This window comes from Castanea sativa, chromosome 6 (assembly GCF_040712315.1).
Source record: "Castanea sativa cultivar Marrone di Chiusa Pesio chromosome 6, ASM4071231v1".
NCBI classification, from domain to species: domain Eukaryota; kingdom Viridiplantae; phylum Streptophyta; class Magnoliopsida; order Fagales; family Fagaceae; genus Castanea; species Castanea sativa.
Genome location: NC_134018.1, coordinates 54260887 through 54323919, shown reverse-complemented (window position 1 = coordinate 54323919; position 63033 = coordinate 54260887). Strand labels below are relative to the sequence as shown.

General features: G+C 37.3%; 5 protein-coding genes and 2 pseudogenes across 6 annotated transcripts; 3 read left to right on the top strand and 4 right to left on the bottom strand.

Annotated features, from left to right (window-relative positions):
• Positions 1–8118: 8118 nt before the first annotated feature.
• Positions 8119–9093, bottom strand: LOC142639275 (putative carboxylesterase 9). The gene has a single exon (XM_075813450.1). The coding sequence runs from the start codon at positions 9091–9093 to the stop codon at positions 8119–8121; it is 975 nt and encodes a 324-aa protein (XP_075669565.1).
• A 5483-nt stretch (positions 9094–14576) lies between these two features.
• Positions 14577–16776, bottom strand: LOC142640188 (putative carboxylesterase 9; annotated as a pseudogene).
• An 8916-nt stretch (positions 16777–25692) lies between these two features.
• On the bottom strand, positions 25693–27028 carry LOC142640187 (putative carboxylesterase 9; annotated as a pseudogene).
• Positions 27029–31895: 4867 nt separating this feature from the next.
• On the top strand, positions 31896–32849 carry LOC142640186 (putative carboxylesterase 9). The gene has a single exon (XM_075814272.1). The coding sequence runs from the start codon at positions 31896–31898 to the stop codon at positions 32847–32849; it is 954 nt and encodes a 317-aa protein (XP_075670387.1).
• A 3014-nt stretch (positions 32850–35863) lies between these two features.
• On the top strand, positions 35864–36472 carry LOC142640185 (uncharacterized). Its single transcript, XM_075814271.1, has 2 exons — positions 35864–36073; positions 36224–36472. Exons 1-2 carry the CDS (start codon positions 35864–35866, stop codon positions 36470–36472), a joined length of 459 nt encoding a protein of 152 aa, XP_075670386.1.
• A 72-nt stretch (positions 36473–36544) lies between these two features.
• Positions 36545–40026, top strand: LOC142640183 (uncharacterized). The gene is made up of 5 exons (XM_075814270.1): positions 36545–36663; positions 38469–38542; positions 38717–38770; positions 39251–39591; positions 39706–40026. Exons 1-5 carry the CDS (start codon positions 36545–36547, stop codon positions 40024–40026), a joined length of 909 nt encoding a protein of 302 aa, XP_075670385.1.
• Positions 40027–51842: 11816 nt separating this feature from the next.
• On the bottom strand, positions 51843–56102 carry LOC142638418 (putative carboxylesterase 8). Of its 2 annotated transcripts, XM_075812456.1 has the most exons (3): positions 54957–56102; positions 54010–54084; positions 51843–52422 (listed from the first exon to the last, which is right to left on the bottom strand). In XM_075812456.1, the coding sequence occupies exons 1-3, from the start codon at positions 55972–55974 to the stop codon at positions 52367–52369; spliced, it is 1149 nt and encodes a 382-aa protein (XP_075668571.1). In that variant the 5' UTR covers positions 55975–56102; the 3' UTR covers positions 51843–52366. The 2 variants fall into 2 exon arrangements, with proteins under 2 accessions (XP_075668571.1, XP_075668572.1); XM_075812457.1 differs by lacking the exon at positions 54010–54084 and having other exon boundaries at positions 54957–56101.
• Positions 56103–63033: the final 6931 nt, after the last annotated feature.

The window sequence follows — 63033 nt, the reverse complement described above, 5'->3', positions numbered from 1 at the left end:
TATATATAATATAAAAGCTTAGGTGAAAACAAATAAATAAATAAGACTATACACTAAGCTACTAGTAGTTTAACAATACATAATTCCAACATATCGTGTAATGACATATGGAATAAACAGTGACTTCAACCATGAGTTCCATCTTTGATCAATGATCTCATCTTGCATCATTAATGAAAATAGTTCTCTAATAGCCAACACGCAATCTATAATGACCAAAATACACTTTTGGTCCCTACATTTTGGGTCAATTCCCATTTTGGTCCCAAAATTGATTTTGTTACTAATGTCATCCCTAAAAAATAAAAATCGTTTCTAAAATGGTCATTGTCGTCAGTCAACCAACGGAAAAATTCTACATGTCTAACGGAATGCACTGTTTGCTGACATGGCGCTGACGTGGCCATTAAAATATTATTAAAAAAGATTATTTGGCATTTTTAAATACTACGTCAGCATTTTAAGTTTTTTTAAAAGCCATGTCAGAAGATTTAAACAAAAATAAATTAATTTTTTTAAAAAAAGCCTTAAATCTAACTTAATTTAAGCCTTAAATTTTTTTAATTTTTTTTGGTAAGAACATAACAATTTGTTCTCCATGTTCTTTCCAAATCCCAAAAACAAATCCAACAACTAAATCCAATCTCCAGCAACCAAATTCAATCTCCATCAATGCCAGGAAAACAAGAAATAAATCCAACAAACCAACCAATCTCCAGCAAACCCATAAACTCATAAATTTCGCATTCAAACACACAAGAACAACACAAGAACACCATCTGCTCCAAGATCCAAGATCCACATCATCGTCCAAGATCAACACGAGAACAACACAAGAACACCGACGGCATCATCGTCCAAGATCCACAACCCAAATTACCCAAACAACCGCTATCAAAAGCTCCGCATCACTCGAAACCCACCATCTCCCTCGTCAACCCAATCATATGGGTTTGAGAGCCACTGTCTGGGGTTTTGGTCATGGCTAGGATCGGGCCTGAGAGAGGAAAAGAGAGGGTGAGGTAGAGAGAGGTTTCGCCGCTAGCCTCTTCGATCAGGCCTGATTTGCTCCAGACCACCGCCGGCCTCCTTCGATCGGGCCTGATCTGCTCCAAACCACCACATCTCATTATCTCCTCATCTCCCTCTCTCTCTCTCTCTCTCTCTAAACCCAGATCACGGGTTCTCTCTCTCTCTAAACCCAGATCACAGGTTCAAAATGGGCTAATGAAAAAAATGGTCTAATGAAAAGAAATCATTGAAATTAAAGAAATTAAAAAGAGATAGAGAGTGAGAGAACAATGGGTAGAGAGAGGGATTAAATTGATGCTATGATGTTGATGACTAAAAAAATTTGATGTTGGGTTGGGTAACTTGGGTTCGCGGGGTTGGGACTGGGGATTGGTGTAGACTGGAGAGGATTGTGATAAAAAATTTTAAAACTGAGAAATTAAAATTTCAGTTTAAATCAAATTTATATTTTCAGTTTAAATTAAAATTAAGAAATTAAAGGTTTGTTTTTTAATTAGATTTAAGGATTGCTTTTTAATTTAGTTTAAATTCTCTGATTTGGCTTTTTTTATTAATTAAAATGTTGACGTGGCATTTAAAAAATGCCAAATAATCTTTTTTAATAATATTTTAATGGCCACGTCAGCGCCATGTCAGCAAACAGTGCATTCCGTTAGACACGTAGGATTTTTCCGTTGGTTTATTGACAGCAAGGACCATTTTAGAAACGATTTTCTTTTTTTAGGGATGATATTAGTAACGAAATCAATTTTAGAACCAAAATGAGAATTGACCCAAAATGTAGGGACCAAAAATATATTTTCGCCTATATTATATAATAATGGGTGAAACTAAGAGAAATTCAAATTAGAATTCTAAATTAAAGTTTCAATTTTGCATCATGTATCCTAAATTATTTATTCTTAAAAATTTTCATTTTTTAATTTTAGAATCAAATGTGGGACTACATCATAAATATTCATCCAAGTGAGTTATTAAGTACAAAAACTAAAGAATCCAGAATAAATGAATCGTAAAAAAATAAAGTGTTTCACAATAATTTTTTTTTTAAATGGACAATTTACATTTTTATACCAAATAATATCCTTACAAATTTTTTTAAAGAATTAACAAAATATAAAAATTACTATCAATAGTATTCAAATTATATATATAAGTGTAGGGAGGATAGGCCCAATAGTGTATGCTGGGCTGGGGACCCAATCCGAGGATGCCTAAATGTCTAAGGATAGGGTAGATAATGTTATAGAGATCAACATTGATGAATAGAGAACAGGGTTTAGTTATAATGGTCCAAGGAAGGGGGCCGAGAAGAGATGCCTCCTTGGCTAGGGGTGTCAAAGGTTAGAAAGTACGGTTTGCCATCCAGAAGCAACGTTTCAAGAGATTCTATTGATAAGAATATGCCTCGTGAGAGCACAGTACAAAGGAAAGCTATGAAATATCTAAGAGAAAGCTGCTACTACCGCATTGAATACTTTGTAGCTAACTCTTTAGCTGCATTAATGAAGAAGTGATATCTGAATAGTAGTTTTCAGCCTTATAGCTACTGCCCAAGACTTCAAAAGGGTGCTGATGGGATAAGAATCAACATTAGCAGTCTGATCTACACGTGGAAGGTAGAGATAGATGGGAAAGATAGCATAAAATGGAGAAAGGACCCAGAGGATAGGGGATCAGAGGAAAAAGAGAGAAAAACACTGTAGTGTGAAGATAAATATCTATAATTAGTCCCAAAAGAGAAAAATATAAGAACCAACCACCTCAGATTGTGTTCGAGGACGATTTTCTTTAGCTAAATTCAGTTCATCTTTATTCTATTGTGATTTTGGCCCACTACAATGGTTGTTTAAATTCATTAAAACCTAGTTTTTCCAATCCACTCTCTACAAATTCATTGTATTGGGTTTTTTGGGCCTATTCCCTTTCTTCTTTTGGGGTTAGGCACAAAATCGTGTCCCTACAATAGGAAGTATATTATGCATCTTATTGAATATCTTTAAGTGTATCAATATATATACATGGGGTTACAAGCTAGTTTAGATAATAGGAATGAATTACCTTTTTTTTTCTCTTTTTTAATTTATGATAGTTTTTTTTATAAAAGTTATGTAGTAAAATTTTTAGTACTTCTAAAAATGCCTCTAAGATATGTCAAATTTAGGAATCAATTTATTAAAAAAATGCTAAAATTAATTCCAATTTTACAATACAACTATAGTATGTTGTAACATGTTCTTACACATGGAATCATTGAACACTAGTTTTACCTAGGCTTGTGAGGTGGTCATCTCAACTTTCACTTTAAGTATTATGAATAGGCTTAGCATCTTTATTAGCTTGCGTAAAATTTTATGTTTATTTTAGTATAAGAATCTACTTTTTTTTATTTTACATAACCACTTTTCCAAAGCACCTACATCAAATTATATATTTCATTTTTGTAGTTTGGGCCCGCTTTTAAAAACCTTAGGCTCCCCTTCTCCTCAATTAGCCTAATCCAAACAGCAACTATTTAACCTAAAATCTTAACAAAAACAATAAAAGCATTTACAATAGTGATTGTATTTTAGTAAAAAAAAAAATTATTTTACTACTAAAGAACCAAAAAATCATGTGTTATTGGAGAAGCTAAAACTAAATTTTTTGCAACTACAATAAACTGATATAAATACCAATTGACTGTAGCAAATTGTTAAAAATAAAATAGCATATTTTTATTAAGATTATATCTTTTCGTTTAATTAAAAAATTCAAATTTCTTTATTCATTTATTATTTTAATGAGTTGTTTATATTATTTTAAATGAAGTGTTAAAAAAAATAGAACATTTGACATTGGGTGTATTGTAAAGTGAGTTGGTAAAATAGATAAAGTAGATTTTTGAGGTGCTTAAAATACAAAATTTTAGCACCACTACTATGAATGCTCTAATTTCAACCAAAAAAAAAATAAAAATCCTAGCCAGCCTAGAATTATAAAAAAAAAAAAAATCATTTTGTTTTTTTGTATTTGTTGATAGATAATTGTATTTTAATATATTTAGAAACAACGATTTTGCTCTCTCAAAAAAAAAAAAAAAAAGAAACAACAATTTTGTGTATCTATAATTTTTAATACTATATGAATGCCTATTTGGAGTTTTTTTTTTCTTCATACTCTGGCTCCCGCTAGTTTATAATTCTAAGTCCTTCCTTGATTATACGCAATATTTTATTAAAATATTATATTTTGATCTATCCCAATTTTTTTCTCTCTCCTATATTCTCCCTTCTCCTCTACCAAAAAACATCTAACAACATCAACAAATAAATCGAACCTGAACAACCAAAACAAAACCATTTCATTATCAAACTTAGTCATATATATCCAATTCTTTACAATCTTCAATAGTAAACCCCATTTGTTTAGCTAACAAAAAAAAAATCACAACAATAAATCAATAAAAAAAAAAGGGCTACTGAAACTGAAATTTAGACTCAGAGTTGTACAAATCCATCAATGCTCAAGAAGAACATTGCCTTGAGGAGAAGATCGGCGTCGCCCAGTAGATACACAAATTCAAAACTGAAAATCAAACCGCCCAACAAATCCATCTTTTTTTTTTCTTCTCTCTTTTTAAATATATGATAGTTTTGTTTATAAAAGTTATGTAAAACTTTTAGTATTTCTAAAAACGCCTCTAAAATATGTCAGAATTAAGTAATCAATTTTAAAGGGAAAAAAAACACTAAAGCTACTTCCAATTTTACAATGTAACTATAGTATGTTGTAAGTTGTAACATGTTCTTACACGTGGAATCATTGAACACTAGTAATAATGAGGTAGTTTTTACCTAGGTGAGTGAGGTGGTCATCTCAACTTTCACTCTGAATCAAGGAAGTCAATACCGTACCGGAGGCTATACCGGTTTAGCCAGCGGTACGATATATTTCGGGTACCGGTCAATACCCGTGTACCGTTTCGGGTTTACCGCTATAAATAAATATATATTCATTAATTTAAATTTTATTGATTAAATATCATAAATATAAGTTATATAACCATATTGTCAATGACTCAATTCTTAACCAGTAATTCTAATCCAAGCCCAATAAAAAGTAATAGATACATTTATTAAAAAATAATAATAATCAAATTAATTTTATATTTTATTAAAAATAAGAACTCTACCAGTGCCATCACATGGAGCTTTTAAAATTTCACTTCATTTGGTACCAAAAGTCAAAACATGCTAGCTGTAAAGTACCAAACTATCAGTAAATGTCAGTTTGAACTTTGAAGGGTTTTTAAAAACATGCTAGCTGTAAATTTTATTTCTTGGGCGTGCAAATATCATTTGAGAGTTTTGAAAACTGAGAAAGAGAGAGAGAAAGAGAAAGTTAGATGGACACACAGAGAGAGAGAGAGAGAGAGGGGGGGGGGGGAGGGGAGAAGAAGAAGAAGATGAAGATGAAGTAGTAGCAGCCAAAATCAGTCCACGGCCCTGACTTGAGGCCGGCCGAGAATGTAGAGAACGTTGCCAGTGGAAGGTGAGAGTGAGAAAAAAAAAAACACTTTTCTTTTTCCAGTCCAATATGCATTTACTGACCGAAATTCAATATTTTCTGCGGTATGGCCGAAATAACCCAGTATAGGCCAGTATATTTTTCGGTACGAAACAACCTTGATTCTATACCGGTCAAGGTGCCGGAACGGTAAATACTGTCCGTACCGGCCGGTACGGTACAAAACTGACTTCCCTGCTCTGAATATTATGACTATGTCACTTAGAGAATTCACATCAACTAATGTAAAAATTGTTATTTCTTTTAGTATAAAAACCTATGTTTTCTATTTCACACGACCACTTTTCCAAAACACTTCCACCAAATTACATATTATACATCATATTCTATAAAAATGTTATATTTTTATTATATTTTAATCTATCCCTTTTTTTTTTCTCCCTTCCCCTTCCCCTCCACCAAACAACATCAGCAAATAAATCAAACCAAATCAACAATGCCCATTCCATATCACACCCGACCATATCCAATTCTTTAGAATCTCCAATAGCGAACCCCATTAATTTGTTTAGCTAACCAAAAAAAAAAAATCACAACAATAAATCAATAAAAAAATGGGGCTACTGAAATTGAAATTTAGACTCAAAGTTGTATAAATCCATCAACACTGCCTAATAGAGACACAAAGTCAAGGAAAACATCACCTTGAGGAGAAGATCAGCACTGCCCAATAGATAAACCCAAAAGCGAAAATCAAACCCCCTATCAAAGATCTAGCCCGGTCCACGCTGCTAAGAAAAAACCAAATTGAGTTCCTAATCTGATGGCTGGCAAAGGAAGCAGAGAGAGAGAGAGAGAGGGGAAAAATAAAAATGTGAAAAAATATATAAATTAATAAAATATTAGGATACAAAGCTAGAGTAATCGTGTAAATATACACAATTACTGTAGTTACTTTGTATATTTACACATTTTTACATTATATGATGTGGGTTAATTTTAGACAAAATTGTGTAAATTTTATATCTTTTTCTATTATGCGCTCATTGGTGTGATTGCTCTTAGCACTAAAATTAAGAAAATTCAAATGGATATGTGGCACAAAATTAGACAATAATTAGGAACTGATTTGGATTCTAATTGTGGCAAACTAATTGCATAAATGACACACTTAAAACCTAAGTGACTAATAAAATAATATTTAAAAAAACTAATTGATTTTTTTTAGAGAATTTCAACCTATGGGCGTTTGCTCCTAATAATAGCTCTTTATCATCAGACCAAGACACCAATCGGTTTTTGGTATAAGCGGGGATTGAGCTTCAGATCTCTTATTCAACCATCAAAGACTTTACTAATTGAGCTAACTGGAACTCACAAATTAATTGATATTATGACATGCCATAATAGCATTTCTACCTTCTTTTTTTAACCCACATTAGCATTTATGCCTATTAAAACCTGCCACATGTCTTAAGCTCAAGCAATAATCCAAATAAATAGAATGAAAAAAGCTCATAATATGTCCAACACCAAATTGAAAGTATCTCCAAAATTTAGGAAAGAGAAAGTATTTCTGCCTATTTTGTTTACCTATATATAAAATGTGTGCATGGTGCATACAATTATAGAGTATTTAATTAGCAAATATGTAAAATGGAAATGATGACACTAATTGGTGTGCGGATGGAGTGATTAGCAGCTTAAGAGTTGTCTCTGTGACTATGGATGGAGTTACTTGAAAAGCTCTCAAATGAGAGATAGAAATTGAGTAAAGGTTATTGGGTTTTTGTGATTTATTTTGCTAGAATTTATAATTGATTTGTTATATTTTTGTTTTAACTTAGACCGTGTCCAAAGAATTTTTTATTATTATCTGAATATGTGAATTGTTTGGTAGATTTTTCTTATTGTCCGAATTTGTAAATTGTCTAAATGTTTAGCTAAATGTTTTTCTTGATATATTTGAGACAACTAGACAAGGGATGATTTGATAATTTTTTTTCATTTTTGTTTCATGGGTCAGCTCGTAAACTGTTTGAGAGAGAGGGGCCAAGTATATTAATTTTAGACTCAAAAGTATATTTTTTATGCTAATATATTACTAGGGAATTTTTTTTTTCAAAGGTTGGGAGGGCCATGGCCCCCCAAGGTAGTTCCATCCCTGCACACAATGGCATGGAAGGGTCCGTATGATTTTGCAACTCTAACTTCGTCCTTTGCATGCCACCAAACATGGGTTTGTTCATTATATTCCCAAGAATCTTCAAGTGCTGCAACTCAATTCTCGTTGCTTCTAACGTTGCCAAATATGCTATGTTCAATGATGCTTGAACATGTACTTATTGTGAGTACCTGTTTATTTTCTATCGGTAACGTACTATGACTTGATCACAAGTCCAAATATGGTTATAGTGTTGACCTCTGCTTCAATTGGCAAAATTGTTCGAATGCCTAAACAAATAACTCCTAGCCATTTCTATTAAATGCTTAAGCAAATGGTTACCTTTGACAAACTTAATTAACCAAACCGTAAAATAGTAGGAAAATATATTGGCGACAACTGAAGTATAGAACTCATGGTTTGTTTTCGGCTTCTGCTATGAAGTCTTTAATCGATTCCACAGTAACATTCGCCCATTTTGGGTCTGCCAGATCGATTGCATGGAACCCAAAATCGTGGAACAGTGCTTCAATTTGGACTTCATGCCTTATCAACAATGTTATAAACTCTTGCTGCCGATCGATCAAGACGTCCCCGCAGAACCCAATCACTAGGCACTTACCAAGCTTGCTAATGGCGCTCGTGTGCGGGCCCTCCACCATTGGATTACAATACCAATGGTCCCGATTTTCACCTTTTGGCAAACAGAGCTCCCAAAACAAATCTTGTACACACAAGGGGAGGAGAGGATCCGTAGAACTTTGCAGCTCTGAGTCTGTCCTTACCATGCCACCAAACAGGGGTTGGTTGATTATATTCCCAACAATCTTCAACGGCTCCAACTCCATTCTCGTTGCTTCTAACGCAGCGAAAAATGCTATGTTCCCACCACTACTATGTCCATACAGGTAACACCTTGAAATATCTCCGTAATCTTTAATCCATTGCTCTCCGTTTGGATTCAATGCCTGTTCCCTCACCCAAAGTATTGCGTCCACGCCATCATGGTATTGCGCCGGCAACCTATTTTCTGGTGCAAGGCGGTAGTCAACGGAGACAACAATAGCAGGAACCTGGCATGCGAGCTCTGAGGCCATCCTGTCGTTGGCTTCAGTGTCCCATATAGAAAAGTACCAATTCGAAAACGGGTAGAAAATTATGATCGGAATCCTTGTGTCATCATTGGGAGGCAATTTGATGGTCGGCATGTAGATTCGGACGTGGGTTTCCTTTTCAGCATTGAGAGTGTGATCCTTGGAGACCACAGGCTCGCCATTAGTGGCAATCGGGTTTGCTTTTTTCTTTGGGAGCTCCAGAAATCTAGTGAGAGTGCCATCAGGGTTCAGAAAAATGCAAAGGTGGTCGTAGGGATCTATATCTGACGACATAAATTTGGATTATATTGATTTGCTTGTTTAATAATTAGTGGTAGATGATGTAGAAGAATATTTGGGTTTTCGAATAAATTTCTAGGTGCATGAAAATTTTGGTCGTGAATCTGGGTACAACACAAATCCAGGCTTTGGATTTTTTGTGCTCTCTTTCTCTTTCGATTTCCTTTTTGCTATCTAATTCACAGCTGAAAAATATGTGGGTATTGTGATTCTTATTTGAGCTATGCCACCGAGTTTCTGCTGGGCATACGCGGGAATTGTGCTTCTTGTTACCATTAATTGTGACCGAGCACAGTGTGTGAGCTCCACTACCTTATTAAAAAATTGAATTTAAGAAGTGAGATATGTACCTTTGAACAAGACCCAAACAAAAATCTGTTGGGAGTTCTGGAAAAAGTAAAGACAAAGAAATGAGATCTGAGAATATATAGATAAGTTTGAGTTATAAGATATAAGAAATGACAGCTGGGTTTTGAGTTGTAAAACTGTCTCTCTTAACTTCTTTTATTTAGTTTTGTACAAGTTAGAGTTATTTTCTGCGTTTAGCTTTACGTTATAGTTGTTCCCACAAAATTTTGTTGGAAAACAACTATTTTATATGTTAATTGTTAAATAAAGGAAGTTGAGCGATGGTTTTCCTTTGACCTAGCTATATTTTTATACTACCAAACACGGTAAAATATGGAAAGTTATCTCCATATAGGGTTTTTCATCGAGACAAACAGAACATGAAAAATAACTTATTTTCTAAAAAACATTAATGTTGAAACAATTAGAGAACTAACAACTTAACCAACGCCTCGTAATAACCGGAATCCCAATGCAACAAGGCACTAAGTAACTAATTACGACATTAACATGTGTCTCAAGCTCAAGCTATAACTAATCAATAAGAGTAGTATTAGGACTACATAAAGTTACATAACTTTTGTCATAATGCGTCACTTTATGTAATCGTAGTATTTTTCAATAAATAAATAAGATTACACTCAGCTACTTTTTTTTTTAAGAGAGTTTTAACTTATGGCGTCTGCTCTTGATAATAGTTCTTTATCATCAGACTAAGACACCAATCAATTTTTGGTGTAGGTGGGGATTGAACTTTATATCTCTTATACAATCATTAAAAACTTTACTAGTTGAGCTAACTGGAACCCACAACTACACTAAGCTACTCAAGGTTTAACAACACATAATACTGAAACTACATGTGGTCTAAAGACATATGGAGTAAATAGTGACTTCAGCCTTGAGTTCCTGCTTTGATCATTGATCTCATCTTGCATCATTAACGAAATAGTTCTCTAATAGCTAACACGTAATTTAGCTCATAGTTATTTTACTTCCTCTTGGTTGGCTCGTTTCTATACAAGGGATAAGAAAAATGACAAAGTTTAGCTATAAAATTGGTTGTAGCCTTAGAATACAACCTTACTCAATATCTTTTTATTAAATGTGAATTTTGACAAATTTACCATTTGATTACATCTTCTTTTTATATCTTCCATGCTTGCCAAATTTCTAGAAAATTAAAGATCAATAGTTATGTCATCAATAAATTATTTAAATTGCAAGTTTTTATAGTTTAAAATTATGCATAAAATATAATCTTATAGATCATATAGTAAATAATATTTGATTATCACAAAATTTGACATATGTATTAAAAGCGTAAAGAACATGCAATCCAATAATTAGATTTTCAAAATATATTGGATTAAAAGCGTAAGCTTTACCTAGGTGTGTATTGCTAAAATATTCTAGCAAATGCGAATAGTAAGTTTGTATTTATAGCAACTATTGTAGAAAGTTTGTATTTATATTTTATTCATTTTTATTCTCACCTCTCTCTCTCTCTCTCTCTCTCTCTCTCTCTCTCTCTCTCTCTCTCTCTCTCTCTCATTTTATATTATTTCATTATATTCTATGTGAAAATAAGAAATTGGATGTTGGCTATTGTTAAAGTAGTTTTTTCAGCAAATGTGAACAGTAAGCTTGTATTTATAGCAACTATTGTAGCAAGTTTGTATTATTTTTTATTCATTCTTATTCTCACTTCTGTAGTTTAGGATCGAGATCCTACACAGTATTGGTGAGAAGGTTTGGGAATCGGATCATAGAATTGGCATGAGGATCATAAGATTCCTGTTTAGTTACAAGGCAGCTCTTGGACCAGCCCTTCCACCCACAACCATATCTAGGGCGATCTCTAGCATCCTACCATTTTACATTATAGCAGAGAAGGTTGTGTCTAAGGTTTCTTTTGGCTATACGCCTTAAACTCTTGTTCAAGAAATATCCAAGGTTGGAAAGAAGGAGATTCAACATCAGCTCAACACAAATAAGATTCTTTCTTATTCCGTTATATGGGATAAAAGAGTTTACTTTTGTCTAATTTTGTTTGCTTCTCATAGTACTATGTGCTATGGGAACTTGAGCTTATCGTGGTGGGAAATGTGTGAAGTTCTAATTGTATTAGTATTTCAACTCCTTTTAAAGTATGAATGTGTGTGAATGGTTTTAAATTTCTTTCGTGTATTGTGCTTTTAAAGTATGAATGTGTGTGAAAGGTTTTAAATTTCTTGTGTATTTTGTTATAATTGAGATGGGTATTTTATGTTGCTCTTCAATAGATTTTGGTTCCCCTTACTATGACTTGCTAATCTGATTCTGCTCTCACACCTTTTAGGTTTTCTATTAGCTAAAAACTAAATTTTAAATTTTGTAGTCATGTTACATTGTAACAATTAAGGTTGGCTATCTCTATAAGAAGAATTTGATATTCCTTGAATTACTTTCATGTTGTCAATCACTTACCATCTTAATCATAAATGCTTTTCCGAATTAAATGTAAATGTAATGGTTAGAACAGCGATCACATACGAGGATTAAAGAAAATTGTAGCTAGAACATATACTTCCATGCCGCCAGGACTCAACCAAAAGCTTCTTGAAACAATTTTCAAATGGGAAAACTAAAAGGCCTTTTAATTAAATAAGCAAAATAAAAGGCATTATAACAATTCTTTTATAGAATCAAAATTACATGGATACTTATTTATATTCAAAAACGGGTCATGAATTTTCAAATAATACAAGCCAACTAATACTCATGTACCATACAAACTAAAATTTGACATAATAATAAGATCTAATTTCTCCTCACTAGCCTCTAGAAAAGCTAAAATTCTATTTGTAAATTGCATATGAGATTTTTGCATTGGCCTTATATTTGATCCACTACAGTGGCTCTCATACTTGGAGGCATATAAGCTATGATATTGGCTCCATAACCAATCAAAGAAGCATCTACTGGTTTATCAGCAATGACAACAAACTAGGGAGCATGATCTTTGTACGAGCACTAAGACGTTTGTTGGCCATCTTTCTTACTACTTAGTACTAATCTTGCACCCACTTTACCAAGTTGAGTCAAGTTGCCCCCTCTACTACCATGGTTTCTTTTGGTTTGGTACCTGTTGGGAAATGCATATTAAAATATAAGTATTAGAAAAACAAAACCAAACTAGACGATGGGTTGTTACAAAACTAAAATTATAATAGGCCACAAAGAAAAGAGCAACAAACCAACAAATTCCTATATATTGTATCATTTCATCAAAACTAGAAACTTATAAGCAAAAATTCACCAAGAAGAAAACTACCAAATGAAAGAAAAAGAAACGCTCATTTTTCTAACAATTTACATTTTATATGCTACAAAGGAGTCTAGAGTTTAATAAAAGTAGATGGCTACCAATTGTTTCCAAGACCAAAAGGTCATAACATATGTTGGTGTAGAAATTCTATACCATGTCATTGGGTTGTAAAATAAGGATGCCAATATGTTGGTGTAGAAATTCTAAACCATCTCATTGGGTTGTAAATTAAGTATACCAAACATTAATACTAAGGGTCCGTTTGGATAAAACTTATTGCTGAAAACTGAAAATTAAAAACACTGCAGCAAAATAACTTTTAAATGTATGAATAGTGCCGTGGAACCTTTTTTTAATGGAAAAGTAGCTGAAAAGTGAAGTTTGTGGATCTTGTGAACAATACACGGGTGCACTGTTCACGAGAGAAAAGTCAACAATTGCGGCTTGAAAAAAAAAATTAAAAAAAATAAAGAGAACACGCAAGTAGAAAACGCAACCGTGAATAAGTTGGATCCAAACACTTACTAGATATCCCTTGAGACATAGTTTTTTTTTTTTTTAATTTACATGTAAATGCAATAGTTGGAAGCCTCTTATGACCCACAAAACTAGCAGCTAACCAAAAGTTAAATTTAAATTTATGAAGAAAAAAAAAATAACTTCCAAGTCATGAGCTATAAACACAACGAAAGATGCACAGCTAGTAATCGTTTCAGTTTACATAGATGAACCAAAATGAAAGATATGAAAAATGATAAAGTATATCAAATCCACAAGTCATGAGCTAGTATCCTTGAGGCTTGGACAAAATACAAAATACAATCAATGGAAAGGACCCCCAACTATATAGAGCAAGGACCATTTGGCTTCTTGGTCTTTGCATGATTTCTAACCACCAAAACTAAATTTTTCATAGCAATTTTTTTTGCCTTTTTCATACGTTGTGCATCTTATGTTCTCATTTCAAATGACTAAGTTAGTTCTATTATATTCAGTAGAGTGCAAACTTATTTTCTTCAAAATTCAATAATTCCTTTAATATGGGAGTAAGTGTAGAATCCTAAAATAGCTGCAAGACAAAGAAACAAGATTTTCCTTTATATATCAACCATTTTCCTTTTAATTGTAGCCAAAAAATAGGAAAAAATCTTACATTGCACCCTTGGAAAAATAAAAAATTTCGATTTCATATTGATTTCTCTTTTCCCACATTACTCACCAGTCAAAACTTCCATCATACAAGCAACAAAAATCGTTTTAAATTTTCTTAAGGTAGTTAATTAGGTAATGGCCATTTCTATGCCTCTATCAAAAAATATCAATCCTCCTTTCTATCACTGAAGAACCACAATCCAATTCGTTTAGGGGTTGAACCCTAACACTTAGGAATCTAATAAAAACAAATCAAAATACCAAAATATAGAAAAACCATAACAAATCAAGTTATTAACGTCCCAAAAAAAAATCCAAACCCATCAATAATTCGAAATCCAAATTGGGAAAAATGGCAAATCATGGAAACAAACCTCGGGATCGCGACACCATGCTCATGACAGCTCCGACATGTTTACAAGCTCCCTGGCGACTTGTGTGGTGGCATGCGTCGGTGTGTGGTGGTGGAGGTTCGGGCAAGAGGAAGCAAAAGAGATTTTATTTAATCTGATATGTGTTTGGGATTTGGGATTTAATGGTGCTGTTATTGTATTTGCAGTAAGGTCTCATTAGACTTCGTGGCGCGCTTTCATTGTTTGGTGTAAAACCAGTGTTTTATGCCAATTCAAAACCGAATTTAAACTCTTCTAGTAACATTAATACTACATTAGTAACAAAGTATTGAACAAAATGGTTTGTTTTCCATTTCATTGATGAAGTCTTTAATCATTTTCACAATAGCATTCAACCATTCCGGGCCTACCATCTCGATTGCATGGAACCCTAAATGGTGGAATAGCACATCGTTCTGGACCCCATGCCTCATCAACATAGTTACAAACTCTTGTTGCCGATCGATCACCAAATCCCCATAAAACCCAATCACAAAACACCTATAAAGCATGCTGATGGCGCTTGTGTATGGCCCCTCCGCTATAGGATTACAATACCAATGGTCTCGATTTTCACCTTCTGGCAGTGAGAGCTCCCACATCAAATCATATGCACACAATGGGAAGGCAGGGTCCATACGATTCTGCAGCTCTAACTTCTTCCTTTCCATGCCACCAAACATGGGTTCGTTCATTATATTCCCAACAATCTTCAAGGGCTTCAACTCCATTCTCGTTGCTTCTAATGCTGCGAAAAATGCTATGTTCCCACCACAACCACTTCCATGTAGATAACACCTTGAAATATCTCCGTAATCTCTAATCCATTGCTCACCGTTTGGATTCAATGCTTGTTCCCTCACCCAAAGAATTGCTTCCATGGCGTCATGATATTGCGCTGGCAACCTATGTTCTGGGGCAATGCAGTAGCCAACGGAGACAACAATAGCAGGAACCTGGGATGGGAGTTTCGAGGTTGCTTTGTAGATCATTTCAGTATCCCATAAAGAAAGGTACCAACTCGAAAGGGGGTAGGAATTATGATCGGAAACCTTGTGTCATCATTTCGAGCCAATTTGATGGCATGTAGATTCGGACGTGGGTTTTCTTTTGGCCATTGAGAGTATGATCCTTGGAGACCACAGGGTCGCCATTAGAGGCCATGGGGTTTGCTTTTTTCTTTGGGAATGTCACAAATATAGTGAGAGTACCATCAGGATTTAGAGCAATTTTAAGGCAGTCTCGCAGGGATCTCTATCAGGCGACATAATATCGGTTTTGCTTGTTTAATAACATCTCGGTGGAAGAATTTTGGGTTTCCTACTTCGTTTAATAAATTTCTAGGTGCATGAAAATTTTGATGGTGAATCTGGGTATATGTTACAGAAACCCAGATCCAGACTTTGTAACCATGAAAATAATGTAGTTCCAGAAATTCAGTGCGAAATTTTCCACGGTACTATGTGGATAACAATGTTTTTTTTTTTCTGTAACTTTCATTTTTGGTTAATTTACAGCAGCTTTCCCTTCATGCTTGTTGCATATACGTTAGCTCCTACTTTTTTTAGCTTGATAACGAAGAAGAGTCATACGGTGCCACACAACGTAGTTAGATACTTTTTGTTTTATTTCTGAGGCAAAATTTTGTTGCTTACCATAGTCTGGGATCATAATAGCATGATACAAGGGTATATATATGTATATAAAGTTTCTTGTTAGAGACTTAAGCTATGACTCTTATCTCCCCACACTCCATAAACACTAAACTTGTGAAGTGACCATCGTACAAAAAGTGTATGGTGATAAAAGTTGTATTAATTAGGATAATTTTATATGCACAAAACCAGCTTACCAAAGTTAATAAAATTAAAATAGACACTTGACACCAAATTAGACTACAATTAAAAGTTAAATGTGGATTTAGTTTGATTTTCATTGTACTACGAGTCTGACTTTAATTAATATAAAACATGCATTTCATAAGAAAGCTAATAATAATGAAATCTATTTTGGGTTTTTCCTTCTAATTAGTGACTCACTATAAATTTAATGTGACTTACTTGGAACACTTTCATTAATTCAACCGAGTAAAATACATACATGTCAACAACTACTAAATTATTTAGAGATTCTTTCACCTGATTTGGAATAAACTCAAATCTTTTTTATCTATGCATATATAAATGTGTGCATACAAGTATAGAGTATTTTTTTATTTGTAATATATATATATATATATATATATATATATATATATATATATTACATGATAATCTGATCACACATTCATACATTCTCTCAAATTAAAAGTGATGGGACTGACGAAGTTATACATAGACGAGGCAATCTTACAGACGAACATGACCAGTCATCGGCGTCATCGGAGGAAGAGTTAATGTCACTAAATGCTGCCAATAAAGCCTCAGCCGTTACAGGACCAGCTGGACAAACGAACAGGAAGGCATTAACACCCATTACTCCCCTAAAGACGTTACAAGAAGAGTCATTAATATCCCAACGGGTATAATCCCCAAGGGTATATAAAAGCCCTCACAAACACCAAAACAAGGTACAGAAAATAGCATCACAACCTGAATACATTCTTGATATTTCAATTATTGTCTTCTTGAATACTGACTTTATCATCGGAGGCGTTGTGGCAGGCACCACACCGGTGACCACTTGAACAAGTTCTTGCTCCCGCCAGTGGTCGCAGAGCACTGCCAGGAGCCATCTGGACGAATCCTAGCAAACCGACGAGATACTGCTTCATCAGCTTGGCGCCGTCTGTGGGAATCGACTCTCTTATACAACCGTAACGTGGTTCCTACCAGCTCCAGATGGAATCTAACCAAGACTCAGCGGCCTTGGCGCAGCAAGTGCGAAACCTCGCGGCCACCGTCGAAGAACTTACAAGACAGAATCAAGAGATGAGACAAAGGTTACAGCAAGAAGAGAACCGGTCAAGAGCTATTCAAGAAGACGAAGGGGATAGCCATGGAAGGAGTGACCGACGGAGAACGGTAACCCCAGAAGAGCAGCATTTTGACATCCTCCAAGAGATGAGGAAAGAGATGGATGAATTACGAAACGTCATCAAAGAGAAGACTGATTGAAGCCTGGATAAAATGGTCAGAGCGACGGACTCCCCTTTTACCATAAGCCCCTGAACGACCGGCCGAAATTTCGCTACCGCAAAGCCTTTTGACGGGCTCAAGGACCCCCAAGATCACCTTAAAACCTATAATACGACATTATGCCTGCAACAGCCCCCGACGAAATCATGTGTCGTTCATTCCCCACTACGCCGGCGGAGCCGGACGAGAATGGTTCACGAGATTGCCCACCTCGTCCATCGACAACTTGAGCGCTAAGTAGTGCTTTCCGCGCCACTTCGTCGGGGGGCAACGTCCCAAAAGACCAGCGGATCACCTACTCACTATTAAGCAAGGAGAGAGGGAGACCTTGCGATCGTATGTAAAACGCTTCACTCGGGAGACGCTAGAGGTGGACGATGCAGACGATAAGGTCCAGCTGACGACATTTAAGGCAGGGCTTAAGTCCAGAGAATTCGTCGTCTCGTTAGCAAAGAATCCGCCCCGGACGATGGCAGAGATGTTGTTGAAAGCTCAAAAGTACATGAACGCTGAGGATGCACTGGCGGCCATCGTAGACGAGGGGAAGCTAAAGACGGAGGGAAGGAAGGAAGACGAACGCAGGGGACAAAAGAGGGAGCGTCCGAGCCACCGGGGAGGTGACACCGATAGACGAAAAGATGAGAAAGCTCCACGACCGGTAAAATTCAACACCACCTAAGGTGGCCAAGACCCTTGCACTCGTCACCAAGTGTACGGGACAAGAGCAAATACTGCCGATTCCACAAGGACCACGGCCACTACACAGAAGATTGTCGAGATCTGAAGGGACATATAGAAGAACTGATACAGAAAGGAAAACTTCAGAAGTTTGTCAAGAAGGGGGACTCCAGCAGGTTCAGAGAGGGCAACACGAGCCAACAAGAGCCCTCGTCCAAAAACGAGAGCCGCCGATCTCAGCCACAAGAAGTAATCGGGGAGATAAGCACGATAGCAGGAGGACCTTTCATAGGGGGATCATACAGGTCCCTCAAGAAAGCATACCAGAGACAAGTAAACAGTGTCCATATGGAACCCCCGTTGAGCACGAGTTGAAGACAGATCCTGAGAAGAAACCCGTCCAGCAGAAACGACGGGTCTTTGCCCCCGAACGAAACCAAGCAATCATGGAAGAAGTTAACAGATTGTTGCAGGCAGACTTCATCCGAGAAGTTTATTATCCCGAATGGCTGGCCAACGCCGTGTTAGTGAAGAAAGCAAATGGAAAATGGAGAATGTGTGTAGACTTCACAGACCTAAACAAAGCCTGCCCGAAAGATAGTTTCCCCCTGCCGAGGATAGATCAGTTGGTAGACTCCACGGCTGGACATAAATTACTAACATTCATGGATGCATTTTCAGGTTACAACCAGATAAAGATGGCTGAGGAAGATCAGGAAAAAACTGCATTCATCACAAGCCAAGGACTCTACTGCTATAAGGTAATGCCCTTCGGACTGAAGAACGCAGGGGCAACGTACCAAAGATTGGTAAACAAGATGTTCAGCAAGCAAATTGGAAGAAATATGGAAGTGTATGTGGACGATATGCTCGTCAAGAGCAAAGAAGAGTTGACTCACCTGGACGACCTGGGAGAGACATTTAATACCCTCCGAAAATACCAGATGAAGCTCAATCCTAGTAAGTGTGTTTTTGGGGTAGCTTCGGGAAAATTCTTAGGGTTCATGGTATCCCAAAAGGGAATAGAAGCAAATCCGGAGAAGGTGCAGGCGATACTCGACATGGCATCCCCCAAAACCATCAAAGAAGTCCAAAAGCTCACGGGAAGAATAATCGCATCGAATAGGTTCGTCTCTAAAGCGACGGACAAATGTCTCCCATTTTTCAAAACGTTGAAGCAAGCGTTCGCTTGGATCGACGAGTGTGAGGCAAAACTTTTCAAGAACTCAAGCGCTACCTAGGCAGCCCGCCCGTCTTGAGTCCCTCAAAAACCGGAGAGAGCCTTTATTTATACCTCGGCGCCTCATCCACACGTCCGTCGGCCTTAATCCGAGAAGAAGACAAGAAGCAGCCCCGCTTATTATGTCACCAAGCCTTCCAAGGAGTGAGGCCAAATACCCCAGATTGGAGAAAATTGTCTTCGCCTAATAAGTGGCTTCATGCGGAAGCTACGACCATACTTCGAAGCACACCCTATCCTTGTAATGACGGATCAGCCCATCAGAAATCCATGAGCAAGCCCTCGCGGGAGACAGGTCCAGTGGGCAATCGAACTCAGCCAGTTCGACATCGAATACCACCCCAGAACGGCCATCAAGGCACAAGCTCTAGCGGACTTCATAACAGAATTCACCCTCCCAGACGATGGTGACGGCATGGACGAGGCGGAACAATGGACGATTCAGACTGACGGATCGTCAGCCCAAAAGAGGGGAGGAGTAGGGGTCATTATAAACACCCCCAATGGAGAAAAACTCCAATATGGAGTCCAATTAAAATTCCCAGCAACCAACAACGAGGCTGAATACGAGGGCATACTGACGGGACTAAGACTTGGCAATGCTCTCGGGATTAAGAACTTGCTCATCCAGAGTGACTCAAAACTAGCGATAGGGCAAATCAGGGAAGAGTATGAGGCGAAGAAAGAAAGGATGCAGAAGTACCTCAAGTTGGTCAGACATCTAGCTCGCGGGTTCGACAAGTTGAATTTCGTCAGAATCCCGAGAAGCCAGAATGCAGAGGCAGACGAGGTCGCCAAGATGGCCTCGTCTATAGAAGAACCAACGAACAAGGAGATTCTCATGGAGGTTCAGAAATACCCTAGCATCGAGGAAGTCCCGATATTCCCCATCCAGAACATAGGTGGTTGGATGGCACCGATCGTCTCATATCTTCAAGACGGACATCTCCCTCATGACTCAATGGAGGCCAGGAAGATTAAGGCAAGGGCGGCCAGATTCACAATTTTGAATGATACCTTATACAAAAGAGGGTTCTCCTCGCCTTATTTGAAGTGTATCAACGAGGAAGAAGCTAAGTACGTCCTCCACGAGATCCACGAAGGGATTTGCGGGGACCACGCCGGGCCCAGATCCTTGGTAAGTAAGGTTATTAGAGCAGGGTATTTCTGGCCAACTATGCAGGCAGACGCTATGGAGCTCGTCAAGAGGTGCGATAAGTGCCAGAGGTTCGGGAACGTCCAGAGGCTGCCAGCAGAGAAGATGACGACGATTACCTCCCCCTGGCCATTCGCACAATGGGGGATCGATATCGTCGGCCCGTTACCCCTGGGAAAAGGACAGGTACGATTCTTGCTCGTCGCTATCGACTACTTCACCAAATGGGTTGAAGCAGAAGCAATAGCAACGATCACAGAGGCGAGAATCCGTAGCTTCGTGTGGAGAAATATAATCTGCAGGTTCGGGATTCCGCAAACGATCATTTCAGACAATGGCCGACAGTTCGACAGCCAGGGATTTAGAGACTTTTGCTCGGGGCTAGGTATCAAGAATAAGTTCTCGTCGCCTGGGCACCCACAGTCTAACGGGCAAACGGAGGTAACTAATCGAACATTGCTCAGGATCATAAAAGCACGATTAGACGAAGCTAAGGGCGCTTGGCCAGAAGAATTGCCCCATGTTTTGTGGGCCTACAGGACGACAGCAAGAACTCCCACGGGAGAGACGCCTTTCAGGCTCACTTATGGCACCGGCGCAATCCCGCCGAGGTGGGTATAGCGCACTGTGCGAGAAGTTTTTCGCGAGGAGAACAACGACGACCAGCTTCGAATCAATCTGGATTGCTTAGATGAGGTGAGGGACAAAGCCTCGAACATGACGATGAAGTACCAGCAGAAGATGACTGAATACTACAACAAAAGGGTCAGGCTCAGAAGACTAGAAATTGGCGATCTCGTCTTACGTAAGGTGACGACTGCAACTAGAGACTTTGCCCACGGGAAACTTGGCCCCACATGGGAAGGACCTTACAAGGTCGTACACTACTCCCGACAAGGCAGCTATCACTTGGAGACCCTGGACGGACAAAAACTCCCGCGACCTTGGAACATAGAAAATTTGAAGAAATACCACCAACAGAGATAGATCAAGAATGTACTAATTACTCAAAATTAATGAAATGATGGTCCAAATGATGTGTTCATACAAGTACCGAGTATCGGAGAGTTAGAAATAAAAAAAAAATGCCTAAGTAATAAGATTCCGCATCGACGGATGTACATTACTGACGAAGACAAAAGCAAAGAACTTTTGTCTAAGTAATAAGATTCCGCATCGACGGATGTACATTACTGCCGAAGACAAAAGCAAGAACTTTTGACTAAGTAATAAGATTCCGCATCGACGGATGTACATTACTGACGAAGGCAAAAGCAAAGAACTTTTGTCTAAGTAATAAGATTCCGCATCGACGGATGTACATTACTGCCGAAGACAAAAGCAAAGAACTTTTGTCTAAGTAATAAGATTCCGCATCGATGGATGTACATTACTGACGAAGGCAAAAGCAAAGAACTTTTGTCTAAGTAATAAGATTCCGCATCGACGGATGTACATTACTGACGAAGGCAAAAGCAAAGAACTTTTGTCTAAGTAATAAGGTTCCACATAGACGGAAGTATATTACTGACGAATACAAAAGCAAAGAACTTTTGTCTAAGTAATGAGATTCCGCGTAGACGGGTGTACGTTACTGACGAAGACCAAAAAAAAAAAAGGGGCACCTAAGTACAGTAATAACGTTCCCATCACGTGGACGAACATTACTGACGGGTAAAAAAAAAAAAAAAAAAAAAGGAGAATATATATTTTCATAGCAGAACATGTGAAAGCAGATATGATATTATAAAAGCCTAAAAACCAAAGGCCATTGTTTGTACGAAAAACAAAAGAGAAACCCATAAACACTGGGCTAAAAATACACCTTTAAAATGTTCTGGAAAGCAAGCCTTACAACAAAGGGCACAAAAAAAAAAAAAAAAAAAAAAAAAAAAGAGGAAGATAATTTTTTGCGAGACACCTTCAAGTGTCCAGATCAACATCGTCTTCAGCGGGGACTTCAAGAGCAGCAGCTTCAACGACTGGGACCTCAACAGTAGGAAGACCTTCAGGAGCGTCAGCAGTCGCGGCTTGAGCAGCCTCGTCAGCTGAGATTTCCCTGTCTACCTCCTCCATATCCAACGTCTCCAGGTCGATCCCAGAAGGATGCTTGAGGCAATACCTCCTTAGAAGCTCGAAACTTTTGAAGTACCAGCTGAAGAGTACAGAGTTGTACTCCTCCGTCTGCTGGAATCCTTCAATCGCTCTGGAGGCGACAACCTTGATCTTCTCCTTCGCAGCTGCCAGCTCCCCGTCTTTCTCAAGCACGAGCTGCTGTTCTACCTTCAGTTCGTCACCCAACTTCTTAGCTTCCTCCCTGGCTTGTTGGGCGCTCTCCATTGAAGCAATTAGTTCCCTCTTCAGCTTTGAATTCTCTATCTCCAAGGCCTTGATCCGGGCTAGCGAAGACTCAATCCTAACCTCCTGAGCAAGATACTCAGACGAGAGGTGAACAGTCTCTCCCAGCACCTAAAAATGCACATGTTAGTTTATACACGGCAACATTTAGCTCAAATCAAACCAGCGTAAAAGAAATGTATGTTACCTGGACGAGCTTCTGGAGATGACGACCCATCAGTTCACTTGTGGGCGTACCCGAGAACACCCTTAGGTCTTCTGCAGTCACGACTCCACGAGCCCGGTCCATCGCCAGCTTTTCGTCATCCCAAATTGTCGATGAAGAAGTAGCTTCCTTACCCCCCTCCGCGGTATGTGGCCTCTTCGAAGCGGGGGTCGGGATCTCCTCTATCGAAGTAGCCGGCGAGGCCGTCCTCGTTGTATCGGCTCCAGAAACCACAAGAGCAGACGAAGTAATCGGTGTGACGGAGGAAACTTTACCCTTTACTCGAACCACTTTCTTCCCGATGGCGGACAGAGGTTCGTCCTTCTTGGACCGCATCCTCTCGTACATACCCTTATTGAATTTAGTCGTCATCTCTGCGAGAGAAGAAAGCGTTAAAAAGAAAAACAGAGCAAGGAAATACGAATGTAGATCTGACGAACCCAAACACTTACTCTTCTTCCCTTCAATATCGAGACTCCGGAGGACGAAGGGAGATGGATCGGGGCCTAAATTGTAGAAAGCAAGAGTCCGAGGATCTACCAAGTCGTCCCAGTTTTCGATAGACTGAGCATACACAATGGCTGCCTCGACACGCTCCTTGTACCTGCTTTTTAACTTCGGTCTCCTTTTGACTGTAAAAAAAAAAAGGGAGAATTTAGCAACGATAACGCCGGACTCAACAAGGAAAAGAAAGGAAAGGATACTGACGCACCTAAAGTCGGGGTTCCCCACCGACGAAGCAATCGGGGGATATCTCCCCAATCCTGGTTAGAGGGGGTCTCAAAGTCGTCCCCTGACACAAACACAAATCTGGACTTCCAGTATCTGAAGGACGAGGGTAAGCCCTTGACGATTCTGGTTCTTCTCTCCCAAGGTACTAGCTCATAATACCCATACTCCTTCGACTCCTTCGACTCTTTCAAACGGTACAAATAAACAAGCTCGTTTACCTTAATCATATCCCCATTAGCAGCCAACCATATCTCCATACAGTTGACTACAATCCTCCACGAATTGGGCATGAGCTGCCCAGGGGCAATGCCCAAATATGCTAAAAGCTCCATTACAAAAGGGTGGACGGGAAGCCTTAATCCACAAGTAAAAGCGGCCTCATAGAAGCACACTTCACCTGGAAAAAACTGACAAGCCCTCTCCTCGTCAGTAGGCCGACGAACCCGAACTCGCTCCGGAAACTGAAACCTATCTCTAAACCTACCCACAGCCTCGGAATCTAGACCACACGCCTCCACGAGGGCATGTAAAGCCTTAATTTCCCTAAACGACGAAGCGGCAGTATCCCCCTCCATAAGGTCGCCACTAGACGATAACCCCGTCTCTAGATCACTAGACCTAACCTCAGACATCTGCCGTCGCTCCCTCACTAAACCCTCAAACCAATCAACTGACCGGCAAAGTAGGGGAAACAAATCGCCCAAAACAACGCCTAAGCTATTACCCGCAAAAACGAAACCCTCCAAATTGGGAAAAACGCCTAAGGACCCTCCTAAACGAGCAAAAAGAAAGGAAATCGAAGGGCAAGTTTCTCTAACTTCTAAACTACCGACCATGGACACCCAGATAAAACACAGGTAAATAGGAAAGTACTGAAAAACAAACAAACCAAAAAAGCAGAAAACAAAGAGAAAATCAAACGTTTGCCAAAAAAAAAAAAGGGGAAGAAAGAAAAATGGAATGGGTAGCATACCTCGAAGAGAAGAAACAAGAAGTCCGACACGCACCAGCTCAGAGAAAAATGGAGAAATAGGTAAGAAAGCAAAAAAAACTAGGAAGGACAAACTGAGAAGTAGAAAAAAATGCAAGATAAAGTAAGGGAGAAGAAGTTTAAAAACCAAATGAAGGTGAAACTGAAAATCGGCGGGAAACCCAAGGGACACAATTCTCCGCCAACCGCATCACGCCACGTGGCCACGACCCACGAAATGCCGCCACCACGCATTCAATGCGGCACGAAATCCGAAAAAAAAAAAAGAAAAAGAAAAAAGAAACTGTTCGGTTTCCACGATCGTCACTGACGACCGTGAAACCCGGGGGGCATCTGATGGGACTGACGAAGTTATACATAGACGAGGCAATCTTACAGACGAACATGACCAGTCATCGGCGTCATCGGAGGAAGAGTTAATGTCACTAAATGCTGCCAATAAAGCCTCGGCCGTTACAGGACCAGCTGGACAAACCAACGGGAAGGCATTAACACCCATTACTCCCCTAAATACGTTACAAGAAGAGTCATTAATCCCAACGGGTATAATCCCCAAGGGTATATAAAAGCCCTCACAAACACCAAAACAAGTTACAGAAAATAGCATCACAACCTGAATACATTCTTGATATTTCAATTATTGTCTTCTTGAATACTGACTTTATCATCGGAGGCGTTGTGGCAGGCACCACACCGGTGACCACTTGAACAAGTTCTTGCTCTCGCAGGGTCGTCAGAGCACTGCTAGGAGCCATCTGGACGAATCCTAGCAAACCGACGAGATACTACTTCATCAAAAAGTAAATTTTTTCTTTTTTAAATTAATTTATATATTTATAATTTAATAGTTGTGGTAGATATCCCTGTTAAAAATACAAATATATATCAATTAGTTCAGCTAAAAGGCTCTTGCGACTCGTGTTTATTTTCCGCTTCTACAATACAGTGTTTAATCCTTTCCACAAGAGCATTCGCCCATTCCAGGTCTATGATCTCGATCATGGCACCCCAAAGGGTCAAACTGCACTTCAGTTTGGACCTCATGCCTTAATTATCAACATGGTTGCAAACTCCTGCTGTCGATCGATCAATGGGTCCCCACGAGACTCAATCACAAGGCACCTACCAAGCTTACTAATGTCCCTCGTATGGGGGCCCTCCACCATCGGATTACAATACCAATGGTCTCGATCTTCACCTTCTGGCAACAAGAGCTTCCAAGCCAAATCTTGTGCACACAAGGGCAAGACAACGTCCCCATAGCTTTGTACCTCTGAGTTCGTCCTTTGCATGCCACCAAACATGGGCTGGTTCATTATATTCCCAGAAATCCTCAAGGGCTCCAACTCCATTCCCGTTGCTTCTAACGCAGCGAAAAATACCATATTCCCACCATTAGCGCTCCATGTAGATAACACCTTGAAATATCTCCATAATCTCTAATCCATTGCTCGCCATTTAGATCCAATGCTTGTTCTCTCACCCAAAGAATTGCGTCCACTGCATCATGGTATTGCGCTGGGAGCCTATTCTCTGGGGCAACGCGATATTCAACGCTAATAACAATGGCAGAAACTTGGTATGCAACTTTTATTGAGCTTTGTAATTGGACCAGGGTAGTGTCCCAATTTAAAGAACCCATGCAGAACCAGTGTAAAAGTGAGCTTCAGACCTTGGAAGGTAATGATATAAAGAGGAAGTCAAGCAAAGATACAAAGAAGAAGTCTAACAGCAACAGGGCATATGCAGAAATAGAGAAGAAGAAGAAGAAGCTGCAGAAATAGTAAAAGCTACAAGTCGTTTAAATTAATATTATGAATACTACATGTAGTTTTGGATGTGGGTGTTGACAGCTGTACTATAGTGGTTAGTGTAGTTAGTTTTTTGCAGGGGAGAGTTAGTTACTTCCCATTCCTATTGTATAAATACTCTGTATGTATGCCCTGTGTAATGCAATTCAATCATTTTTTCTCCAAATGAGTTTGTAATAGCCAGGGTAGAAAATTATAATGGGAATCCTTATGCCATCATATGAAGAAAGTTTTGGTGTCGGAATGTAGACTCGGACACGGGTTTTGTTTTGGGCATTGAGAGTGAGATCCTTGGAGAGCACAGGGTCTCCGGGAGAGGCCACTGTGTTTGCTTTGGTCTTTGGCAACCTCATATATTGAGTGAGAGTGCCATCAGTATTGTGAGCAATTTGTAAGTGTTGGTAGGGATCTGACGACATAATCAGATAATCTATGAGACTATGATTGCTCATTTCTGGCACATAATTCATAAGAATTCAGGGTTATAAATGTACGTAGTTGAATAATAAATTTCTCAGAAGCATAAATATCGGTGGTGAACTTGGATATGTAACAGTAACACGGGAACAAATCCAAGTTTGCAACCACGGAAAATAGAATATTTTGAAATTCTGGAATTTTCTAACGGTATCCAGTAAGGAGGGAAACTATATTAGGAGAAGGGGCCAAGACCCTTAACAAATTTTTAAAAAAAAATTTATATATATACTAGTCTCATCACACGAGCTTCGCACGTGTGATGAGACTTTTCTTTTTTAGTGGTGTTATTTTGTAGGAAAAAACTGTATTTAATTATTTTATATACATATATGATTGTCCTTTAGTTTTGTCTCTACTTAAACATAAAACTGTAGGGGCATCTTTGAACTAAAAAAGAGTTTTTACCGAATTGTCATTTAGTTTTGTCTCAATTTAAACATAAGACTGTAGGGGCATTTTTGAACTAAAAAAATAGGAATCCAAACAGGGGAAGCCCCTTAAATAGTAGTATAGATAAAAAGGTTCAAGTTACAACTGGTATAACTTAATAAGAATTACACATTTTTCTGACCATTGAAACACTAATTGCCATGTTATCCACTTTCTAAAAATAAGTGATGTCAAAGCATTAAAGGTCATTAATTCCTTTATTTATTTATATATATATATATATATATATATATATATATATATATATATATATTTAAAAAAAGTCATTAAGCTCCACTTTTTCTCCCCGTCGTCGTCGTCGTCGTCTTCTTCTTCTCTTTCTTCTCTTCTCCTCTTCTCTTCTCTTCTCTTCTCCTCTCATTTGCCTAGGCCTCTTTGAGCTCACCTCCTCCTCCGCTAACCCACTCAACTCACTGGAGCTACGCATTAAATTTAGTTGGTTAAATTCAGAAATATAATTTAATTTTAGATATAAGTCTAACACCGATCTATTAAATATTTTTACTGGTTAGAGTGCTTTGTCACTTAACAATGAAATAGGGGTGTTCTAGTAGTCTGAATGAAAATTTGACCAAAATTCAAAGAATTGAAGTTCAGTAAGAATTGGGTCAAAGTTAATTGGTATGATGATTTTAGAGTTGCATTGTTTTAAGAATAAGAGCCACACATGGGACATGCATGGCACAACAACCTCATTATTTAGGATATATGAAAGGCCATGGTGATCAAAGAGAATAGTGTAAAAGATATAAAAGGACAAATTTATCTATCAAAATACTCCTCCACGCAAAATGCATTTTCTATGGTTTTAATTGTAGCAGTCAGTTAATAAAGGGTAAGGGTATGAGTAATTTTGGAAAGTTAAAATGAGAAAAATCATAGCCATGCCTAAATCAAAGAAGTCTTTGATCTCTTTAAACGAATCTTAGAGAAAATGAATAAAAGTTTCTTTTAAGGCCACTGCGATTGGGTCTGCCTCCTCGAGCTCCTTCTCATTCATGCCACAATATCGCAACTGGCTCCATATTCACCGTCGAAGAGGGTGGCATCGAATTTGCAGTTTTTTTCCCTCTTCCTCTCTACGTTTAGATGACCGTAAATGTAATAAATATGGAGAAAGAGAAAAAAAAAATGCTACTATTAATTATGCAAGATGAGGTGGATATAAGAGATTTCTAATCATTAGATCTAATAAAAATTAATGGTCATAAAAAGGTATAAGTCTTGTCGAGTTATACCAGGTGTAACTTGAACCATTCATATATATATATATATATATATATATATATATATATATATATATATATATATATTAAAAAGATTCAGAAAGTTAATTATTGATTTTTTACTGACAAAAATACCCCTACATTAATTAACCAACAACTTTAAAATGAGGTTAAAATAGTAAATTGACAAAAGAAAGTTAGTTATTGTTTTTTTTTATAGTAAAAAATACCCCTATTTAAAACTTATAAATGAGGTTAAAATAGTAAATTGACAAAATAACAAATCCCTATTTCTACATTAAAATGTCTTCCTACTTCTAATAAATTAATTCCTACTTCTACTCAATACCTTAAAAAACTCCTCAAGTATTTATCTTCTCCACATTTTCTAAATAAAATTTCTCATAAAAAAAGAAACGTGTACAATAAAACTTCCCCACTTTTCTTCTCAAAAAACGAACTTCCCACTACTCATGTTTGAAAGAAAATAACTACCCCTCCAACACAATAAGGAAAAAGTACTATCCCACTTTTTAAAAAAAATGTCAGACTAAACTATCCCATATTTCTTTTTTAAACTATTATATTGTCATTTTTTTTATACATTATCAATTTTTTTTTATAACTATTACATCATCAATTGGATTTGGATAAACACGCAAAAGCTTCTAATTGAAAAATGAGTCTTATTCTCTTTGAAAAAAAAAATCCTATCTATTTTTTCAAATTGTGATGAAAGAAAAATTATAATACTAAATCCAAAAAAAAAAAAAAAGCCTCATTGCACATGCGAAGCGCGTGTGATGAGGCTAGTATATATATATATTGAGAATCGCTCTCAAAAATATATTGTAATTAATTACATTCATAACTGGATTTTTAGGTTTTTCCAGTGAAGTCTGCTTTATCTCTTGAAATGATTCAATATGTGAGATATAAAAGTTTGAAATATATTTTTGAAAAAAAAAATATTTAGAGGTCAATTAATTTTAACTTTCAATCTTATTCATTGGATTTGTATGATGCAGATCTGAATCCGCCCCGTTAAACCACCTTAATGTACCGGAATCTTGTTTTATAAAAACTACCATCAACCGCACGAATTTGACTAAGTTCTTAACCAATTTCGGATTCAAAAGTTCGATACCTCCATGCTCTAGTCCACCACATTATCCCTTTTTGTAAAAATATTTAAGATCATACTAGCCTTATCACACGCGCTTCGCACGTAAGATGAGACTTTCTTTTTTCTTTTTTCTGGTGGTAGTAGAAAAATAAATCAATGTTTTTTATTTTATATATATATAATTTTTATTTTGAGAACTATTAGGAGAGTAATCCTGTTTTGTAGGCAACATTTTAGTAGAAGTTAACTTATTTTTCTATTTTTTTTAATTAAAAAAAACAATAAACATATAGTTACTTTGAAGAAAACGTATAGATACTTTAAAGAAATGGGTTAATGGAAGAGTGTTCCTATTTTGTAAGCAATATTTTAGTGCAAGTTAGACATTTATTTTTACTGAATTGTCTTTTAGTTTTGTCTCTACTTAAACATAGGGGTGTAGAGGCATTTTTGAACTAAAAAATGAAGAATTTAAACAAAGAAAACCCCTTAAATATTAGTATAGATAAAATATCACAATTATCCATGTAACAATGACCGGTAGATAAATAGTAATGAGTTTATGTAAAATGTATCAGAAAACACGGGAAAACTTTCTCAATTGCATTAAGCAAAGGAATGTACATCTTATATACAACCAGAGAAGAGAAAAAAAAAAAGAAACCAGAAACGAAAACTAACTGCTAAGAGTAAAAACTAACAAACTTCACACGTGTGAATCCACATATTAACAACCACTCTCACGTGTCATAACTAACTTCTACAACTGATAAATACAAACTAAAACTACTGCTGTATAACTGTTGCTTTTCTTTTCTTTCTTCAATTCTGCAGTTTGCCTTGTTGCTGAGTAACCTTCATGCCTCTCATGCTCCTCAGGATTCTACTTTGCATTCTGATAAAATGACTTGTAATCAATCACAATGTACAAGGAAAGATAGTTGTAACAAAAATTATATAATTTTATCTATACTATTATTTAAGAGATTTCTTCTGTTTGGATTTCTCATTTTCATTGTTTTAAAATGCCCCTACATCCCTATATTTAAGTAGAGAAAAAACTAAAAGACAATCCAGTACAAATACAACTCTAACTCTAACTCCTACTAAAATATTACCTAAAAAATAGGGTCACTCTCCTATTGATTTTCAAATTGATTTATCCATTTATAATTAAAATTTCAAGATAAAAATTATATATATAAAAGAAATAAATAAAAAACACAGTTTTTTTTGCTACAAAATAAGACCACTAAAAAAATAAAAATACAACCCGGTAGAGACAAAACTAAAGGATAATTCGGTAAAAATACAACTCTAACTCCTACTAAAACATTTGCTTAAAAAATAGGGTCAGTTGATTTTCAAATTGATTTATCAACTTATAAATTAATTTTCCAAAATAAAAATCATATGTATAAAATAAAAACACTTTTTTTTTTGGCTACAAAGTAGGATCACTTAAAAAAGGGTAATTCTAGCGTACCCCCCTTTTTTTTTGGGGGTATGGTACCCACTAGTAGTCAACCTGCTATACCAGGTTACCAAAATTAAAATTTTAAAATAAAAATTATATATATAAAATAAAAACACTTTTTTTTTTCTACAAAATAAGACCCCTAAAAAAAATCACACAAGAAGCCATGTGATATAATGCTACTAAATTACTCTTTTTGCTCCGAATAAGGAAATTAACAACCCACCTTTGACATTTTCAACAATGGAAAGCACCACATATTACCCAACTTTGATGGTCCAGCTATTAAATCCAACGCATATCCGATGTTTTCGTTAACGTGATTACAATGACAAAATAAAAATTAAAAAAGATAATAATAATAATAACCATTTTCAAAATACAAAGAAAAGAAAAGAAAAAAAAAAATCAAACTTGTTCGTACATACGTCTTCTTCATGGGTTCATGGCTATATGCAAAAAACAATATGCGAAATTCTTCCAATCACAGTTACTTTTCCAAAGAAGAAGAAAATACTAAAACACAAATGTCAAGATTTGACCCTTACGACCACCTCAACATCGAGCTCAACCCAGACGGTACGCTCAATCGAGGCCAAGCCCGCCCCACAATCGAGGCAAACCCCAATGGGGACCCTGTGGTCTCCAAAGACGTCACTCTCAACGTCAAAACTAAGACATGGGTTCGTATTTTCCGACCAACAAATTTGCCTTCCAATAGTGACAACACCATCGCTCGACTTCCCATTGTAATTTACTGCCACCGTGGTGGCTGGATTCTCTTAAGCGCAGCTGACTTTGATGTCCACACAAACTGTGAGGAAATTGCGAGCAAGCTTCTCGCCATTATTGTTTCTGTGAACTATCGTCTAGCACCAGAGAGTCGACTCCCAGCGCAGTACGAAGATGCTGTCGATGCTATCAACTGGGTTAAAGAACAAGCCACAAACCCCAATGGTGAGCAGTGGCTCAGAGACTACGGAGACTTCTCGAAGTGTTATCTTTACGGTGATGGATGTGGTGGAAACATCGTGCTATATTCGGGTTTAAAGATAGACTTGATGAAAATGGAGCCATTGAAGATTGCTGGGATTATAATGAACCAACCCATGTTTGGAGGTATACAAAGAACTGAATCAGAGCTGCGATATGCTACGGATGAGATTTTTCCTTTGCCTGTGCTCGACTTGTTGTGGGAACTTGTTTTGCCAAAATCGACTAATCGGGACCATCGATATTGTAATCCCATGGTGCAGGGCCCACAGAAGCAGATGATCAGTACGCTAGAAAGGTGTTTGGTTATTGGGTTTAGTGGGGACCCGATGATCGATCGGCAACAGGAGTTTGTGGAGATGTTAGTGGCGTGTGGGGTCCAGGTCGAGGCATGTTTCGATGATTATGGCTTCCACAATATTGATCTCGTGGACCGTCGGAGGGCCATTAAACTTTTAGATATTGTTAGAGAATTCATGTTTCGATGATTTTGGGTTTCCCACAATATATGGTTTTCTGTCAATGTTGGCAGTCAAATAAGGTGTGCAGCATCATATGTAATTATTACATTTCAGAACTACTAGGCTTTGTCAATGTGCCTTATAAACTCCAAGGTTGGTTTAGTGGTTCATAAAGCCTCACGATATTCATAAAATTCTAAGTTCAAAACCTTTAATCTCTATTTTAGAGCTACCCTCATGAGGTCTTGTTCCCATCTTGGGGCCACCGCAAGATGGTTTAGAGCTACACACATCGATTTATTTATTCAATAAATAAATAAAACGATGTACCTAAAGGTGCAACGAATGTCATTACATGTTTTATTATAAAATAAAAATACAAATCACATTATACACTCCTTGAGTGCATGAGCAACACACATGGGTATGGATACTCTTGTTTATCCAAATAAATAAATAAATAAAACGATGTGTGTATCAGTGCAATTAATGTCATTGCATGTTTTCTGATGTAACAATCTTATCTATATATATTATAAAACCGAAAACGCTTGACCAATGGTTGACTTCCTTAGCTTGTGCCATATAAGCTTTCAAGCCTCCACAATTTTCTCCATCACTAATTTTTACTTATTTATTTAATTAAGTTTAATTTTTAAGAAAAAATAATCTGACTCTTCTAGGATTTGCCTCTACCTTCCTCCCTCTTTCACAGCATTCACCTCTCACCTCTACCTCCTTGTCAACCCCCTCAAAGCCAAACATAGTTCTCATGGCAAACTCAAATACAAACCTAGCAAATACACTCCATTCACCATCTAACATCTTTTTTACAAAATCACCCAATCTTTCAATTTTGTGTCAACAAATTTTTGAGGTAATTTTTTATGTTGCACATGAGAACTGAGGGTTTTTTTTTTTTTTTTTCTCTCTTTAGATTTTCTACTCTTTGGAAATAGGGTGACTATACAATTAGCAAGTTATGCAAAAATCCAATCCTAAGATTAGTTAAAATTTTAAAATTTTCAATAAACACTTGAATTGAAATTACAGATCCAGTATGAAATAGTCATCAATCAAGCCTACTACACAAGGTTTTTGATTTTTAGGCGTTTTCATTAGTTTTGACTTTAATATCGTGAATTTTATCTCGGTTCATGTGGTTTAGGAGTCGGAATCCTAAAAACTAAAATTTAATTGTTTATTGACTATTTGGGGATTGGAATCCTAATTTTTATTCAAATATTTTTAATTGATATTTTCCATTTAGTAATTGAATGTTTCATATCAAGGATAGGGATTTTTGAGATTGGAATTCTAATGTGTAACATTCATTCTTTGTGATGAGAGTTAGATACTACTAATGTGCAATATTCATTCATGTGGGGACCCGAGGACTGAAGATGGGAAGCATTGTTGTAGCCTTTAGTTGTTTCTCTAGAAGGAGCATCTACGGCCCGAGGAGTGAGGTGGTCCGAGGATAGAATATGAAGTGACAGAGCACTCATGTGGGATATAATGGGTGTAGATGGGTGCCTTAGGGGTTGAATGGGATCTTTGTGGGATGTTTCTTGTAAAGTATCACCTGTTCCTTAGCATTGAATGGTTGGCAACAGCTTTATCAGCTGCATTAATGAGGAAATAACTTAAACAGTGGATCCACAGCTCAGCAGTTCCTTCCACTACCTTCACCAGGAATCTAATGGGGACAAGTGTCTTAAAGAAATTTGGGAAAATTAAAGATGGAGGGCTAGAATGCAAGATGTCATAGAGTATATAAAGGAAGGAGATTCTCAGAAAAAGGAGGATCTAGGAAGAATTGAGAAAAGGAGGGGTAACAAAGAGAATAGTAGCTAAGAGAGAGTGAATAGTATTTGTAACAATCAAGAACTTTGTTCTTGGGCAAGCTTGTAAAGCTCCATTCATATATTAAGACCTTAAGCTTTTGACCTTTCTTGTCCTATCTATGTCCTCGAGCGAAGCCCACACTTGTTCAGCCCACTCTCTATACTAATATCTATTATTTTGGGCCGGGTTTAGGAAATCTAATATCACTGTTTTTGGTGGGCTTGGGCTGCCTAATTTCATGTTCTTACAATTTGCGTCATCTGTGGGAACAAGATTTTCTTGTGACCTTGTCCTGGTATGCCATGGCCAACCCGGAGCATAATAGGGAAGAATCTATGGCTTCACAGAGGGTAAACCCATTTGTGAATTTGGAACAAAGAAGAGATAGGCATCGTACACCTAGTATTGTGGTAGAGTTATACCGTACTGAGCGCCCTAGAAGGAGTCATTCAAGGTCAGGAAGCCTGGCGTCCCACGATCATGAGACGCGAAAATTGCAGCATGAGATAGACCACCTGCGTGAGAAGTTGAGGCGCAAGGAGCGAGACAAAAAGAGCCCATCACCCCCATCAAGTTATGAGTCAAGGGAGAGTAAGGATTGCTCGTATCGCCATAGGTCATGGACCCCACCCAGCGAATCCTTCTCAGCCTCCTCCAGCCAGGATAGGCTGAAAAAGGGCAGGTACAGGCGTGGGAAAAGGTTGTCTCATCAAGGCATGGGGAACAATGCCATGAGCAAAGCACTTCAACAAATCTCTAAGTCACCCTTTGTTAGGAGAATTAACAAAGTCAAGCTTCCCCATCGATTTTCATAGCCAACTTTCACTGTTTACAATGGGAGAACTGACCCTGTGGAACATGTGAGCCACTTCACTCAAAAGATGGCAATTCATTCTAGTAATGAGGCCCTTATGTGCAAGGTTTTTCCTTCTAGCGTTGAGCTAGTGGCTATGCGTTGGTTTGATGCCTTGGGAGAGGGATCAATAAGGTCCTTTGAAGACTTGACAAGAGCATTTAGCACTAGGTTTATAACATGTAGCAGAGTCCCCAAGCCAATAAATTCCCTTTTATCCATGACCATAAGGGAAGGAGAGACTCTCAAGACTTACTCGGACAAATATTAGGAAACATATAACAAAATAGATGGAGACTTTGAGGACGTGGCAGTGAGAACTTTCAAGGTAGGGCTCCCAATGGAGCATGAGTTGAGGAAGTCATTAACAATGAAACTTGCCCTCAGTATGCGTCAGCTTATGGACCACATTGACAAATATAAACGAGTGGAGAATGATCAAATACAAGAAAGGGTAAAGACAAAATGTTCTCGGAGAAAATGGATTCTCGAGGAGGAGGATATAATGACAATTGTCCCCAATCAGGCGCCACCTACGGGGGCCCAAGTGGTTAATTCACTGTTTAAGGAACAAGTCTATCAAATACTGGATAAGATAAAAAAATTAAAAAAAAAAAAAGAGTCATATTTCAAGTGACCTAATAAGATAGGTGGGGATTCATCTAGGAGGAACCAAAGTTTTTATTGCAACTATCATCAGGACAAAGGATATACAACGAAAGAATGCAGAACTCTACGGGATCACTTGAATCAATTGGTGAAGGCAGGGAAACTCGATCAGTTCTGGTATCGGCCTACGGGTCAGTATGGGCACTCAGGGGCTAGGTTTCAAAAGGATGGAGCTCATTGGCTGACATTGGGCAATATTAGCGTGATCTTTGCCAGGCCAAGAAGTGATCTTGGGGCCTGTTTAGGGGTTTTGTCTGTGGTTGGAAGCCCTGATTCATAGGACAAGAATCGGGCTCCGAAGAAAGTGAAGAGGGTGGCTATCCCTACCTTAGGTTTTTCGAAAGAGGACAAAATGGGAACACTTCAGCCGCATGTTGATGCTTTGGTGGTCACTATAAGGATTGGTGGGCATGATGTAAAGCGGGTGCTGGTTAAGCAGGGAAGCGAGGCAAAGATCATATACCCTGACTTGTACAAAGGATTAAATCTACAGCCCGAGGATCTAGAAAAATAGGATTCGCCCTTGGTGGGCTTTGACAGGAGGATGGTAGTCCCTCGTAGGATGATAAGGTTACCCGTGTAGGCAGGGGATGAGAAGGTGCAAGTCAATTTCATTGTAGTTGAACTTACTCCCCTTACACCGCTATTTTGGCTAAACCATGGCTTCATGCTTTGTGTGCAATGTCATCAACTTTGCACTTGAAAGTTAAGTATCCTACATAAAAGAGAGTAGGGGAATTGGTTGGTAGCCAAGCAATGGCAAGGCAATGTTTGGTGTCAGCCATCACACAGCATCCTATGGATCCTGTCCTAGTGGGGAAAAGAGCGAATCCCGTAGCAGTTAAAGGGTCCCATAGGTCGACTTGGGACTGAGGCACCTAAAGTCTTATCTGAAGAGCTGGAAAGGGTTGTGGTTGGACAGGATGTTGAAAGATATTTTTAGGTGGGGTCCCAATTGTTATCGGTGGAAAAGGCAGCGCTAGTGAAGTTTCCAGAAGATAATGTTGATGTGTTTGACTAGAGTACTTATGACGTACCTGGGATAGATCCTGAGTTTATATGTCACCAATTAAACGAGAAACCAGAGGCAACCTCGCAAAAGCAGCCTCCTCGGCGTTCATCAAAGGAGCGTGCTAAGGCAATGATGGTAGAAGTGAACAAACTTAAACAAGCAATGGCGATCAAAGAAATTTTTTATCCCGAGTGGTTGGCTAATACCATGGTAGTAAAAAAGAAGAACGGAAAGTGGCGTGTGTGCGTGGACTTCACGGATCTGAATAAAGTTTGTCCGAAGGACCCTTTCCCCGTTCCTCGGATTAATCAACTGATTGATGTCACGATTGGACATCCTCGGATGAGTTTCTTGGATGCGTTCCAAGGGTACCATCAAATACCTTTGGCACTATCCGATTAGGAAAAAATTGCTTTTCGCGCCCCTATTGGAAATTACTACTATCGAGTGATATCCTTTGGTATTAAGAATGCTGGGTCCACATATCAGAGAATGGTGACCCGGATGTTTGAGTCACAGATAGGAAGGAACATGGAGGCGTACATTGTGATAAAGAGCGAGCAGGTTTCAAAGCATTTAGTAGATTTAGGGGAGGTGTTCTCGGTGCGGAGGGAACATGGGTTACGCTTAAATGCGTCTAAGTGTTCTTTTGGGATCAGTTTGGGAAAGTTTCTAGGTTACATGATTACACACCGAGGAATTAAGGTCAATCCCGATCAAATTAAGGTCATTAATAGCTTGCATCCTCCTCAGATCCTAAGGAGGTGCAAAAGTTAACAAGAATGGCAGCAGCTCTCAATATGTTTATTTCTTAATTAGTAGATAGGTGTTGTCCTTTTTTTCCAGCTTCTCCACAAGTGGAAAGACTTTCAATCACCGAGGAGTGTGTATTGGCTTTTGAGGAACTCAAGCAATATTTCTCACGCCCCCCAATCCTTTCTAGTCCCGAGAAAGAGGAGGTGTTGTATGCATACTTGGCAGTCAAGGATTATGCCATTAATCTAGTTCCGGTCAAGAATGATGGTGGGGTACAAAGACCTGTATACTATGTTAGCAAGTCCTTGTAGGAAGCAGAGACACGTTATTTACCCCTGGAGAAGGCAGTATTGGCCATTGTGCACGCAATTAGGAAGCTTTCTCATTATTTCCAAGCACATACTGTGGTGGTGCTTACCTAACTTCCCTTGCAAGCCCTCTTTCAAAAATCAGACTACACTAGCAGAATTGCCAAATGGGGAACCATGCTAGGTGCTTATGATGTCAGGTATATTCCTCGTACTGCTGTGAAGGGTCAAGTACTGGCAGATTTTGTGGTGGAGTTCACTGACGGGGTAGAAGGTGAGAGGGAAGGCGCAATTGTTGCTATGACCACCTCGGCCTCTAGTATTCCCCCTTGTGCTAATAACCCCTGAGAAGCTGGTAATGGAGAAATCACTATAGTTGGGTTTCCTGGCTACTAATAACGAGGCTGAGTATAAGGCTTTGTTGACTGGGATGGCAATGGTTATGCAGTTGAGAGGCGAGGTCGTAGAGCTATATTCAAATTCTCATCTGGTGGTGGGCCAGGTCAATAGGGATTTTGAAGCTCGGGGATGAACGAATGTAAGGGTATCTCTCTAAAATTAGATTAACTCAGGTCCATAACAAGAGCTTCATGCTAAAGCAAATCTCGAGAGGACAGAACTCTCATGCAAATTCTTTGGCTATGCTGGAAACTTCTCTGGGATCAAATTTGCCTAGGGTCATTATGGTTGAAGATATGGCTAGTTCTAGCCTTGTAAACAAGCCCTTGGTCGAGATATATAGCATCTAGGTTGGGCCGAGCTAGATGGACCCCTTAGTGGTTTTTTTTTAAACAAGGTATGTTACTTGAGGACAGGGATGAGGTGGAGAAGGTACGGAGGAAAGCTCCCCAGTATTGGTTATCCAAAGAACAGAAGTTGTACAAACGTTCTTATACAGGACCATACTTACTGTGTATGCATCCTGAAGCAGTGGAGCCCTTGTTGGAAGAATTGCATTAGGGGATATATGGAAGTCATACAGAAGGGAGGTCGTTGGCTCATAGGGCCCTCACCCAAGGATATTGGTGGCCAAGCATGCAGAAAGCCTCTCAGGATTATGTAAGGAAGTGTAACCAGTGTCAGAGATATACCCCAAATATTCATCAGCCTGGGGGAATCCTGAATCCACTTTCTAGCCCTTGGCCATTTGCTCAGTGGGGCTTGAACATAGTAGGACCATTTTCCCGAGCTGTAGGAAACCGAAGGTGGCTCTTCATCGAGACAGACTATTTCACCAAGTGGGTAGAGGCTGAGCCATTAGCTTACATCAGGGATGTGGATGCGAAGAGGTTTATATGGAGGAATATTATTACCAGATTTGGAGTCCCACACACCTTGATTTCGAATAATGGTCTTTAGTTTGACAGCAAAGCTTTCTGAAGATATTGTGGGGAGTTAAGGGTCAGAAAGAAGTATTTTACTCCTGCTTATCCTTAGGGGAATGGTCAGGCTGAGGCTACTAATAAGGTCATACTATCTGGATTGAAGAAAAAATTAGATGATGTAAAGGGAAAGTGGGTGGATGAATTACTCCACGTGCTATGGACTTATCGTACCACACCCCGAAGATCAACTGAAGAAACTCCTTTTTCAATGACCTATGGGACAGAAGCAATAATTCCTTTAGAGACAGGGTTCTCGACCCTAAGAACTGATCAGTTCAGCATTGATGAAAATAACCACTTACTCTTGGACAGCTTGGACGTGGTTGATGAAAGAAGAGAGGTGGCTGCAATAAAGATGGCACATTATCAGTAGAGGCTTAAGCAAGAATATGATAAAGAAGTGAAGTTGAGGCCACTAGTTCCAGGAGATTTAGTTTTAAGAAATGTGGTGGGGTCTGCAAAGAACCCATCCTGGGGGAAGTTGGGCCCTAATTGAGAAGGCCCGTACAGAATAACGTCAGTAGCATGGATTGAGGCTTATTATTTGGAAGATTTGGACAAGAATGTGGTTCCACGTCTTTGGAATGTAAATAACTTACGTTGTTATTATTATTAATGATATGATGTTCTCTTCAGTTAATACTGATTTATGTATGCATTATTGTATCTGTGGCTTAATGGCTAATCAATTAATTCTCTCATATCTTCCTAAGTATTAAACAAAACCTTGGTTACACCTAGCTCCTCGGACCATGTACCTTGAGTAAATTAACGCTCTCATATCTTTCTAAATGTTAAACAGAACATTGGTTACGCCTAACTCCTCGAACCACATACCTTGGGTAAATTAACGCTCTCATATCTTTCTAAGTGTTAAACAGAACCTTGGTTACGCCTGGCTCCTCGAACCACGTACCTTGGGTAAATTAATGCTTTCATATCTTTCTAAGTGTTAAACAAAACATTAGTTATGTCTAAGACCTCAAACCACGTACCTTGGGTAAATTTATACTTTTCTTTTTCTCTCAGCAATAAACAGAACCTTGGTTATGCCTAATTCTTCGAACCACGTACATGGGGTAAATTAGTGCTTGGTCTATTTGCTGAAGATGACTAAGACCCTTGTCATAATGACCTAATTGCATAAATGCCCATGAGCATCACTCAAAGCATTTGCAAGTATATCCATGAGTTACTTTTGGGCAAATTAACCTTTGTATGAAAAGTTTCTAAGGTTTACACAAGAACCTCGGTCTTATGCAACATCTCGGGTCACAAACCTCGAGTAAATTAACCTATGTGTGGAGTTGTCCAAGTATAGGGTGAAAGTATGGAGCTCGCTTGCTTCCTTGGGTTACAGGCTCAGTGTAGATGGACCTTTTTGGGATTCCAAGTCCAACTTAAGGTAAGGGTTGTTTGTAATTTCTATTAAATGCTAAAATATTGCCTTAAGGGTCAGTCTAGTAACTTTCTTTAACTTAGTTAATCAAAGGTTAAAATATTGTAAATGTTATAAGGAAAGGAAAGTAACTGGAAATATAATCAAACAAGTACAACATAGATAAGTGAGAGATTATAGAGTAAAAACTAATCATTTTCATTAAATTTGGAGAGTTTAAGTACATAGAAAAAAAAAAAAAAAAAAAGGAGGGGGGAGGGGGCATCAACTGAAATTAAGCCCTTTTACATAGTTGGTTGTTTGCCTCTAAGCCTATAGCTAAATTACGTTGATACTTCCTTCTCTTTTCCTCCCTTCTTTTCTTGCTCCTTCTCCTTCTCCTTCCTCTTCAGTTAGGCCACGTCAGTCACCTCCTCTGATTCCACATCCACCATATTCACTAGGGCTGGCTGTCCTTGCCCTTTCTTAATAGCTGATGGGTTAGGTGGAGTAGTGGCAGGCTAGGCCCAAGAAGAGGTGGGGGCAGAGCCAGGGTCCACTGGCGACTGAGGGGAGCTAGGGGCCAGGCACAAGGCTGGGGGGTAGTATACTTTATCAGGAGCCTTAAGCTCTAATTCAGTAACAACCTTAACTGCATTGAGGGTCTGGCCCCACACCTCAAGGTAGAAGGCCTGAGCGACGTCCCTAAGCTGGGCAGTTAGACTCTGTGTAGTCTTGGTCATACCTGCATCATAGGCCACCTGCTCGGCCTTAGTCATCTCAGCATCCTTGGCCACTAGTTGTTTCTACGTTTGCTTAAGCTCCACCATGGTCAAGGCCAACTTGTTTTCGACCTTCTTTTGAGCCTCTAGGGACTCTGCAACTTGTTTTTCGAAGCTAAATATGGTAGCTTCAGCGATTTTCCAAGACTTCTCTGCCTCAGTCAGTTGGGCGAGTCTCTTTGAGCTTTTGGTCAGTCTCGGCATAGACCTTTTCCACTGCGCTTAGCCTGCCTTTAGCCTTACGAGCCTGGTCCAAAGCTTGGTCCACCCATTCTTTGGCCACAAAGGCTACTTGTACGGACTGTAAGGTTGATGCAAGTTAGTGCTCACGTATGTACTATTTTAATTCGCAAAAAAAAGGGAAGTGATGGCATACCTAAGCAAGGTCTCTCTTCAAAGACAGGAAGACCTCACACTTCCTAAAGGACCTGAGCTCCATCATGTCCTCGGCCAGGCATAGGGTCTTCTCTAAACACTCTACCACGAGGCCTGACCTACCCTTTTAGTGGTCTCATAGGTTGGTGTCATCCATGATCGGGCCCCCTAAGCTCATCATAAAGGAGGGTCTCTAGGCAGAGGGTTTGGGTGGCTGCTCCCCTTCAGTTTCTTTCGAGCACCTAGAAGAGGTATCCTTCTTCTGTTAGGCCCTAGTTGTTCAAGCCTCTTTGGGTGGAGGCTACTGAGAGGAACGGGTGATCTCTCCCTCCTCAGTACCATCAGGGCCCTTACCTCCTTGGCCCCTCTTTCTCTTTTCCTCGACGGCATCACTAGAGGATGCGAGCCCAGGAACAGGAGTTGGTGGGCCTTGAATAAGGCCATGAGGTCAAGAGTTTTCTCCTCAAACACCATCCCTTCTGGAATATTAGCTTCTTCTTTACTGGAGCTAGCTCGGGCAGAACGTAGAGGGTGGTGTGAGGTGCTAGGAGCGTCTTGTCTGTAAAAGACCTCGAAGTCCTTGTCTGTTACTTCTTGGACAGGTTCAGGAGCAGGTTCTTTAGCTTCTTCATCCAAAGGTATGGGTTGCTCTTGAGAGTAAAGTATTCTGGTTACAAGTGGGGCTAGAAGTTAAGCGTCCTAAGTTCCAACTGGGGGAGTAACTATTGTTAAGAAGCTAGGAACCGCAACGTCAATAAAAGCTAGTCTGGGGGCCTTAGCTTTGATTACGTTCTTAGAACTTTGGAAGCGCTTGGTGATAAGGTTGAATCTAAAGATCACATGCACTGCTCAGAGTTAACCGTCTTTGTGGAGGAAGATCTCGAATCTGAGGATGCAGTTTAGGTAGGGAAAGTTCACGAGGTGCTTGCTAGGGGTTATGTGATGTTCGTCTGCCAGAAAAAATGTGACATTAGTTATGGGAAGATTATTATAAAAATCTTTTTTATATATAAAAAAAAAACTTATGTGCATATAGTGTCTATAGGAACCCTACCTGGTTCCCCTTCCTTGGTGGGACAGCGCAATCCATCATGCCAGTCTCTCGAGATAATGAGGAAATTCTCGTCCATACCTTTATTTGATTCTGGTATGCATGAAATTAACCTAATGGAATGAACCCTACATTCGATGTAATAGTTGGTCTCTTTCCCTTTTTCCCCTCTCTGACAGTTGTATACCCAGTTTACGTCATGCCATGTGAGGTTGGTCCCCATTTTTCGTTTTGTCATATCTACACTCCCGAGGACTATAAAGACGTTTAGGGTACATTGGGTAGGGGTCAACCTATAGTTCATCAGAAAATCCCTTGTGACTCTACCAATAGGAATTTCCATCCCACCTTCCATGAAGGCGATCATCAGAATTACTACTAACTCTAGGTCTCTATTCTTAACTAACTACTCTCCTAACTCATAGTGTTGGAGTTCAACATCATCAAGGATCCTATATTTGGCCCTAAAGGCAGTCATGCCTTCAGGAGTATCAACCAGCTTAATGAATCTACCCATGGCAATTTATGGTGAAAGTAATGAGTAATCTAAGTAAAAAAAAAAAAGTGCATGAAGGAATCTGGACGCACCTACTCGCAATGGAAGAATCTCTCCTCAAACTGTTGTTTCAACGAAAGATTGCAAAGTGAATAAATGGGGTAAAGTCCCTTCCAACCTCTCTTTATATAGAGGTGAAAAATGAGCGGTAAAATTCCCGTTCATAAATGAGAGTAAATCAGGACCGTAGGATTATCATCATACTGTAGAACGCGGGGAGACAAGTAGCCTCCTAACGCCATAAATGTGAGATCGTGGATACCAAAGCGTCAGGAGCGTGCTGATGACAAGCGAAGAGACGTCACCACGTGGGAACGTGCTTGGCACATACGGAGTGCGGGAGTATCACTAAAACCTTACTTTTTATCTCAGTGGAAATAGCAAGGTTTTAGGGGGGCTATTATAGGGACCCGAGGACCGAAGATGGGAAGCACTGTTGTAACCTTCAGTTGTTTCTCTAGAAGGAGCATCCACAGCCTGAGGAGTAAGGTGGTTCAAGGATAGAATATGAAGTGACGGAGTGCTCGTGGGGGATATAATAGATGCAGATGGGTACCTCAGGGGTTGAATGGGATCTTTGTGGGATGTTTCTTGTAAAGTACCACATGTTCCTCTACATTGAATGGTTGGCAACAACTTTATCAGCTGCATTAATGAGGAAATGACCTGAACAGTGGATCCACAACTCAATAGTTCTTTCCACCACCTTCACTAGGAGTCTAGTAGGACAAGTGTCCTAAGTAGATTTGGGAAAATTAAAGAGGGAAGGGTAGGATGCAAGATGTCATAGAGTATATAAAGGAAGGAGATTCTCAGATAAAGGAAGATCCAAGAAGAATTAAGAAAATGAGGGGTAACAGAGAGAATAGTAGTTGAGAGAGAGTGAACAATATTTGTAACAACCAAGAACTTTGCCCTTAGGCAAGCTTGTAAAGCTCCATTCATATATTAAAACCTTAAGCTTTTGGTCTTTCCTTTCCTATCTATGTCCTCGGGCGAAGCCCACACTTATTCATCCCACTCTTTATACTATTATCTATTGTTTTGGGCCGGGTTTAGGAAATCCAATATCACTGTTTTTGGTAGGCTTGGGCGGCCTAATTTCGTGTTCTTACAATTCACATTCACCAAACTTAATGTAAGGTATCCTATGCTTTCTTTCTTTATGAAAAAATTCAAATCCATTCTATGTGTTTGTCTCATGTTTTTGTTTTGGGCACCTTCAGGTTACAAAGGCAAAAAAACTAAAGCTTTTAAGGCCGCTGGGCACTGTCAACAACATTGTATAAGTAGTAGCTTAAACTCTTCTTTCATTGTTTGATTTTTTTTTTTTCATATTTGCTTTGAATGTAGAAAATAAACAAAGATTAATTAATAATTCATATTCAATAGCTTTTCCATGTATCGCACAGGTTAGCGGCTAGTTGTTATTATAAAATAAAATTACAAATCACATTATACACTTTGCAAGATAGGCAGAAGGAGCTTGTGAAGATTTTGGAGGCACGTGGTGGCTGAGTTTGATGAAGAAGGCTTTCATGCTGTGGAGCTATTTGACCCAACAAAGGCCCAAGCTTTGTTCAAGGGCTTTAGGGGCCATTAGGGATTTTATCAAAGGGTGTGAATGTGTTGTTGGTGAGACCAAATCTACTTTGTGAGATTCTGTTTTACATAATTTATTTCTTAGTTTTGGTCAATTGTTAAAAGAAGGTAATAAAGCCTTGTGAGGCGCAGTTGGCTCCTACTAGCTTTTTATTAAGACTTGATACCTAAGGATCTTTTCCATTCAAATATTAATAGTTACTTTCTCTAAATATAGGCAAAAATACACTTTTGGTCCCTATATTTTGGGTCAATTCTCATTTTAGTCTCAAAATTGATTTCGTTACTAATGTAGTCCCTAAAAATAGAAAATCGTTTCTATTTTGGTCCCTACCGTCAACCCACTAACGGAAACCTCCTACGTGGCAAACGAAATACCCTGCTGGCTGACGTGGCCATTAAAACATCATAAAAAACATTATTTGGCATTTTTTAAATGCCAACTCAGCATTTTAATTATGGAAAAATTAAAAAAAAAAATTCTTCAATTTTAATTTTAATTTTAAAAAAATCAAAAACAAACAAAAATTTTACCTTTTTAGTTTTAAACGATTTTTTATTAATCTAATTAAATTAATTAGAAAATTCAAAAAAAAATTATCATTAGATCATTTTAGTTTTAAGTGTATTTGCTTTTATTTAAGTGAGTTAGTCAAAAGCATCAAACGATCTGAGTTTAGAGAGAGCTCCACCAAAAAAAAAAAAAAAAAGAATTTAGAGAGAGAAAAGGGGAAAGAATGAGATGAGGTTGGCGATTCGAAGCAAATCTCGGCCACAATAGAGCTCGCCGGTCTCAGCCTCTGTCCCGATCTCAGCCACAATGAAGCTCGCCAGTCTCAGCCTTCGTCCCGATCTCGGCCGCAATGGAGCTCGCCGATCTCAGCCTCTGTCCTGATCTCGGCCCCAATGTCGCTCGCCGGTCTTGGCCACCGTCTTAGCGTGGGTTTTTTGACTAATCGGTGGGTTTGATGACTTTTTCGGTGGCAATGGAGGTCATGTTCTGCAATTTTTGTGGGTTTTTGAGCTGAAGTTCATGTTATGGAGAAATGTTTTTGATCGGCGGGGTGGTGGTGGCTTGATTGTGTCGGTTAGTGGTGGTGGGATCTGGGTTTGATTGTGTTGGTCTGGGTTTGTTGATATTGGTTTCTTGATCTAGGTTTTATCTAGATTGGTTTGTTAACTGGGTTCATGGGTTTGATTTACTGAGGATTCGGTGTTGATTGTGTTAGAATTTGGGGAAGAACATGAAGAATTCGATGGTCTTGATTTGTAGTAGATCTGATGGTGCTGGGTTTGATGATTTTTGAGGTGTTGAATTTGGGTTTTTTCTTTTTGTTTTCATTTATGTCCTAGTGATCTGGGTTTGAGTTCTTAGGTTGTTGGGTTTGTGTTCTTACGATGGGTTTTTTGAGTTCTTGGTTGCTTGGTTTGATTTGGGAAGAATATGAAGAACTTGTTGTAAAATGAAGAACAAGTTGAAGAACGTGAAGAACATTAAGAAATTATTTTAAATTAAAATTTTAAATTAAATTAGATTTAAGTTTTTTTTAATTTAATTTATTTTTTTAAATTTCCTGACATGGCTTTTTTATAACAATTAAAATGCTGAGTTAGCATTTAAAAAATGCCAAATAATGTTTTTAAAATTGTTTTAATGGCCACGTCAGGCAGCAAGGTATTCCATTTGCCACGTAGGAGATCTTCGTTAGTAGGTTGATGGTAGGGACCAAAATGGAAACAATTTTGTTTTTTTGGACTACATTAGTAACGAAATCAATTTTGGGACTAAAATGAGAATTGACCTAAAATGTAGGGACCAAAAGTGCATTTTTGCCCTAAATATATACACACACATCATGACTATATATGGTTTATTACTAACTAGGTAATATTAAGGGTGTCTAACAAAACCGCAAACCTAACCCACTCGACCAAACCTAAATCGTCCGCCGTCTAACCCAACTACCTGGCAGTCGATGATGGGTCCTTGCCATCCCAAACCGATTCTAATGTGCCTTTGCTTCCGAAACCCGATATATCTAACTCGACCGTGATATATGATCCAAGACTTTACAATCTCAATTCACCAGTTTAGACTTCAGACCCTCACCCTCAATTCTCCAAATTCACTCAGTCTCTCTCACTCCCTCTATCTCTCAATAGCCAACAAGCCCATCACCTCCAATTTAGAACTTTAGATCTTCGAACCTCCATTGATCTACGATTCTTCTCCATTGCACCATTGCCACTGAAATTATCTCTCTCAGGTTTGATTTTCAATCATTTTGTCTCTTTATTTCTTCATTTCAATCTCTTGCATGTTTAGATTTGCTATTATTTCTCTGTATCTATGTTTGTGTTCTTCGGATTTGTGGGCTATTGGTATTTGGGTTTGTAGATTTGTTCTTCAGAGTAGATTTGTTCTTTCAGATTTGTGGAATTTGTTCCAAGTTTGGTCTTTGATCTTTGATCTTTGTCTTTCAGTCGGATTCATGATCTTTGTCTCTGTTCTTTTGCTTGCAATATCCCAGCTAAATATGGACATTCTTAGCATGTATGCATCATTCTTCAATTGGTTTATAATCATTTAATGCTTTCATAATTTCTTCACACTTTGTGTTTGCATCATTAGAGATGCTTTGGTGAGAAATCATATAAAGTCTTTGGAGGTTATTTTTTTACTTTGAAAAGAACAATGTTAGTTGAAGATGCATATCAGTTTTTTGATGAATTTATTGCAAGAGAATGGGTGCTTGGTGGCACTAAATTAAGTGATCACATTATATTTTATGGATATGACTACCATCCTTTCACTTCTTTCTTTTCGCATGTGTGTATGTGTGTGTGTGTGTGAATCATGTTGACAAAATTGTAAACCATGATATTACTAAGAATAATATCCTCCTTGCATGTAGTTGAATCAAAATAAATTAGAGCTTTTTTTTTTCTTTTTATTCTTTCAATTATTGTAAAAAAAATGTAGGAAATGCAGGCTATTTAAAAAGAGAATTTGTGATTTTTCTTATATGACAAAAAGCTTTGAGTTCTGCTTTTGAATCTTTTGTTTTTAATTCATGCAATTATTGATGCTCAGTTGAATGATCACATTATATTTTATGGATATGACTACCAGCCTTTCACTTCTTTCTTTTTGCATGTGTGTGTGTGAATCATGTTGACAAAATTGTAAACCATGATATTACTAAGAATAATATCCTCCTAGCATGCAGTTGAATCAAAATAAATTAGAGATTTTTTTCTTATTATTCTTTCAATTATTGTAAAAAAAAAAATGTAGGAAATGCGAGCTATTTAAAAAGAGAAATTGTGATTTTGCTTATATGACAAAAAGCTTTGAGTTCTGCTTTTGAATCTTTTGTTTTTAATTCATGAATTGTTTCAGATTTGTTCACTTCATAGAAATAACATTTTCTAATTTTGATTTTGTTTGATGATGTGCAATGTTATAAGATGTCAAAATGCAAGAAAGTCTAAGGTGTTTTTCTTTTTCTTTTTCTTTTTTTCTGCATAGTAAGAGCACACAACTACGAAAGGCAAAACCTACTCATATGCATTTTAATGAGCAAAAGTTTTGTGCATTGAGTACGACCTTTTAATGAGCAAGATGCTATAGTTGTAAAATGAAATTATAAGATTTTATTAGCTTAATTATAAGATGTAAGGTGAGTTAGGTTGCTTAGATTTTGTGTAAATGTAATATTTGCTAGAAATCACTTTTGATGTGCAGGTTTAAGGAAAGAAATGAGATTTTAGAAGGAGAATGCTTGGGTCAAGATTGTCTAATTGCAGTTGCTATTGGCTTATGTGTAAATTAAATGTCTAGAGCAGAGATAGACGTGGCAATAGTGTTTATTGAATTCTTGACACATTGAATGTTTAGGAGCATGATCTCCAAAAATACAGTAGATCGAAAATTAGATTCATGTAGTGAGGTTGATTTACAATTAATATGGAGTTGTATGTTTTTATTGTTGCAAAATTAAATTTGGATTCTGGCTTTGAGCCAAGCAACATACAAACAGTTGCAATTCTTTGCATATAGTTTTCCCTTTCTTTCTTTTTTTCCTTCTTTTAGGTTTTTTCTTGATGGAGAAATCAACCTCTTATCGATTCCTTTAGCCTTTTCTTTTACTGTGAGGTTGATTAATTATTATTTTTATTTAACTATCTTGTGCATTGCACGGGTTAGTAACTAGTGTAAATTACCACCAATCTCTCTCACTAAATTTTTGAGTTTTTGTCTCTTACAGAGTCGATTTTCCATAGAGAACTCAAGGTTAAACCTTTTTTTTTTCTCTCTCTCTCTTTATGGTTATGATTTAATTTGATTAGTATTGCTTAGATTATAGACACAACATTGTTTGATTGACTGGGCATGTTTATACAATGTGTTTCAAAGATTTTAAGGGCTGATTTTTATTTAGTAATTATTAATAAATAGTTTGATTGCTTAGATTATGTAACATTATTTTGTATTTGCAAATTGGGCATTTTTATTTGCTAAACAGCCAAAAACAGTGTTTTTGAACCTGAAACTCCATTTTGCAACAGCAATTCTTTATAGCTTTTTTTTTCACAAAGGCTCATTTTAAACTAAATTTGACTAATAATTCATTTAAGGAAGCTTTAAGGTATGGGGGCACAACGGCTCTTGTTCATGTTGCATGTGTATGCTGATAGCTTTAAGCCTTTAACGTTACTTTTTCAGCCTTTTCAAGCCATTTTTTTCCTGTTAAAAATACTGAATTCAATAGTATTGTATTTCTTACTGAAACAATATACATTAGTGTTTTTATATAGGAGGCATATGAGTGTTGTACAAGTAAATATGAGTGCAGTACAAGTAAGAGTGTAATACAATATGTGCTATACAAGTAAGTAATCTAGTTGGGCCAAGCCCACAATACTGAATATACGTTAACAGTCATAATGTGTACTTGTGCTAGACCTAAAACAGACTATTTATAATAATGATGTTTAGTTCCCCTAAATCCTGGACCCGTCATCAAGTATATCCTAACCAACCCGTAGACCTTTTCTCTGTTGGCAGCGCCAGTAGCTTCGGCCCACCGTCAGTTCATTTTGACGGAGGAGAAGAGAGAGTGATGATGATAATTGTAGGGACTGGGATTTGGGATTGGGAGGAGTATAGGTGAATGGGAGCTTTAACTGTCAATTTTCACCTGGACTTTTTATATATAAAAAGAAGTGGTGTCCCAACATTCATGAGTATATTGAACTTGGGACTTATGGGTTTATGTCATGCTTTAGATTTATGGGTCCACCGTATGGATAAATCTGGATTCTCCAATTTATTGGGTTTTAGATTTGGATTGGCGTCAATTAATAATGGAGCAATTTGTAAGTTCCGTGATTAAGGATAGATTTGGGTTGATAATTTACAAACACCACTTTACATTCTAAACAACCTACTTCCCACTTTTCAAGTCATAGCTTTCCAACTAGTCTATAATTTATAATTTATACTCTATAAATACTATATAATCGAGAACTTTGACTATTTATTAAATCTTCTTATAGTATGTCATCTCAGTTTTGCAGCCTCCTCAAACTTACACCTCATTATTAATTTTTAAATAAATTAAATTTTTAACTTAAAAATTAAACTTCCCACCAATAAACTACCTCTCTCCTCCGGTGTCCCAATAAACCCTTCCTCCTCATTTTTTAGCTCTCGCCTTTCTCTCATTCTAACAATGTAGAAGAAGCGCAACAGCTAATTCCAAACCAGGGCCGTTGAAGGTAAGAGTGACAGTGGCACAGTTGCTTTTCTCTAATTCGTATATGCCCGCCTTAAAAAACAAGGGCGACAAATTACAACTTACCCACATATGTTTTGACCGAAATTTAAGTTGCTTACCTGTGATTTGAAATTTGACATTTTACCCTCTTGAGATTTGACCGAAATTTAAGTTTTCTACCTAAGGTTTGAAATCCCATGATGCAAGTATTTCGCTAGATTATTTTTTATCTTATTTGATCTTGTATTTTTGGAGGAGAGAGACATAAAAGTGGAACAAAATTACATATTTAACCTTATTTTTAACAGAAAAATTCAGCTTATTTACACTTTAAGCTTATTTTTGCTATTATTCATAGATCTTATTGCACTTTTTGATACTATTTATGGGTCCCACTATACTATTCAACTTATTTTTTAATCTATTTTTTACAATTTTAACAAAAAATTTTCAACTTCAACTAAATAAGTTGTTCTCAAACGGACACCAAAAAAAGAAGTGATTTCGTACGGCGAAAACCACCACCAACCCTCAAGCATGCATTCTACCACTGTCACACAGCTGGACCATTGCTGATAATTGTTTTTTGTTTTATAAATTTATAATAATATATATAAGACTGAAGCTTTTGAAATTTTGTTAATTTCTTCTAATGATGACGGAAAAACAATTTTTTTTTTTTTTTTTATTATACCAGGAAAGGAAGAAATACAAACAGGTAAGTAACAACAGGAGACATATAAGGCCAACAAACATGAATTGGCGCATTAGTAGCCTAACTAGCTAAGTGGTATACATTTTCAAGGACAACCTTAGGAACAAAAATCAGCTTAAACACTACACCAGCTTGTTGTATGCAGCTAAGATCTGCCATCATTGTTCTTTCTCTCCAATCAGGCTTAGCACACCCATTAAAGAGAAGGACTAACTTTCTACATTTGCTGAGAACCAAAACTTGTTGACAGCCAAGGTTCCTTGCCTGGATAGAGGCTTCCACCAGAGTTTCATGCAATGCCCCAGAAGCTGAGCTTGCTGCACAGCTTCTGACCCCCCAAAACACCACTTCACCTTGTTTGTTCTTAGCCTCATAAGGAAAAGCACTACCAAAATGACCCTTCCTTCTTGCTCCTGCTACTTTAAGAACTATTTGCCACGAACCCCCAGCAGGATTGGGATCACTTGAGTGTTACTTTGTACTCCTTGAATTGTTGAGACTCTTCCTTGCTAAAAGCTTCCTGGTACCTACAAGACAGAGTTTGAGCCATTAACAACACACCAAGAGGGTCTGGTCTAATATTGTCATGTACAACCACATTTCTATGGTTCCAAATTGACCAAAAAATTGTAAACAGATTTTGCAGAAAACTCATATCCTCTGAATTCAACTTCTTATGTTTGATCAGCAAGGAACAAATCCAATTTGGGCCGAGATGTTAGACAAAGAAGAGGTATGAAAGCACAAAGTGGAACTATGCCAGATGGCTCTAGCAAACTGACAAGAGAGAATCAAATGCGTGGAACTTTCAACCTCAGCATTACAAAAAGGCAATCTCTATTGACCAAAAAAACAGTTGAAAGCCCACATTTTTCCATTTCATTATATATATATATATATATATATATATATAAATTAGTTGAATTTAAATTTTATTAGGATTTGAGTAATACTAGTGATATTTACTTTTTTATAAAAAAAAAAATTTACAAACTGCTATTATAATGAGTAGTTATTGATAAATGAAAATGTGATGTTAATAGTGTAGGGATGTTTATCCTGTATTAGTCGTATATGTCTAGTGTCCGCTGTTTATAACCTCAATCTACAATTACAAATATTAGATCATTTTGTAGTTATACTCTAATTATGTAATGTATTATAAACCTGGTTTAAAATACTAGTATTACTTATTTCATTTGTATTCTAATAAGTCTTACTGTTTACTCAAAAAAAAATAGGGATGTTTATCCCACATTGGTTGTGTGTGTCTAGTGTCCACTGTTTATAACCTCATCTACAATTACAAAGGTTAGACCATTTTATAATTGTACACTGGTTATATAATATATTATCATCATAGTTTAAAATACTAATATTACTATTTTTGTGTGTGTTCTAATAAATATTACTGTTTAGTAAAAAAAAAAACTAATGGCTAGTATTTTTATACTCAATTAAGCCGATATAATTATGTAATTAGCTTAACCATTCTTTTTTATGCATAAATTACATTCAACATGTATGTTAAAAGCATGTCTATTATTAGCTACTAGTATGTAATCAGTGCTTACGCACAAGAATGATGAATTGTAATAATGCTATTAATATTAGCTTGAATTATAAAATATATAGAATATTAGCTTGATTAAGACATTTGGAGGGTACTAAAATACATTTTTCTAACAATTTTCATAATATTGGTTATACGAATTTTCTCATTACACTACTATTATGTATATAATTTTAAAAATAACTATTGGATACTATATATACAATGTCAATTCACAATCACTGTTCGTGAAATTCTACTAAATACAACACAAAAATAAAAGAATAAATTGATCCAATAGTATCTCCTAAATTAAATGGAAATCAGTACATGAGATCGTTCAACTCAATTACAATTTATTACGTTCAAGATCCTGGCATACAAAATATCTAAATAGAAACAATATTAAAATATATATATATATATATGCTCATTACTTCAGAGAAAAAATAACAGTAAAAATCTAAATAATCTAATTTGTATGGAAAGTTAACAAAAGCAAAATTTGAATTTGAATTTAATTAAAACTTCTCTAAGTATTGGATATATATATATATATTACCTAGGGGTGTCCACGGGTTAGGTTTTGGCTCAACCCGGAACTGACCCGATCTTGTCGGGTGGTTATTTAGCGAACCTGCCATTGACCGTGAAAAATCATGGGTCGAGTCAAATCGGGCTTGAGTGGAAGGCAATTAGATTTGAATTCGACTGAAAGACAAAGATCAAATACCAAACTTGGAACAAATTCCACAAATCTAAAAGAGCAAATCTACAAACCCAAATACCAATAGCCCACAAATCCGAAGAACACAAACATAGATACAGAGAAATGATAGCAAATCTAAACATGCAAGAGACTGAAATGAAGAAATAAAGAGACAAAATGATTGAAAATCAAACCTGAGAGAGATAATTTCAGTGGCAATGGTGCAATGGAGAAGAATTGTAGATCAATGGAGGTTCGAAGATCTAAAGTTCTAAATTGGAGGTGATGGGATTGTTGGCTATTGAGAGATAGAGAGAGTGAGAGAGACCGAGTGAATTCGAAGAACTGAGGGTAAGGGTCTGAAGTCTAAACGGGTTAATTGAGATTGTAAAGTCTTGGATCAGATATCACGGTCGAGTTAGGTATATCGGGCTTCGGAAGGAAAGACACATTAGAATCGGTTTGGGATGGTAAGAACCCATCATCGACCGCCAGGTAATTGGGTTAGACGGCGGACGGTTCAGGTCTGGTCGGGTGGGTTAGGTTTACGGTTTTGTTAGACACCCTTAATATTACCTAGTTAGTAATGAACCGTATATAGTCATGATATGTATGTATATATTTAAAGAAAGTAACTATCAATATTTGAATGGAAAAGATCCTTAGGTATCAAGTCTTAATATAAAGCCAGTAGGAGCCAACTGCTTCTCGCAAGGCTTTATTACCTTCTTTTAACAATTGACCAAAACTAAGAAATAAAATATGTAAAACAGAATCTCACAAAGAAGATTTGGTCTCACCAACAACACTTTCACACCCTTTAATAAAATCCCTAATGCTCTTGAACAAAGCTTGGGCCTTTGTCGGGTCAAATAGCTCCACAGCATGAAAGCCTTCTTCATCAAACTCAGTCACCACGTGCACCCCACGTGCCTCCAAAATCTTCACAAGCTCCTTCTGCCTATCCTGCAATGGGTCCCCACCATAACCCCTTACCAAACACCTTGGTAGCCGTCCGATCTTCGCATCATGGGACCCGCCCACCGTCGGATTACTGTACTCATGATCACGATCCGCATCCTTAGGCAGAGCAAAGGTCCACATTAAGTCATTAGCAGGCAAGGGCAAGATCCGATCGTTGATCAATCTGATCTCTGATCCAGTCCTCTGTACCCCACCAAAGAAAGGCTGATTCAATATCAACCCTTTGATCTCCACAGGTTTGATATCAACATCAAGAGCGCGTAGACCTGCGTTGTACACGATATTTCCTCCAGCACTACTGCCCATTAGAAAGCAACGAGAGAAGTCTACGTACTGTCTCAACCATGCATCACAGCCATTGATACCATCTTCATCCTCCTTGGCTTGGTTCCGGACCCACATGATGGCGTCCATGGCATCATCGTAAGCAGCTGGAAGACGATGCTCAGGAGCGAGACGGTACTCGACGGAGATGATAAGAGCTGGGATTTGAGCTGCCATGTTGGAACATGAATCATGGAAAGGCTGTGAAACTGCGCTGAAGAGAACAAAGCCTCCGCCATGGAAGTATATAATGACAGGAAGCTTTTGGTTTTGGTTTTGGTTTTGAGGGACAGGGTGCGGGAGGAAGAGTCTGAGAAAGGTTTTGGTTTTTGGGTTAAGAGGGATGTCCTTGGAGAGAGCGAGTAGTTGGGTTGAGGGGTCTTTGCTTGGTTCTGGATTTGTGGATGCGATGGGGAATGGGGTGAGTCGAGTGAGTGAACCATCTGGGTTGGGACTGATGTTGAGAAATTTGTAAGGATCAATATTGGAGGTTTTTGTTTGGTCTGCCATGATTGAATCTTGAATCACTGTGTGTGTTTGAGTGGAAGAGAAGATGTGGGGAGAGACAGAGTTCTACAGATAGGACATAGGAGAGATAGTATGAGAAAATGAGTGATTATAACAGGCAGGAAAGTGTAGGTGTATGTAATGATTATGTTATCTTACATGCTGTAAAATTTAGGTGTATGAAATGCCACTATGGACTCGTTTGTTTGGTAGATGCGTACTTTATTTACTTTAAACTTTTTCTTTTGTTGGGGGGGGGGGGGGGGGGGCGCCGGCAGAGACTCTTCATTGACTTGCTTTGCTTCTCAGTAAAAAAAATTTTTTAATTAATTTCATTTTAATGCACACTTTATTTGCATTTATTTTTTCCCTTTTTTTTTAAGTATTTCTATATTTGCCTTTGTTGTATATTAATATCATTTAATTGTATTTATTTAATTTCATTTAATGCACAATTTATTTGTATTTATTTTTGAAATTATTATTTGAAATTTATTAAGGAAAATGCTAATAATATAAAAGGGTGGTATTTATTAATAATATATTAATATCTTCTTAAAAAGGGTGGTATTAGAACATTTGTTAATTGACTATTTTAGAAGAAAAAAAAATTTTGATACAACTTTAATAGAAAATATAAAAAATCTGTCAAAATATATTTTTTTTTTTTTGAGAAGTTACAATTTATTTTCTCATAAATTGTTTTTGGAAAATAAAGCTTATAAACTAATGTTCATAGGATATCAGTTAACTTTTCTCTAATATAAATAGCATATTTTATCGTAAAAAATTAAATCATACAATCAATGTTGTTGAATCTAATTTTTATATATTCATAAATAAAAATCATTTTATCTAATTAACTCAAATAATATAATTTTAAGGTATTGTTTTTGCTTCATATATTTCACCACATAATAAACACCAAAAAATTATTATACATTTTTTAAAATAATTAATTGATTAATAAAAATAGTTATTATTTATTGGTTAATATAACTATATAGTTGATTTTAATTTAAGAAAATAGGATACAACATCTAAAAATAGGATAAAACTATATAGTTTCGTTAACCAATAAATCATAGAATATTTAATTTAATTTTTTTTAAAAATTATAATAATTTTTATGTTGCATTGCAGTTAAACGATTGAATTTATTTGAAAAATGTATCTAGTTTTGTCCCAACCAAAAAAAAAATTATGAGTTGTCAAAAAATGTTTTAGAATATATTTTTGGAGTCGGAAAAAGTTATATGACTAATAAAGTTGAAGACTTTTTTTTTGTGAAATAATTAAAGAGAAATGTTACGTCCACAATATTTTTATAACAAAAATTACAGGTGATTAATTGTTATTAGTTCAAATTTGAATTTAACACTGAGATTACTTTTTAACACAATAATAACAATCAATAACAACCTGTCATTTTAAATTTATTGTAAAAGTATTATAAAAATTTTATCAACCTATCATTTATCATAATTAAAATATACTACCACCCTACTCAGCCCTTAAAGATTAGAGTATTATATTAGCATTGAGCGGAGCCATATGGTGCATCAATAAATGTGTATAGAAAATTGACCCTATATTTATGATCTTGGAAGTTGCAACCAGATCTTGGACCCCTGTTTCTTCAATTAATTTAGCTAAGAGAAAGGCATGCATGAACCAGAACCTGAACCACCTCAATCCCTGCCTCATTTATTGCCAACTATATATTAACAAACTCATAATCGATCATAAACTCAAGTCAATGATATACCGCTTCTTTAATATACAAGCCAGAGAGGGAAAATAGGAAGGTGTTACATTCACAATATTTACATAACAAATCATAAGTAATTAGTTGTTATTGGTTTAAATTTGAATCTAACACTAAAATTATTTTTTTGTCCCAAACAGTAACAACATATCACTTAGAATTTGTTATAAAAATGTTGTTAAAATGTTATGGACATATTATTTCTCAAAAAGAAATATGAAACAAATCCCTCTTCAAATGGTCATGGTTGGATTAAATCCTATAAAACTCTTCTTCTTTTTTTTTTTTTTGTAATGAGACTCTAAAACTCTTGTGATAATTCAAATGTAGAGATTTTAAAATCCTATTCATTTATTCTAAAATGAGTGGATTATAATTTGTAACAACATCAATATATAGAGATAGGTAATTAATTATCTTGTCTGCCAAGAGTTTTATTGTAATTTAATTGGAACTTTTTTTATATATAGGATTTAGAAAGAAATTATTCGAGTTACAGGGTTAATAGTATATTGTAACTAACAAAAACATAATTAACTATCATAATTTTGATACGCACATAATTAGGAAAATTCTAAACATACGGCAAATTTTACTGTATAACTTATTGTAACTAACTCAAAAGGAAAAAGTTAACTATCATGGTTTTTTTTTATGGGAACTATCATGATTTGATATGCACATATAGAAAAATTATAAACATACTACAAATTTTACTATATAACTTATACAAACTAACATGATAATAAATATCAGAATTGCCAATTAGCTTGACAATAATGTGATAATATATAATCCGCTTATTTAAAAATGTATATACTTTGTAATAAAGTTACTATTAGAAATTTAAAGCTGCTTATTGATTGTAAGAGTATTCTCATCAAAGATTGTAAAAAATTTAGCATTTAGCATCTCAAAAAGTTACTTTATTCATTTTAACATCTCACTTTACAATACACCCAACATCAAAAGTTCTATTATTTTATCACTTCATTTAAATATTCTTATTTTATTCTTTCTTTGTGTTTTCTTTATTCTTTCTTTATATTTTCAAATAACTACCATTTTAACTACCATGTTTTTTGTACCCAGCAACAACTCGCAAAATAAACACATATGCATGTCACTCAAAATTTTTCATTTGCCAAGTCTGCATTACTACATGGATCACATACACAAGATCTTCCCATTACATTTTTCTCTTAATAGAAATCACATAGCTTTCTATTCATACCAAGTGACAATAGAATATTACTAGTACCATAATATAGAATTCAAACAGTTTAGATTGAGCCTCATTAACGGTCTAATTTACAACAACAAAAAAAAAAAAAGCAGGATCTAGTAACCGTTGCAAAATCTCTATCAAGATAACATGTTACATGTGGGCAGTAGATAACAGAATTAACATCTAAGCTACTGTCAAAACCCAGACTTGATCAAGCACAGGGCCACAAAAAGATCCAAAGTCATCAATTCTAGTATGGTAGAAAGAGCTGTAGAATGTGATTCTGGTCCTGGGTGACAGTGCTTTGAACTTGAAGCTGGCTGTCTTGAACCTGCCCTTGCCTTTAGATTTGAAGGGTATTTTGAAGGTGTCTTTAGCAACAAATGCTTCACCAAGTTATCTGCAAAATATTATTTACAGTTAAAGATAAAACTAGAATTGTTCATAGATATAAAAAAATAAAAAAATAAAAAAACAAGCACAAGTCTCATGTAATAATACTATAACAACACAATGTTCAAACCAGAGAGTGGAATTCTGATCATAGTGAAATTTCTTGGTCTTAACTAGGCTATATCCACATAATGTTAAGGCAGAATTCTAACTATAAGCTGTGATTAGACGACAATTTGTGAGAGCTAACTGAGCAGCCAATTGAATAAATCATGCAAAATAAGGTAAATAGCACAGGGAGTGTAATTTTAGATCTTAGTGATAGTAATGTTCTCATCTGGGCTATTCATTTGAGACTGTTCTAAGGTGAGAACTTAGCTATAGATAGCAGATTACTTGGTCTGGTAGAACCACACAGAATAGCAAATGAAATAACATAGCAAACATTATAGGGTATAAGATCACATCATGGAGATAGATTTCAATCTCCGTCTAAATCACGCAAGAAAAAAAATCGGTAGAAAAAGACAACTCAAATCAATGATGAGCACATCATGCAAATCATAGTGGACAGAAAGCTTTTACAAATACCTTGCACACATAGTTTTCAGCAACACTAAACTAGCAATGTAGTTTAATAAAAGTTCACATACATAACTCATATGAAAATACAATAAAAACTCACACACTTGAAGTTCTTATGACTTGCCATGTAATTGCCATAAATGATTGATAAGGTCCTATTGGAGTTGATAATGGATTTCTTGGTCTCTAATGCGTTGATGAATTTGAATGAATGCCATAAATCCATTTGCATGCTCACGTGACACTTGTATAGGAGGATTATTCACTTCATCGATTTGTTCATAATTGAAGTCTACTGCTTCATTTTCATCTCGCTCATCTTCAACAATCATGTTATGGAGAATTATGCATGCTTTCATAATTTTTTGAAGCATTTCATAATAGAAAAATCGTACAGGCCGACGAACAATTGCGAATCATGCCTGCAGTTCTCCAAATGCACACTCAACATCCTTCCTATACGCCTCTTGGGCTTTTGCAAATTTATTTTTTTTTTTTCTCCTTGTGGAGCTGGAATTGTCTTCACAAATGTTGCCCACTTTAGATATATTCCATCAGCAAGATAATATCTCATGTTGTAGTTATTACCATTGATTGAGTAATTAACTGGAAGAGCACGTCCTTATGCTAGCTCAGAAAATATAGATGACCATTCTAACACATTAATATCATTATTTGATCCAAGTAACCCAAAAAATGCATGTCATATTCAAAGATCATATGATGTCACTGCTTCCAAAATAATAGTCAGCTCACGAATATGACCACAATTAGGGCTGTCCAGCGGGTAAAAGACCTGACCAAACCGACCGGATCCAACTAACCAGAGGCCCAGCGGGTGGACCCGAAGTCCATGGTCGGTCGGATTCGGGTCTGCCTCTCACAAAAACCAAATTTTCAGTTCGGGTTGCGGGTTCAGGTATTATAAACCCATATTACCCGACCCGACCGATAGTTTAAGATTTTTTTTTTTAAAAATTCAGTTGTTTTTAGGCCAACACGTGAAGACTGACGCTGACCTGATAAGTGATAAGGCTAAACACTGAGTTGCTGAGATTACACGCACACGCAAAGCCTCAGTCCACATGCAAGTCTGTTCCACAGTTCTACTCTCAAAAGCCTCTCTCAGTAGTCAATCCTCAATCTCATCTCACCATCTCACTCTCTCAGAAAGCAGAATCTCACTCTCTCAAAAATCACTCTCCGTTCTTTCTACTCTCAATCTCAAGTCTCTCTACACTCCTCTCTAAACCCTAGCTGTTGCTGCTGCCGCCACCGCCTCATCACCACACCTGACACTGCTTCACCTCACTTTCCACCATGGTTAAGTCTTCTTAGCCTCTTGTTCTCAGCTTCTTAATATATTTTTATCTTGGATGTGGATCGGTGGGTGTGGGTATGTGGGATATGGATTGGTGGGTGTGGGTATGTGGGATGTGGATTGGTGGGTGTGGGTATGGTGGGTGTGGATCGGCCAAGGTGGGTGTGGGTTTGCCAAAATGAGGATTGGGTTATATGCGTAGATGGGTAGCTTGGATATGGATCGGAGCTCATGGAGGAGGGTAGCTTGGATGTTGGTGAGGGTGGATGATAACGGTGGTGGACCGAAGACATGCAGTGGTGGAGCATGGCGGTGAGGTTGAGTGGGAAGAAAAGATTGAGAAAACTCACCATTGAGTGGAGGAAACAGACGGCTTGGGTGGTCGAAGCAGAGCTTCGTCGCATCAATGCGTGAGGTGGTGCCGGAGCAATGCTATTGCCGAGATGGATGAGTGGTCACAGCTGAGCTTTGGAGAGAGTGTGCTGAGAGTGAGGCATGTGAGGAGTGACCCAATTCGAAGCCCAAACCTACCAAACCGACGAATCCGACCCGTTCAACCGATGACTCAAACCGTCGGGTCTCACATTTTTGGAAACCCGACTCAGTCGAGTCAAGTCCAAGTCAGGCCCAAACCCGACCTGATCTGACCCGACCCATGGACAACCCTAACCACAATATTGACATTTCCATGCACATGGACAATTTTTCCATTTCCAATGCATACAATCAATTGAACCTAACATACCTGGAAATCCACGCCTTTTGCAATGGGCTAACAATCTAGCAATGTCTTCATTATTTGGCTTCCTCAAATATTCCTAAGGGAAAATATCAACCACAGCAGTAACAAATTTTTCCAAATTTTGTAAGGCAGTGGTTTCTCCAATCCGCACATACTCATCCATAAAATCACCTGTTACTTCATACGCAAGCATCCTAACTGCAGCAGTGATCTTTTGAAATGAAGATAACCCAAGCTTTTTGCCACCATTTCTATTTGGAAAAAGTACGGATCATAAGCTTCCACCTTAGAAATAATATTGAGAAAAAGAGAACGGCTCATCCAAAATCTCCTCCGAAATACTTTCTCTGGATAAACTGGTGAGTCGGCAAAGTAGTCAAGGTAAAGCCTTTCATGGCCTGCCAAATGGTTACATCTAATATAGGAACGACGTTTTCGTGATTTGAATCCGTGAAAACTTCTTCAATTATTTCATCCTCATCGAAGTCATCAAGAAGCTATTTGCGAAACATAGAGCTACCCATGAATACTACCTTCAAGACAAAATTGGAAAGCAAAAATATATTTTTGATAAGTAATAAAAACTAACTAACTAACTATATATATATATATATATATATATATATATATATATATATATATATATATATATATATATATATTATTCCATTTCAATATTCAAACCATTGCACAAAAACCATAACCATCATGATGCCTAGAGTTATTGATTGCTGTAATTCGACTGTGTTGAATAACTATAGTTAGGTTTCAAAAAATTTGCATTATTTACATATGACAGAGAAACCAAAGCATTTTAACTTTCATGTATCATCCAAATGCACCAATGGAAATAAAGCACAACAAACTTGCAAGTTGCAACAAATTGGGGAAAAAATTGCAACCAAGTGTAATATCAAAAATATTTCAATTACTTTTCCCACTTATTCGTAAATAACATTACACACCATGAAAAGCATTGCACATTGCCTTAAAAACACAGCTGTATAGTGAACCTTTTATTCCAA

Excerpts from the sequence above, each read along its gene's own strand:
- LOC142639275 (XM_075813450.1), bottom strand. The coding sequence starts at position 9,093 with ATGTCGTCAGATATAGATCCCTACGACCACCTTTGCATTTTTCTGAAC.
- LOC142640186 (XM_075814272.1), top strand. The coding sequence starts at position 31,896 with ATGTCAAGATTTGACCCTTACGACCACCTCAACATCGAGCTCAACCCA.
- LOC142640185 (XM_075814271.1), top strand. The coding sequence starts at position 35,864 with ATGGAGCATGAGTTGAGGAAGTCATTAACAATGAAACTTGCCCTCAGT. Across the intron at positions 36,074-36,223 it reads CACCTACGGGGGCCCAAGTG|GACAAAGGATATACAACGAA; the intron begins GTTAATTCACTG and ends AACTATCATCAG.
- LOC142640183 (XM_075814270.1), top strand. The coding sequence starts at position 36,545 with ATGGGAACACTTCAGCCGCATGTTGATGCTTTGGTGGTCACTATAAGG. Across the intron at positions 38,543-38,716 it reads GTTCACTGACGGGGTAGAAG|TTGAGAGGCGAGGTCGTAGA; the intron begins GTGAGAGGGAAG and ends ATGGTTATGCAG. Across the intron at positions 38,771-39,250 it reads CTCATCTGGTGGTGGGCCAG|AAGGGAGGTCGTTGGCTCAT; the intron begins GTCAATAGGGAT and ends GAAGTCATACAG.
- LOC142638418 (XM_075812456.1), bottom strand. The coding sequence starts at position 55,974 with ATGGCAGACCAAACAAAAACCTCCAATATTGATCCTTACAAATTTCTC. Across the intron at positions 54,085-54,956 it reads AGGGTGTGAAAGTGTTGTTG|GTTCGCTAAATAACCACCCG; the intron begins GTGAGACCAAAT and ends GGTCAATGGCAG. Across the intron at positions 52,423-54,009 it reads TAACCCGTGGACACCCCTAG|GTACCAGGAAGCTTTTAGCA; the intron begins GTAATATATATA and ends TCTGTCTTGTAG.